The 72089-nt window shown below is 44.4% G+C and overlaps 1 protein-coding gene across 1 annotated transcript; it reads right to left on the bottom strand.

Moving 5' to 3' along the window:
* Positions 1 to 16028: 16028 nt before the first annotated feature.
* On the bottom strand, positions 16029 to 43170 carry Rab18 (RAB18, member RAS oncogene family). Its single transcript, XM_021654860.2, has 7 exons — positions 42956 to 43170; positions 37703 to 37758; positions 28995 to 29056; positions 23228 to 23300; positions 21684 to 21802; positions 21369 to 21435; positions 16029 to 17482 (listed from the first exon to the last, which is right to left on the bottom strand). Exons 1-7 carry the CDS (start codon positions 43021 to 43023, stop codon positions 17307 to 17309), a joined length of 621 nt encoding a protein of 206 aa, XP_021510535.1. The 5' UTR covers positions 43024 to 43170; the 3' UTR covers positions 16029 to 17306.
* Between the last annotated feature and the right edge of the window lie 28919 nt (positions 43171 to 72089).

A 72089-nucleotide genomic window follows, 5' to 3' on the forward strand; every position in this document is an offset into this window, starting at 1 on the left:
ATCTCCATGACAGGGGGCAACAACAGGAGATTCTAGAAGAGTCCCAGTGGGCTCCGGTGTGGATGGTGCAGAAGCCAGAGGCCTTGATCCAGACCAATGACTCACTGCAGTGAACATTTGCAAGTGAAGATGTGGACAGAGGGGTTCACTGTGGGACACACTGTGACAGACTGCAGCTTCCACAAACTGCAAGATTGTTTTTCTTTTAGGGGGGAGGTTGCAAGGACAGAGGGTAGATAAGAAGGGAAGGAAGATGAGTGGGATTGGGGAGGATGATGTGAAATTCACAAAGAATCAATAAAAAGTTAAATTAAAAAAAGTTAAGAAAAAAAGATTTACATACAAATGTCAATGTGGCCAGCAATGAAGCCACCAAACTTTAAATTAAAATGTCATCATTTATATTTGGGACCCTTAAAAAAAAACCTTAGACATAAATGTAAAAAATGTACCTAATATCCATATGAGGAGAGCTACAAAACTATGATAAAGGAAAGCAAAGGACTAAATCAAGCGAGAGACACCCCATTTTTGTGAACATAAACCGCTATCACTTGGTTATCAGTCTCTCCCAGCTTGACTTTAAGTTTTAATCATTCCAAACATTTTTCAAGTAATGTTTGTGTGGAGAGTTTGTGTGGCAAAACAAAACAATAATAGAGGAACCTATTCAAGAGACCAGAGTCAGAGGACTCACTACCTCACTTTACAGAGTGGGCAAGATGTCTCAATGGATAATGGGACAGAATGTGCAAGCCTGGTGATGGGAGTTCAACCCCCCAAATCCACACAAAGGTGGAAGGAGAAAACTGACTCACACAGGTGTTCCTCTGGCTTCCACATATTTGCTCTAACACACACACACACACACACACACACATACACACACTAAATACTTAAGAAAACTTATTATAAAGCTACAAAAATGAAGACAATGCAAAATCAGTATAAGACTACATCAATGGAGCAGAATGAAGATGCTGGCAATAAGCCCAGGGTAAGCATGGTGGTGCATGTCTTTGATCCCAGCAGTCAAATCTCTGAGTTTAAAGGCTGTTAAGTTCCAGGATAGCCAGGGCTATGCAGAAAGATCCTATGTCAAAAAGTGAAAAAGGAAAACAAAGGAAGGAAGGAAGGAAGGAAGGAAGGAAGGAAGGAAGGAAGGAAGGAAGGAAGAGAGAGAAGAAAAAACATGGCTGACTGGTTTTAGGTGAATGGTATGCAATTTAAAAAAAGATAATCTCAAGTAATGGCAACAATTGGACATCCACATGAAAAGGTGGTTGTAGACACAAACCTGATAATACCTAAGAAAAGTTAACTGAAAATAAATTGCAGCCTACAAGAAAGATATGAAATGTCTAAAGACATGATGACTTCTGATAGAACACAAATGATAGCTTTCATGGAAAAAAGGAACATTCTAAACTTCATTAAATTTTCTTCCTGCAAAGAAAACAGTCAAGAATATGGAAAGACAAGTTCCAGTAGGAAAAAAAAAATCACATTAAAAAGTACTCAGATAAAGAACTGTTATTCCAAAATCTGCAAAGAACTGTTACAACTCAATAATAAACAGAAAACACAACTGAAAACAAACAAACAAACAAACAAACAAAAAGCCTCCTTCATGCTTTTTGGAATCCGGAAGCACCAGGATGTCCTTCGCAGGTAAGCAGATACACAGAGTGTGGGATAGCCTGAGGATAGATGCACTCCCGTGCTTGAAAAGCACCACGGGAACAGACTGGGAAAAGACACAGAGAGCAAGAGGCCAGTACACTGCCACTATTTCGGGGCCCAGTAACAACGCTGTGGCTGCCAGGTGTGAAGGCAGAGCGGGATGGAGACGTGTTGGGATGGTGCAACTGTTCCACAGTGACAGACAGGTGTCACTGCACACTTTTCAGAGCCCACAGAGGAGCAGCACCAAGAGAAAAGCCTAAGGAACACAGGGAAGAATGGGCACTGTACCCTTCACTAATCATAACAGATGTATCACACTGCTGTGTGTGTGTGTGTGTGTGTGTGGTGGGGGCAGGGACTACCAGTCCCTGTTGAAGAAAGATTAAAGAACTGGAAGTATAAGCAATACCATATAAACTCTGTCAACAAAACCAAGAGGTTTTTCTATTTTTAAAAATGCTTTTCTCATACAATACATTTGAATCACATTCTTTGGCACTTATAATAAAGAACGCTAGTGGCGGGCCAGGCAAGGTGGAGCCTTTAATCCCCACAGAGGCTACTTATCTGCGCTCCTTAGGTCAGCCTGGCCTATAGCATGAGCTCCAGGCTAGTGAGAGCTGCATAGTGAGACTGTTTAGAGAGAGACAGAGAGGAAAAGAGAGAGGGGGAGGGAGGAAGAGTGGGAAGGAGGGAGGAAAGAAAGAAAGAAAGAAAGAAAGAAAGAAAGAAAGAAAGAAAGAAAGAAGGAAAGAAAGAAAGAAAGAAAGAGAAAGAAAGAAAAAAGGAAGGAAGGAAGGAAGAAAAGAAGGAAGGAAGGAAGGAAGGAAGGAAGGAAGGAAGGAAGGAAGGAAGGAAGGAAGGAAGGAAGGAAAGGAAGGAAGGGTTGGAGCAGAATGTTAGCTGCAAAGACTTCTGAGCTTTCTGAACAGATTCTAACACAGAAACATGCTCACACCAAGGATCCTGTCACTGGCCAGAAACCGTCATTAGCAAAGAACGGAAGGCGGAAGGGGGTGGGGGGGTTGCCAAACTCTGATGAGGAGCACAAGGACAGAATTGTCTCCTAATCGGAAACATTTGGAGAAGGAAGTCTGCTAGAATGAAACATACTCAACAAACTGGACTCAAAATCACCCAACAATTCACTTTAAAAGTTTGGTGGAATATGAAACACAATTTTAAAAATGCTTTAAGTGTTTCCAGAAAAATTCTTTCCTCACAAAAAGAAGCCTAGTATAATCTCATTTTTAATCTCCAAAAATGGAGTTAATAGACAGTGAATAATTTAAACCCCCAAAGTGATTCAGTTTTACAAGACACTGGTGGAACCCTTACTCCCTAGTGAGGCCTCTACTAAGTCCTCCAAAACTCTCTTTATGAGTAGTCCATGCTTCTGCAAGCAATCCTAAATAAACTCAGCGGCTCGCCAACGAAAAGCCCGAACCCTAAACAAACAGAAACCACAAACAAACACCAATCACACAGCAAGCAAGCCATCCTCTTCCAAAATGGAAGCCAGGCTATGCCTCCTCAAGTTAAGACAGTCTCTTCAGAAGCCTGTCTCCTGACTTCAGCGTAGACAAGCCACAGAACAGAAAGGCCCACTGCGTACAGAAAGGTGAGTCACAGATGCACTGCGCCAGAAAGAAAAACAACAAACCCACACAAGAAATCTGGCCCAAGGGAGCATGCACTTGTAAAAAGTCTCAGTTGGGCAGTGTGTTGGGCTGCCTTGAACTTGGCCTTCACCGCGGACTCACTTGGGTTATGAACAGCTGCCGCCACCTCCTGGACAACAGAAAGATGTCCTGCCTCATGCTGGCCGTTGTTCCTTTATTTTTTTCCTTCTGTGTGTATGTGTGGGTGCCTGGTGGTATATGTACCTGGGCCTGTGTGTGCATTTGGAGGGCAGAGGTCAACCACCCTTATTTTTTTTTTAACCATCCTTATTTTTTGATACAGTGTTTCTCACTGTCCTGGAACATGGCAATCAGGCTAGGCTGGCTGGCCAGTGAGCCCCAGAGATGCCAGCTATCTCAGTGCTGGGGTTATAAGCATGAGCCACCATGCCCAACTTATTAAAGTAGGTGCTGGGTGCCACACTCAGGCCTCCATGGTCCTCTGGTGAGCCCATATCTACCCAGTGACATCCCCAGTCCCTGCCCTTTCACGTCTATTGGGAAAATAGAGTTCATGACCTCGACATAGATTTTTAAGGGAAGACCAGCTCTTCCTGATACGTGATTCCCCTTTAAAGTAACAAAGCCACATCTGGTGGTGTTGGCGCCTTTGATCCCAGCACTCGAGAGGCAGAAGCAGGCGAAACTCTGAGTTCAAGGCCAGCCTAGTCTACAGAATGAGTTCCTGGACAGCCAGTACTACACAGAGAAACCCTATCTACCAAACAACAACAAAAACCAAAGCCAAGCATTGCATGGCTCCTCAGCAAATAGCAGTAGCCTTTCGTTTCTGCATACAGCTAATAAATTAAAACATTCATTCCACTCTTGATAGCCACACAGCGCATGCACAGGAAAGGAATAAAACATAGTTTTTCTTGGCTAACTGACGTAGGTGATCATTACGTGGGTTCAGACATAGCATCAGCAAAATCCTGCTCCTGACCGAACAGAAAAAATCGTGATAGGACCGCTGCAGTTTGCCCTTAACATGCACTTCACAATGCTCTTAGCTAAGTTCGCTGCTGGAGAGCAAATGAAAACCGATTCCGAGGTTTCCCGACCATCATCCCTGCAACATCCTGGCAGCAAAGCACAGTCTTTCTCTGCAGAAATGCCACAGCGGGGTGGGATCGGCAGCAGCAACAGCCAACGCGGAGCGCTCTCCACGGAGGACATTTTTCAGCGGAGATCCCAGTGGGGCCCTTAACAGATGCTCTCTGTCTTCTCTCTGAATAGCGCAACTGGGTCCTCTCCCCTGTCAGCTCCATTATAAATCTGAGTTGTTTCTTCTCTGCCTTTGCTACTTAGCACACAAGAAACCCAGCAGAGTTTGAAAACAAATCTAAATGCCTGGATTCGTATTTTGCTTCTCTTTCACAAACGTTTCAAAAAATGGAAGAGAAAGGTCAACATTTATTCAAAAATTTATTATCAAGGCTAGTTTACACAGAAACTTAAGAAGGCTTCAAAAGGGAGTCAGGCCACACGTGTGCACGTTCCCACGCCCCAGGCAGGACTTGGTCTTCATGCTGCACTTTATAACATATTCGTTAGCTAACCCTTTTATACAGATGAAAACATACTAAAAAAGCAATAAAATGGCAGAGCAGTTTCAGAATCACCGTTAGATTGCACGGAGAAGCCTTAGGTAACTAAAGTAGACAAAGATGAAAGGTGAATAATTAAGGGTGTTTTCCAGGAGTTCAGCGTCACAAAGCCATCAGCTGTGTGCTTACATGAGGCCTCTCCTCCCTAACTTGCTTTTGGTCACGGGGTTTATCATAGCAATAAAAACCCTAGTTGAGACACGCCCACACAAGCATGCTTGTGCGCTTCGTCTTGGCCGTCCTATGCAAAATAAGTGATTAAACAAATAAATAAATACATTCGCCGAAACAGAAACCAAATTGAGTTCTTAGCCAAGCAATCCTTAATAGTTACCAAAAAGTTCAGAGGTCTCATGTTTCATAATCCACTCCTATAACAATTATAAACTGTAAATTTACAGTATGAAGAAACAACTCTGGGAGAAATAAGTTCATACAACATGAAATTAGATTCACTCTTCAAAACAGTTTCACTCATAAACACAATTAAAGCTGATACATGGTTGCAGCGATACTAGACACTAAAACGTTTAGAACTGGGTGCACAGGGTGTACGGGGACACAGTCCTTGGGAGACTTAGAACAGGAGTTCAAGGGTACTCTGGGCCATTACAAGACCCAAGCCAGAGGTAAACTACACATGAAAGAAAATACTGCTTAACCACTTCTTTTATTTAAAGGGTATGCTAAACAATAAACGAAGTTGTACGAGTAACTGAAGAACTTAAACGAATGTCAGAAGAAAGTCATGGAGAACCCCAGGTGATGGCTCCAAAACTGCCATCGGGTGCTTGAGCCACGCGACATCTCTATAAAATGTTCTCACAGCATCTCTCTTTCTCTTAACAAGCCACTGACCATGCCTTCCAGTAATGGCTAACCCAACTGTGGCACAGCATCATCATAAAAGCTCGCTGCTGGGATTCGAGCAGCTCTGCTTCTACACAGACCGTGGACGGCTCTCAAGAGCTTGTGCTAACCAAGAGTTCATCTTAAAATGCCTGCCATTGTGTTCATTGCTTTTCTTGTCACTGCAACAAAGTCCCATGAGAGACGCAACGTAAGGGCAGCAGGATGAACTATGACCGGGGGTTGGAGGGCAGGGACAATGTGACAGAGCAGCTCTGTTGACAACTGTGTGGCAGCAGGTTTTCGTATCGTGATGAACGGATCCTAGACTAAGGCAGTGCTGGAGTGACCCCAAAGGCCAAGCCCACTAACCCAGCTTCATGGCAGACCCTAACCCAAGAAAATTAGGTAACTTCTCCAACTGTGCCAGCTGCCGGGGACCAACCATGCGTACAAATGCATGAGCTTGTGGGAGCATTTCACGACATGCCTCAGCAACCATATGGTGCGACTCTAATCCCGTTCCAGCACTGGTGGCTGAAGCTAGCTCTCAGTGCAGGCTCCTTGCCCACCACACACCAATCTCTCCAGCCTGCTTTTAACTTCCTAAACATTTATAGCCATTGTATATCCATTTTATTGTGTGCACACATTGTGTGCATGCACACACACACAAGAGAGGAAGAGAAGGGAGACAGGGAAGGAGAGGGAAGGGGGAGAAGACAGGAGGGTCCTCTAGGCAGAAGAGGGCATCAGATCCACTGGAGCTCAAGTTCTAGGCAGTTACAAGCTGCCCAGTGTGGGTGCTGGGGCGTGAACTAGGGCCCTCTGCAAGGACAGGTAAGGGCTCCAGCCCTTCTCCCTTTTAAAGACAGGGTCTCCCTAAGTTGCCTGGGCTGGCATTGATCTTAACATCTTCTGGCCTTGGCCTCCAGAGCAGTTAAGATGGCAGGCCTGCGCCACTGTGCCAGACTTTTTATTAACATTGTCCAAACGGTGAGTGCTGTGAGGTGAAGGCGGCAGTGGGGAAGCGTCACTAGAAAGGGATAGAGAGACCTCAGTGAGGAGGGCACTGCTCTGCATGGAGGTGGCAGGAAGGCCAATCCACATGATGAAAAAGCACACACTGAGACACCCTGACATTCTTGCATTACTCAGCGCTCCACAGTGTCCATGAAACTCCCTGCAAACCTGTCGCTATTTCAAAATGAAAACCACAGAATTTTAAGTTAGGGTGTAAAAATAAGCCGTCCTCTGAAAATAAAAATAAAATGTATTAAAACCTCAAAGCCTGGCCAAGTGGAAAAACAGATAAAAACACACAATTATAAACAAAAACATGACAGAATCCCAGTTCCAAGAGAAATTCAGACACGTAAGAAAATGGCAATGAAGTTTAAATTGAAGTAAGCTGCAACAGGACTGGCTAGACTCTCAAGAGAGTGGCTGTCTCCGGATGGCCAAGGTTCTGCCAACTGTGGCAAGCTGACAGCACTCCCACAGAGCCCGGGAACTGCCACAAGTCCTCAGGGAGGACAGAGCTGTGAGCCTGTGCTGCCCTTTGTAAGCCTCAACCTCCACGGAGCATACAGAGATAGAGGCCGTACAAAGCAAAAGCGCTGGCTCAGGCACTGGGCTAACACGGGGTATGTGTTCCTGACCTCCCTACGAAAGCAAAAGGGCAAGCTGGCCCACCAGGCACCAAGGACCATGGTGCACCTCAGGAGTGTGAAGATGGTTTGTGAATGGAAGTTGGTAAAATAATTTGTCACATTAAACCAAGCAGCAAAACCATCTGATCATATCAATTGATGGCAAAAAATTAGCTGTCATTCCCCCAAAGACTGAATATATTAAAATAAGGATAAGTTTATTTTTTCTTTCTTGAAGTAAAACAAAAAGCAGACAGTATACAAAATGTAAAATACTAAAGCTGTTGTCATAAAATGAACAGTATAGATAAAGTAACTCCCTCTCATACGGTACAAGCATAGAAGACAAGTGGGCTGTTGTGGTTCACACCTCTAAATCCAAAACTCAGGGATGGGAGAGGAGGAGAATTGCAGTTCAAGGCCAGCCTGGACTATAGCAACTTGAGGCCAGCCTGGGCTACAGTGACTGGAGGCCAACATGAACAACTTAGAGAGATCCTGTCTCAGAAAAATAAATAAATCTAGAATACATTAAAAAGGGCTTAGCATTTATAGCAAACTAGTAAAAGGTTTGTAAGAAATATGAGAATGGCAAATTTTATTACAAGAAAAAATGAGAAATAGGAGTGAACAAAAAGGTTGATCTACAACAAAAATGACAAAACACACTAACAAATCTGAAGCCCCAAATTTTTATTAAAGGACATAAAAGCTAAATGGAAAGATACATCATGTTTCTGGATAAAATGACTTCTGAGACGTCACCTTAATAAAGTGATACAGAAATTTAATAACGCTCCTGTCAGAATTCCCTGGGTCTTCGTTATGGAACAGCAAAAAGGTTGCCAAGGGAGCTTTAAAAAAAAATGAACTGACTTCTTAAATATACTTTAAATCAGAATGGTTACATTTTAGCGAAGAACTACATTGATGGATAGGAGCACTGCAGAAAGCCAACTGTAAGCAGGAACTTGCCCTTTGACCCTTACAGTACCTGGGACTTCTGACCTTTAATATCTTTCCCATGGCTCATCTCAGGCACATACATTTGGCCTGTCTCCCACACCTCAGTGTTGTACATCTATGTGACATTCTGTCTTTCCAGTTCACCCAACTTGGCAAATCCACACCGGGAGATCTCACCAAACAGGAATACCATCCTTTGATCACGCCCTATCTTCCGGCTTTGCTTCCCCTTACTGCTTCGCATCCGCTCCTTATATTTCTTTTAAATAACGTCTGCATCCTTTGCCATCTCATACCCTAAAGAAACCTCAGTCTGGTCTGTTAGAGGCTCAGTTCCCAGCTGCAGGCACCACTTTAGAGGGGCTAAAATTTTACAGGGTGGGGCCTAAATTAAAGTGGAACTCAGGACAGATGCTCGTGGGTAGCTCGCCCCTGGCTCAGCCCTGTTCCCTGGCCATGGTTTGAGGTGTTTTGCCTCACCACACACTTTCTGCCACGGCGTTCTGCTCCATTAGGGAGCCTCAGCACTGGACTAGCGGCTACTTCTGCCTGCCTTTCTCACTCTAGCAGCCCCTCCCTCTCAGCACACATTCTGTAACCCACCCATCTTAGCATCTTCCTAGACATCAAGTACCCTTCCATCTACAACGCCCAGATCGCCTCCCACTAATGGCTTCAATATTCCCAAATCCAGGCCTACACGTTGCGTTCTGCGTCCTCCCTGGGCAGCCAGGGATCCGCAGGCCCTGAAGTGGCAGTGCTGGCTGAGTCACCTGTGAAAGACATGGGTGGGTTAGAGTTCCTGGTGCCAGGGTTCCTTTTAACAAGCAGGAAGAGAACACTGTTCTAATGCAGTGCCAGAGGGCTCTGGAAGGCTTCCATGGTTTCTTGTGGACAGCAATTGGAAAGTGAATGCCAAGCTATCAACCTTCACCCACAGTTGGCCACTGTCACCACTGGTTGCCAGTCAAACACTATTGGGCTGCAGGAGCCACTCCTTCTCCATTACCCTTGAGACACTTTGAGGCCTTTGTTTCCGCTCTTACGTCCAAATAAGCAGTTTTTGAAACAAGTAACAGATCCCATTAATTCTCTGCCACAGTTGCTTTGTCGTCTTCCTGAGCACCTTATTCTTACAGAGCTCCATTTCCACATTTTCTGTGTGTGCACATCACCACAGCCAGGGAGAAGTCAGAGACAAGCTGCAGTAGTCAATTCTCCTTCTACCTTGAGTGCTGGCACTGAACTCAGGTCACCAAGCCTGGCAGCAAGTGCTTTACCTGCTGACCCGTCTTACTGGTCTCCTTTAGAACCTTTTGCCACTGGAGATAGCCATGTGCCCAACCTGAATGTCCAAACTTTGTCTATACTTAGGTGTGGCTGGGTACCGACATGCTGGGGGAGTCTCACTTCTCCAACAGGAGAGAGCCCTGTGAGGCCGTGTGCTGGCCCTCCCTCCTGCTATGCTGAACACGAAGATGAGAAGCAGCTCCATCACCCGGCAGCAGGACGGGTCTTCTTGAGGATGAAAGCGGATGGACGGAGCTGGTCGATGGATGGAGCTGGTCGACGCACATCACTGAACCAGTTTCTGGACTTCTCTTACAGGATAACTCGCATGTTCACTCGATCATCTTAAACATCGTCACAGACAGCAGAACCTAATCCTTCGTGACAAAGCCCTTCTGCCTGAGAGCCAGACCCTACCTGTTCGCAGAATCCGTATGGTCTAATTCCTAGTCACTCCCACACCCTGAAACACAGCCTTTGGATTCGCCAGGATCCCAGGCTGGACCTGCCCTGACCCTTCCTTACTTCAGTCCCTCTTCCCTGAATGCTCTTCTCCCAGATTTACACAGAGCAGGCCTTTCCTACTGCTACAGCCTCAGCTCAAATGCCGTTTGCTCAGAGACAGCTTGCTGGACACTCTCCGTGTGGCGTTTTTCCACCCATTACTCCTGTTTCCAGACAACACGAGTGCTTTCCTCTAAGCCCTCCACTACACTAAACTGTGGCACCAGCTCTGCTTTATTCACTACTGTATGCAGAGGACCCAGAGTAGTGTCAGGCAAACAGAAGGACGAAATAAACCTCTGCTGAATAAATCAATGCATTATGGCATTTCAAGATAATATATTTTGTGGCATGCTTTGTTGTTAGCTTGGAAGAAAACATTAAAAAAACACAAATTCCAGGTACATTACAAACCTTGAAATATAGATACAAAACCAATAAACACCTAGGAAACAACAGGATCACATTTATAGGTATTTATTTGTATACTCTTGGAACGGGATTGCCCTTTTAAAATGTTATTTCTGTGTGGGTGTATGGGTATATGCGTGCAGTGGAGCCTGTGCAGAGTCAAGGGGAAGTTGGGGAAGTTGTTGCTCTCCCACTGTGTGGATGGATCCTGGAAACTCAGGTTGCCATGCTTAGTGGCAAGCACTTTTAACCCTGAGCCTAGTCTCTCTAGCCAGAATTGGTTTTTTTTTATTATTTTTTAAAATTTATTTTTTTATTAATTACAGTTTATTCACTTTGTATCCCAGCTGTAGGTCCCTCCCTTACTCCCTCCCAATCCCAGTCCACTGATAGAGGAGGTCCTCCTCCCCTTCCATCTGACCTTAGTCTATCAGGTCTCATCAGGACTGGCTGTATTGTCTTCCTCTGTGGCCTGGTAAGATACTCAATCTTCATTCAGAAAGGCAAATGGGACGGACATCAGAAGAGGGAAAAAACAGGGAACAGGACAGGAGCCTACCACAGAGGGCCTCTGAAAGACTCTACTTAGTAGTGTATCAAAGCAGATGCTGAGACTCATAGCCAACCTTTGGACAGAGTGCAGGGAATCTTAAGAAAGAAGGGGGAGATAGAAAGACCTGGAGGGGACAGGAGCTCCACAAGGAGAGCAACAGAACCAAAAATTCTGGGAACAGGGGTCTTTTTAGAGACTGATTCACCAAACATGGACCATTCATGGAGATAACCTAGAATCCCTGCACAGATGTAGCCCATGGCAGCTCAGTGTCCGAGACAGTTCCCTAGTAAGGGGAACAGGGGCTGTCTCTGACATGAACTCAGTGGCTGGCTCTTTGATCACCTTCCCCTGAAGAGGAAGCAGTCTTACCAGAGTTCCTTTCTTAAGAGAAATCCAAAAACTATAAAGGAAATAGAACCAGCTTTGTCCCCCCCCAAAATAAAATAGATTTTAAGAGCTCATGTTGGCTCTTAGACTACACACATGTCAAAATAAACGAGAGGAGACTGCAGAGATGCCAGCTGGTGAAGTCCTTTGCAAGCATCAGGGTCCAAGGTCAGCTCTCCAGACCCACGCAGGAAGCTTGTAATCCCAGTGCTGTGGTCAACGGGAGACCCTGTCCCCAATAAAGAGGAGGAAGGCAGCTGAGGACTGCCAGTGAGGGCTGGCATGTGTACACACGAGCAGCTACATACATAAACACACCAAACTATGTCGAAGGGCTTACAGAACAAATTATACTAGTGAAGTCCATGAAGAACATCAGTATACTGCAATATCCATACACACTATGCAAACTGGAAAAGAGATGAAGGAAAGAAAAAAAGGGAGCTAAGAATCCATAAGCGAAAACTTCTGAAAGTGGCTGGGTAAAGTGTCACATTCCTGGAATGCCAGCACACTGGGGCTCTCAGGCAAGAGGGCCACTGTGGGCTCCCCCTCTTCAGGCCAGACCTGTCTCAAAGACTAAACACACCACAGCTCCATAAAGACAAAACCCACAGTCTGCTCACCTCAAATGCAGTGGAGGCAGGAGGAAAGAGAAAAAAATAGACATGCACCATCTGATACCAGGAGCGTCACATGCCCTGACCTTCCACATCACACACTAAAACACACCCCAGTGTCTTTACGATGTCTCAATAAGATTCTTTAGTTACCTTAAAAACTTATCCTCTGTAGACACAAGATACTCTCTGCCCCTTTATTTACCTCTGAAAAGCAGTGGTAATATTCATGCTTAAGTAGCTGGATAAACCCAACACTTTGCAATGTAATGTGGAATGCAGAGTTTGTAACACACACACACACAGGATGCAGAAGAACTCTATTTGATAATTTCCTCACGTGGCTGCTCATGAGTGCACGTGCGTGTGGAGGTCAGACAGCGTCACTGTCAGTCCTCAGCTGCCTTCCTCCTCTTCGTTGGAGACAGGCTGTCCCATTGACCAATGGGATTACAAGCTTTCTGCGTGGGTTCTGAGAGCTGAACTGGGGCTCTCGCATTTGCAAAGGGCTTTACCAACTGGCATTTCCGCAGTCCCCCCTAGTGTATTTTTCACACGTATGTAGGACTGGGAAGACAGCCTCACTGGTAAGAGTGCTGACACCTCTGAGGAGCTGAGTTCAGCTCAGGTACAAAGCCAAGAGAGCTCACACTCATTCAAAGCGGAGGGTTACCTAGAGCGCTTTAGCCAGCTAGCCTAGCTGAGTCAATGACCTTCAGACTCAACGAGAGCTGCTGCCTCAGAAAACAAGGTGGAGGGCAACTAAGGAAAGACCTCCGGTTTCAAACTCAGGCCTCTATGCACACCTGCACACACAAAAGTTACACGTTTCCTCACCATTAATGTCGGGATACACATACCAACTAGAAGTCCAGTCTTTAAAATGTACTAAAATGATCACATTTTTGGTTTAAAATTTCACTGTAGTATTCTGGGGCGGGGGGGGGGGGTGATGTGAGGGGGGGAGACACACTTTTAACCCTAGCACTGGGGAGGTGGAGGCAGACGTAGGTATATATAGGTTTGAGGTCAGCCTGGTCTACATATCTCCTATATCTCAGCAAACTCAGAGGTTCAGATCCACCCTGCTATGTACTCCTTGAGAAGGATGCTTACAAGTAACAGGCCCAAGCCAGACAGCCAAGGGCGCGGCAGTACCTCCCAAGCATAAGCAGGCGTGAGTATCTGCAAGGTGAGTTAGCCAGGGAGAAAGTGGCCGGTGGTGTACTTTGGTGAGAGAAGGAAGTACATTGCTTAGTAACCACAACATACATGGATAGGCGTTTAATTGCATAAATACCCACTTAAAGAGTATACTATTCAACCCCTAGTAATCCAAGAAATACAAACAAAATGTCATTGTTTATCAGGCTGACTAAGAGAGAAAGTTGTTGGAGCCCCCCCAATAAGCTCATGTATTTGAATGCTTGGGTCCCTGCTGGGGCAACTGTCCGAGGAAGGGTTAGGTGTGACCTTGTTTGGAGGAGCTGTGTCATGGAGCGGGCTTTGAAGGCCCAGTGTCACTTTCTCTGCCTGTGGATCAGGATGCAAGGCTCTGAGTTACTGTTCCAGTGCTATGCCTGACTGATGCCCTCCAGGACAGTCACAGACTAACCCTCTGAAACAGCACACAACTAAATGCTCTCTTCTGGTAAGCATCACCTTGGTCAGAGGGCCTCATCGCAACAATGGAGCAGTGAAAAACTGTGGACAAAATCAACCAAAACACAACGAAAAACCAAAACAAACAAAAACCCTTGCTAAGTGTTACTAGTAGACTCAAGAAATATTACAGAAGCCTTATACCTGAGTAGTAAGATTTCTAAGCAATAATATCTACTTTTTTTCCTGATGCCCAGAAAATACTCAGGAAAACACAAACACACACACACACACACCCAAAGTGTACTTCAAAGATACAGTGGATCTAGCTGAATCTAGGCTGTCCCCAGACAGCCAAGCGCTGGTGCAAGGCAACACCTCCATGTCACAGTGAGGAGACAACTGTGGAGGCTACAGACCACAACCAGGACTAACCCTGCATTTCACTAGGATGGATCTACGCGTGGCAACTCAATTCTAAGGATAAAATCCCCACCCCACTCCCAGTTTTGATTTTAAGAAAAGACCATTTCCAGACTTCGTTTCTTTTTTATGCCTAATAACACACAGGGAGCACTGGACCAGAAGTCTGTGCTGGGCCGGAAGTCTGCAGCTTCCCGAAGTCTCAGACCTTCATTCACCTGCTGTGCCTGGATCTAGGTCAACGATTCCCGGGACAGAATTCCATCTATGGGATTCATTCCGCATTCCACAAGCAACAGAGCTGAACTACTACACATAGCCAAACAGATTGTGAAGAAGGGGCAACCTCAGAGCAGCTGTGTTACGCTGCCAGTAACTAACCAATGAGGAGACTGAGAGTTCAGATGCAGGAGGGAAGTCTCCGTGACAGGAACCCAGCTGTGTCGCTGAGCACATGACCTTGGAGAAACTGTATTCCATACCTGTTTGATAACCTTCCTCATGAAAATGACATGGTGGACACACACACACAATCCAATCCTCCAGAGGATGCAGCAAGGGGACTGGGAGGTTGAAGCCAGTCTGGGACACACTGAGATGGTCTCAAAAAAAAAAAAAAAAAAAAAAAAACTACAACAAAACAAACTTTAAAAATAATGAAATGGGCACAACAGTAGTACAAATTATCATAGTTACCGTAAGGCTTTGAGTGATAATTTAATACTTAGGGCACTGAGTACCAAGGACGCTTCAATAAATGCTCACTGCCAGTCAGTAACTAAAAGATAACCTAGTTTCGGTCCATGCTGGTTCTCCATGTTCTAACAGCATCTGCAAAGAGCTTGAGATTAACTCAAATAATTCTGAGACGAATTAGCAGAGCTGTTACAAAGGTGCCTGACTTCAGGAGTTAGAGTGATCACTTAGAAAACCTTCACTTCAACCTAAGTGCATTTCATCTTTTCAACCACACAGTGAAATGAAAGCTACATTAAAGAATCTGAGTACTGTATTCACACATCCACTAGCTGATGATAGCAATGGGAGATGTATACTTCCTGTACACATACATCTAGAGACAGCAAACAGAAGGTTACAAAATAAACCTATCAAAACTAACTTACTTGCGTGTATGTTGAAGTGTATGGGGGTGTACACGTGTGTCCGTATGTGACAGAGACCACAGTTGACACACAGGCTTCACCTGCTCTCCACTTTATTCTTTGAAGCAGAGTCTCTCTCACTTGAATGCAAAGTTTGCCAGCCTGGTTCTGAAGCCTCTGTCTCCAACTTCCTACGGGGAGGTAGAGTCGGCTGCCACACTCACTGGCATTTTAGGTGCGTTCTAGGAATGCAAGCTCCAGTCTTCAAGCTTGGGCAACAAGCTCTCTGTCCAAGGAACCATCTCTCTCCAGACATCACAATCAATTTTTAAAGGTTACATTCAAGTGACTCACATACTTAAGTTCTGATCAAATCAAGGTGATAATCTAATGCTAATAAAGATGACATAACTCATAGAGCAAGAATGAGCAGAAATCTTGTTAAGACAGACTCAAAACGTACATAAATCTAAAATTTAATGTAATGTGACCAAAGTATAAGAGTGCATGTGTGAGCTACTGTCCTCTAACAGAATAGAACCAAAAGTCTTACATTTAATAACAATGTATAAAAGCTCTAATCACATGCAGACTACCATGTATAAATGAAGTAGTGTGAGATTTCCATATGTGGAGACACCCTGTTCAGAAAGAAGCTAATCAGAAGTAAACCCATAAACACACATATTGCAAAGGTACACAAAAATGTTTATCATTTACCATTGTAGTACATAGAGAATAAACTGCAAAAATTAGTATCTTCATGAGGGTTTAACAGTGAGCAACCTAAGTGCATTTCACTTATGGAGCATAAATAGCAGGGGTCAAAAGAATTAAATAATGTATGAGTGAAAAAACATACAATATACCATAACAAGGAGTTAGAAAACTGAATATTGTGGAAAAGGTTTATTATTCTGTACAGGTTGGTTTTTAATAAGCTACTCGCTATTTGTTACAGTCAATTATCAAAGATCTCATTGCAATAGCATTTCCCCAGCAGTCAGAATCTGGAAGCAATTTGCCTTTTTCAAATTATCATTTAGTGTTTTTCTCCCCCACCTTCAAAACACAGAAATAGGTTTTTGAATAGCAACTAGCCATTTATGGAAGCCGTAAGATACAGACAGTCATTACACAACAAACTACACCTGAGCACCTGGACTAACACTGCCAACACTTGTGAAGAAAGCTGTTGGTTTTTAAAGTGGAAGTACTACAGGAGTTAGAATGTACTGCTCACGGCCTTCTGAGACCCACGTGAGGGCCAGTCTTACTGGTACCCTGCCAGATGCCATGTAACTATCACACCAAGGATCAGGAACCAATGTGTGCACACAGGGTTAAAGCTCCAGGTGACCGAGCGAAGACTGGAGGAAATTAAAATACCAAACTGCTTTAACTTATCAATACTATTTTGGAAGCATCATCAGAACATAGGGATTTAATTGTGAATTGCCCTGGGCTCTATACTGGACTGAGAATTTGACTTAGTACTAAGCATCTTCAACACGCGAGAAGAGCTGTGCATAGTGCTTTGTCACTCCTCACGGGAACCTGGGTAGGCTGATGATACCTCTACACCTCCCCACCGTCCCGGCTCTACATACCAAGTAATTCAGTAATTAAGCAAAAGGGAGAAAAAAAGCAGACTTGCAGCAACACAGACTAGACGGATGTTTTTAAAAATGACATGATAAATGTAAATCATAAAACCAAATGTACTCATGAAGGTACACCTATTTTACGTTACATTAAAAAAAAACAAACTATAGACTGCAAACTGTGCATGCTTACCATAACATTTCACCTGGGAAAGCCGGTGAGGGGAGTTCTTGCAAATACTCACTGCCATGATAAAAACAATTATGTGCAAACTGCAAGGTCCCTAATAGCAGTTAAGAGTTTATATACAGAAAGATGTCACTATCTGATCAAATATGCAAGAGACGGACTTCCCAGAGTTTATAGCACAGAGCAATAACCACCGCAGGCTCCTCCTCCGTGGCTCTCTTCCCTGTGTGCCAGCTTGACTCCTTTGTTCTGGTTTTCACTTTCCCACAGTCCAGGTGTCTGAATGATCTTTTCAACAAGCTCCTCAAAAGCACACTGAACACCATCACAAGTTTTTGCACTTGCCTCTGAAAGTCAAGGAAAAGGACCACAGTGTATTTTTTGTTGGACACAGTTTCATGTGTTTCTAGAGAATTATTATGGCATAAATAGAAGCCTACAAGATGCTGACAATCTAACCAGCAATTTCTTTTTCTTTTTTCTTTTTTTCCCAAGACAGGGTTTCCCTGTGTAGCCTTGGCTGTCCTGGACTCACTTTGTAGACCAGGCTGGCCTCGAACTCAGAGAACTGCCTGCCTCGCCCTCCCCGAGTGCTGGGATTATAGGTGTGTGCCACCGTGTCATGTAGCAATTTCTTGCTAGGGGTTTAGAATTAACAAATTTCCTCCCCTCCCCGCACAGAGCGACCTAAACTCTTCCCACCAGTGTATCAGCTTCACCCTAAGGGCTGTGATGTGATTGCACCTTAAAAGGCTCTACTGTGTCTTCAGTTTTTTTCCTTACGTTCTCAGTTCTTCAAATGAGCCCCCAAACAGATGGCATTCCTATTATAAAATAAGCAAGCCCATATTCCAACATAAGTGATTCTTCTGAACGTGCAGCTGAGGAGTGACACAGCTAGAGGAAACGCGGACAGGCGAGCACACTGGCCTGTTCCCTGTGTGCTCACACGCCTCCCAAGCCAAGCACTCGGCTGTCTGCCTTACTCTCTACAGAGACTGCTCGTATTCCTTCTTTCCCGCTATCTCAGCCGATGCTCTGGCCTCTCAGTCTGTACTGCTGAGGATGGAGTCTGGGGCTCTGTGCCTGACAGGCATGTGTGTACTCTAGCCCTGAGCTAAACCTTCAGTCCCTGATCTGGAGTAAAGACGATGTTTGGGAGCAGGGCCACAGAAGCAATTTGGCAAGGATTCTCTGCTCATGCACTGTTGAGTGGACCCGCTGCCTACTTGTCCCGTTCCCGTGGGACGGTGAGCTGCCCCCCTGCGGGCCGAAACACCTTCTGCAGCCCCCAGAGCCCACTCCTGCACATTTTTACTCAAGGTTCATGCACTCTCTTTTCTAACACTGTCATCAATCCAAATGTCTGCTGAAACTTTCCATCTTCTTAATAAGATGGATTTGTCCTTGAGTCCACATACCTTTCATGGAGCCACCCAGTGGCAATCACTTCAGAGGGTTACTTGAACGCGCTGCTCCCACTGTCTCCCTTCACAAGCTCTCCTCAACTGGAGCAGTCAAATCCCATCCCAGGGGCACATGTCTGATGGCATTCCTACATCTACTGTATGTACATTCCTATGATATACTTTGGCTCTTAAACTAGGCACAAGACTAAGCTACCCATACTAACTAATAGCAAAATTAAACACTTACAACAACACGCTATACTAAAACCTTGTTCTTCATGTTTGCAGACCAAGACTGGCCACAGTGACACTGAGAAGGTGTGCTGTGTGGAGGGCAGGCAATGTAAGCTGGCTTCTGCTCCCCAGCTCCGCTAGCACAATCGTCACAACCGTGAGCACTGGTTCTAGCCAAGCTGAACACACTAACCTCCCTGATGTCCTGTCATTTGGTAGTACTAACCATGTCCCTCTTGCTCCTGTGACGCCCAGCACAGTCGACATTCCCAGGAATTCTCCTGTGTCAGTGTCATGTCACTCATGGCTTCCTGCTGGCCTCCTTGGAGTATCCTAGAGGTCATTCTTAAAACAACTGAGCCAGTCACAGCTTCTTAAATGCCGTTGAAACAACCAGCATCCCTACTGGACAGCTGAACCGTGTCTCACTCTGCTTCCCACTAACCCACGCCACCTCTGTTTCACCTCAGCCCTCTGCTCCAAGTAATGGGGCACAGCCTACCTCCTACTTGGCCAAGCTAAAAACCTGGAGCTGTCTTGAACTGTTCTCTCTCACTGGCCTCCTCACACAAGTTTCCCACATAGCCTGTCTGACAGTCAAGTTTTTCCCAGAGCCATCAACTCTCTGTGGCCCACTCCCTGGTAGGGAGAACAGCAGCTTTGTTCCAGTCACAGCAAGAGACGAACCAGCTTCCCACTCTCACCTCACAGACCACGCTTCCCACGCATCAACTACGAGCTTCCTTCCTGCTCTTAAACACTATGCTGACCCCACAGTGTTGACACGTGTGCACTGACCTTTCTGCTCAGCAGCACACTGTGCCAACAGCGTTCCCTGTATGGTACCGTGCCGGTCAGTCTGCGCTCCTTTCTTGCCTTCATGACACTGCTTACCTGCTAGACCTGCTTCCTACACTGCAAGCTCCAGACAGGCAGAGCACGTGTCTGTCTGGTCAATGTTCTGTCTAGTCAGTGTTCTATCCTCCATGTTCAGGAAAAGCAGGAAAGGTAACACATGGAATATGGGACCTGCAGCCACTCAACATTAAAGGAAGCTTCCAACTCTGCTCAGAACAGCAGCACACAGCCACTGACACCGTGCTGCCCCTCTCTCCATGGGCAACGTCTCAAGCCCACCTTCAGCTTCCCAGTGTCTGAAGAGCAGGACAACACGTCAGAAATGCCTAAACTAGCCACCACATCTGAACCAGCCTGGGTAACTTTTCTCAACAATACTGTGTGTGTGTGTGTACATGGCGTGCAGGCGTGAGCCTGTGGAGACTGGAGGCTGATGTCAGGGTCTTTTTATATCACCCTCCACCTAAGATCCCTCACAGAGCCTGGAGTCCACTGGTTTGGCAAGATGGCTGGTCAGCAATCCCAGAGACTCCTGCAGTCTCCAGAGCTTCCCCAGAGCTGGGATTACAAGCGCTCACCAGGCCTGGCACTCACCTGGGGCCTGGGGATGGATTCAGAGCCTCGTGCTCATGGGACAAGAACTTCATCGGCTGAGCTACCTCCCAAGACTGGCATTAGTTGCTCAAAACTGTCAGAGTCTGGCTGATTTTAGGAGTCTTACCAGGGGACATTTGTGAACATGAGTTAGTTCCTGACCACACTGGACAGCACAGAGTCACTTTAAGAGCGTTCTGGACCTTTGCAGCTGGGTCTGCCGGCCCTTTAAACAGTCACACTGCATGGCAGGCACAGGAGGCCTGCTCCACTACAGCAGCCGTAGGAGGGCGGCCTGTGCTGGAGGCCTTTGATGCCAGGTGCCAACAAGACTCTGTGTGTGTGTGTGTGTGTGTGTGTGTGTGTGTGTGTGTGTGTGTGTGTGTGTGTTGAGAGAGAGAGACAATGTGTTTTCATACATGCAAACTTGAGCACTGGTGCCTGCAGAAACCAAAGGATCTCCCTGGACCTGTGAATCATCTACAGAGGTGCTGGGTTATCAAACCTGGGTCTTGAGCAAGAGTGATAAGTACTCTTAGGTATTCAGCCACCTCTCCAGCCTGAGTTTGGGCCTTTAGGGAACTTTTAGTCCCATGACAGCAGAAAAAAGTTCACAAGTGATTCAGGTATGGCTTGGCCACTCTTGTAGAGAGGGGGTTGAGAAACTTCTTCAAAGGGCCAGAGACTTAAATATTTTTGGCTTATGAGTCATATGGCTTAATAGGAACTACCAAACATTCACGTAGTACAAAAGCAGCCAAAGGTAGTGAGTAAATTCATGAGCATGCCTGTATTTCATACAGGGGGGAGTGATCCATGTTTTGGTTTGCCAACCTTGTGCCTCAAATATTAATATGCATAGAAACTATACAAAGATACCACTAAAATTCAGGTTCTAATTCAAAACCTGGAGCGGGGCCTGGGATGAAGCATTCTTGTCAGTACCAACTCCTAGGCGGAGTTGATGCCCTGTGTATAGTGGGGACAATAGAAAAGGGACCTCGTTCTACACTCAGATTTTATAACGATGAGATGGCAATAAACTGCTGTATTTTGTGGTTCCTCAAGGAAATAGTTCAACAAAACCACTATTCAAAAATTCTTCCGTAAGATTAGAAAGATTCGCTTACACACTTACCTATAAACAACATAGAATGCTTGCGTGCAAATTTCAGGCCTTCATTTCTATCAACTTCACGATTTTCCTAAAAGACAAAAGCAGTGACTTTCAAAAGCTGTCATTTTCATGAGTGGTGGGGCATGACTGCATTCCCAACCGAGAAAATTTAAATTTGGGAACCAGCTTGGGCAAGTTGGCAAGACAAAAATTAAAAGGTTGGGATGTAGCTCCACATGTATTTAACATGCAGGAAGTGCTGGGTTCAAATCTCATTTCTCCTCCTCTCCCATCCCACAAAAGAGCTATGCAAATGTCAAGTATCTGGTTTTTTACCTTATCAATTTTATTTCCAACTAGCATGTTTACTATGTCATTTCTTGTACAGTATGTTTCCAATTCGTTTAACCAATTATCCAGTTTAACAAAGGTGTCTCTTCTTGTGACATCATAAACTGAAATAAAAGCAGAGCCACTACTTTAAAAGTCACACAAAATAAGAGCAATGACTTATTTCTGATGTTCACTGAAAGCTACCATTACTGTATAAGCAAGTCTGGTTTTTGTTAATCCTTTACTGCTTAAAACAAATTTAATCAACACACACAGCGACAGAAAGGAAATGATACCTTGTGTGGCAAATGACAATCAGTTACAACAAAACTGCACTCAACACGGAGAGGTCTCTCCAAGCACAAAATATCGTAATCTGAATCTTAATAAGATACCAAATATTACATGACTTCAAACATTTATTACTCTTATGTTTTAATAGCAACAATCAGAATTTGCAACTTTTAAATGTATGTGTAGTTGTTGTGCTGGCTAGTTTTATGTCAATGAAACACAAGCTACAATGACCTGAAAGGAGGGAACCTCAATTAAGAAAATGCCTCCATAAGATCAGGCTGCAGGCAAGCCTGGAAGGCATTTTTTTTTTTTTTAAGATTTATTTATTTACATTGCACACAATGTTGTGCCTGCAGGCCAGAAGAAGGCGCCAGATCTCATTTTAAAAAGTTGTGAGCTACCAGGTGGTTGCTGGGAATTGGACTCAGGACCTTTGGAAGAGTACCCAGTGCTCTTAAACTCTGAGCCGTTTCTCCAGCCCATAAGGCATTTTCTTAAATAGTGATTGATGGGGGAGGGCTCAGCCTATTATGGGTGGTGTCATCCCTGGGCTGGTGGCCCTCCAGGTTCCTGCCCTGACTCCTTTCAATGATGGACTATGATGTGGAGAGTAAGCCAAATAAACCATTTCCTCCCCGACTTGCTTTTGGTCATGGTGTTTCCTCCCAGCAACAGAGGTCCTAACTACAACAGAACTAGAGTGAGAGCGATCCTGTCTGGCCCCCTCTGTTGTTTCTTCTGCCTTGTGTCATGATGCATCAGAAAGAGCTTGGTATTCAAACCGTTGCTATTCTTAAAAACTAGCACAGTCAAATGGAGGAAGACTAGGAACTTTGAAAATCAAAATTTTTTTTATTACGAATCCTTAATGGTGGTGAGTGCAACTTTTTGATAAAAATAGGTTCTACTTAGTAATACACTCTGTTTATTACACTCTGTTTATTGAAGCAAGTGTTAATTTACTGACAAGTGAAAACAAGTTTGGGTCATGCTTTAGGACAGATGTGGATCAATTTTCAATTTATATCCTCATCAACATGGGATTTAAAACAAAAGATAATAGTCTTCTCCTTTGTAAATTTCCACACAAAGAGTTGAAAAAAGTTAAGCTTAATGTTGGATATATCAAGAAAAGTCTCTACAACTTAAAAGTACATATATATATATGAACTCACACACATAAAAAAGTAGCCCTAGATTAGAAACCCCAATGGACATTATTCTAAGCATGCAGACAGTAAGGTCCTTACCTAGTATAACTCCCTGCGCACCTCTGTAATAGCTGGGAGTTAGGGTTCTGAACCTCTCTTGACCGGCCGTATCCTGAGAAAGACAACCAATTAGTACTAAGTAAAGCAAAGTATAAACAGCATGTCTGCAAATGCTATTGAACCTATTTAAACAAGTCAAATAACTACTAAAAACACTCAAAACTTAAGTACAATGTGTGTTTAATAGTAAGTGTTACATTATATTACTGATTCATCTGTAAAAACATACAAGTGAAGGTTTTCTGCCATTACAGTCTTAACATTTTTATCACACATGAAACACATTTCTTTGAAAGTCATAGGATTCTTAACTTCAACTGTGCAATGATCCGGGAACATCTATGTTATATCCCTGAAGATTCTGATAAAACCAATCTAGTTAAGGACAGGAATGAAGTCTTCCTAGGTTGTTCTGGTGAAGAAGCAAAGGATCACTTATTTGGGAGGGAAATGGAGGTGTGGGGGTGCACTTGAGGAGTGGAGGGAGGAAAGACAGTGGTAAGGATATACAAGAGAAGAATAAAACAAATGAACAGCAGCCTTCCTTGATCCCTCTGCCGAAGAAGTGAGGCTGAGGGACGCTGGTTTAAGAAGAAACACAGGAACATCTAATTTCCTAGGAGAGATTTTAAAGTTATCCTTTAAAAAATGCTGTTTTCTCTTTGTAAAATATATAAAACAAAACATTACAGCAGGGCAAGGAAGAAAAAGGGAAAAAGGAAGAAAGAAGAGAAGGAGGAAGGGAGAAGAGGGGAGTCACTAATTTCATCTCCTTCCAGGCCATTGTCCTTCCTGGTCTTCTTCCCAGCACCCTTTGCTTCTGTGTCAAGGTGTCAGGATCTTTCAGGGCTGCAGCGTCAGCCTATTAGAACCTGCATTATTATGAAAGGTCTTCTTAGTGAAGTTTTACAAACAGCTGGGCACATTCATCTCCGTATCACTGCACTCCCCAGTTTAAGGAGGACTGAGTATCCACTGATGACTGCCTGGCCACCGACGGGAGGAGAGCTGGAGAGCAAAGGCCCACACCAGTCCTCATCTCAGCGGCCAGGATCGCTGTGCAGAAGCTATGCAGCAAGCACAAGCTCCTTTGACAGAACAGTGTCCGTGACCTCTGAGAAGCCTGTGAGACTGGCGAGGAATTTTCAAAAAGCAACGAGATACGAGCAATATGGAATTTCTCTGTTTGGCCTAAGAAAGAGTGCTGTGAAACAGAGAGTATTTGAGGAAATGCATAGTCTCACAGGGGACTTAAGAGAAAAATCACTCCCAGCATAAAGAGCTTTGAACATAAGCCATTCTCTTTTAGACATAAATTCCCTGCTCCCAGATTCACAGCAGCAAGAACACTACCCCTAGCTCTGCCACATTTGTTCAGATGAAAACGTAACACAGTTAAACTTTCTGAACAGAAACTTGTAGGGGAAACCCAATTTCTCTCTTCCAAGTCCTCAGACTTCAGAGTTTCTTGCAAAACCCCTGGTCTCCCTTAACTCACTCGATCTGCATAAGGCTTATGTTTTAAAACTTCATCAAGCAAAATTATCATCATCTAAGGCGGACTTCGACTGATGATGATAGAGGCAACTTTAACAATCAGGACACAGCTACGATAGCGGTCAAGACTCAAATCTGTAAAAGAAGTCAACTGGAAACCATGATACAAGTTAAGTGTCTAATTCTGCCTCTATAACAGAATGCAACTGGTTTCAATCCACCCATACAGAATGCAAACAAATATATATATATATATATTTCTTTTTTTTTTTTTTTTTTTGCTGTGTTCGACTTAAGATCTTTAATCACACATACAACCTACTTCAATGAAAGCCATGAAACACATATTCTCGTGTGGTCACAGACTTAAATCTGCATCTATTTAAGACAATCCATTTCAGTAAAATGTAACAGGCTAGAGAGTTGGCTCAGCAGTTAAGAACACTTGCCACTCTTGCAGAAGATCAGGGCTCTGTTCCCAACACCCATATCATCAATCACAACAGTCTATGACTCCAGTTGCAGGGGAATCCAATGCCCTTTTATGGCCTCCAGGAACATCAAATATGCACACAGTACACAGAAATACACGAAGGCAACCACCCATACACACAAAATAAAAAATATACTGTAAAAAAGTTATCGTGAGAAACATATTTTAGCAATTTCCTTACATACAAAGAAAACAATTAATTAGCAGCATTCAGTATCTACAGTACTGGAGTCTCAGAACTCCATCATAGAAGCATTTACATGCTCCAGGTTATGGTTTCTTTCTTTCTTGTTGTTTTTGTCTTTGTTTTGAAAGAGAAGGGAGAATGAAAGAAAACGCTACTGAGAGCAAAACTATTTCACAATTGAAAATGTTTCACAAGAGCAGCGGTGGAACAGAAAACTTTAATAGATTAATTTCTAGACTTAGTACAGGGCAATCTAGCATAAACTCTGAGAACTTCAAAACCTGCCTTCGGGCTAAGATGGTTCAGCAGGTAAAAGCTGCCTGCTTAAGCACAGGATCCCACGAGAGTAGGAGAAAACAGACGCTGTTCCTGACCTACAAGCATGCTGTGTGTGGTACTGTGTGTCCTCACTCATTCAGTCTCATACACACACATACATCATGTAATTTTGACAATTTGTATGTAAAAATTTAACCATGACCAGATGTTAAAACCTTGGCATTTTAAAATTCATTTTTACAAATGTTTTCGTATAATTATTGAGAGTAAAATCCAAAATTTTGCATCAACGCATTAGACCAGAATTTATAATATCTGTGTACTAAATACTCAGACATAAAACTTTTGCTTATGTTTGTCTTCAAAACCAGAAATAAGTATTGCGTACAGTGACATACTTGTTCAGACTAAAGAGGCCGATCCTTTTGTATGCTATAGTTTTATTTTCTAATGAGAAGGAAATTAGAGATTACTAAAGACAGATACAGATTAAACCCAAGGGCTGAGAAAGCCCTAGAAAGGCTAAATAAGAGACTTCAGAGTGTCCAAGTGAGGCAAGTGTGCAGAAAGGGAAAGACGCTCCAGAGGCCACATGATCACAGTGAATGTGCACTTTGCAGGCAATGGGGGCAGGGCTACCAACAAGAGGCACTCACTCACTGTCCTCCCACACACACTGCAGCACAAGTAGAGGAAACTATGAGCTCAGATATTCCTACACCGTCTGGAAGCCCCTCCCCCAGCTATGCTACTCACACGCTATAAGAAAACCAATGACCTGGGCAAATAAATATTAAAAAGCTTTGATACGGCAAGAGTACCCACAAGCATCCTTCCCATTCCACCTTATCCTCACCAGCGCTCATGGTGAGGCCAGCTGGAGAGACCCTACAGGGTCAGAGAGTGAGGGCCGCACACATGCATCACAACAGGAGCATGTTTTCCTTAAGCAGCATTTTAGAGCTAAATGACAGAGCAACGAATATAACAAGCAAAGCGCAAACATTTTTATTATGTAAAAGATCTTATTTTTTTCAACTGGAAGAGTGCTTTATTATACTGAGAATCCAGTTCAGAGTAAACAGAATAGACAATAAACTGTGTAAGCTTCAAAAATAAACAAGTCATAAAAATCCCTTCATTGCTAGGAAGCTTGAGAATTCATCTGTCTGAGGTGACTGCTAACATTATAAAGATACAGAAGCAGCAGCATGGCGGTATCCACCAGTGTTTCCATGTCGGAAAATGGTTACAATAACAATGTTAAAGCATGGAAACAACAAATGTTAATACAAAACGGACTATGAATAGAATTCATAAATTCATTTCCAAGTATGATCAATATCAGCAAAACCTCAAATAGAAATAAAGTTTTAGAAAGACATAAATAAAAAAGATGACAATGCTTAACACCAATTGAGGGGGCGGAAGGGTGAATATGGAAATAGGAACAGTGGGAGTGACCGGTGCCGGGGCTGCGCTCTCAGCCACCACGCCTGCTGCCTCCCGTCCCTAACGTAACTAGACGTGCACACAGACATGCGGAAAACAGGGTGCTTGTGGAGGCACTTTGTGAGCAACTGGCATCAAGTCAAATGCCTTGGGCTGAGGACCGGTAAATTAGAATAGAGCACAGAATGCGCACTAGACGGGCAGCCAGACTGCTGTCCCTGCACATCTACTAACACAGAAATGTGTTCACCTGCAAATGGTAGGGAAAAAACAAACACTTGAAAACACAAGAGGCTCCTTCCTTCCATGTGCAAAATGGCACATGAGCATATGTATAATCAAGCCTTGGCATTTTAAAATATGCTTCTTAGTAAGAACACAGGAATTAAAGATAACCTTTTTCTCCACTGATTTCCTACTGTATTAATCATCACTTCAGAATGGATCAGTACTATATTCTGGTCACAGGAAAACCAGTGTTAAAAATAAGGATAAGCCCATGGCAATGCTGCGTCTTCAACAATATCATTAGCCTTTTAGTGAAGCACAAAGTAGAAAGCAAATGCGGAACAAAATAAAAACACCCTCCAGGAGAGAACAATCTCCCTGCAGCTAAGGGTCAGAGCCTACCCCAGTGTTCGCCTCACAAAGCAGAAGTAAAAGGGCAGAGGGGAGCTAGCGAACAAACTATGAACACATGCAAAGGCACGGCTTAATACAGAAGCCAGGATGTGTCAACTATTCAAAATACTTTATGATGTCAAAGCAACACTTTCCAGAATGTTTTCTGTTCGACATTACTGTTCTTATTGACATTAAATACACTTGGGGGAGGGGCAGTAGGCTAACATTTCAGAAAACCTCAGGAAGATGAAACACCTGCTGCTCAGTCTGTTCCCGTCAACTGAGACAGCAGTTCTCTCTTACACACAACTGGCCCATTGACAACAACCTTCCTGGTACCCTACAGGAAATGTTAACACTCTGTTCTATTTTGAAATATTCTAAAGGTATTATACATTTCAAAAACTTTTTAAAAGCCTTGCCCAATTACAGTTATAAGATGCAGTTATCATCGTTGTATATCCTGTCAGGAGTATCAGATCTCCCAAGAAAGGTCATTTAATACAAATTGTCCACTCACCTCTACAACACTAAACAAAATCAAAGTTCTAGCTGGAGAGAATGAACCTCACAACTGTCCATAACTACAGTTCTGGGGATCTAACACCTTCTTCTAGCCTCCTGGCACCAGGCACATACATGGTACACAGACATACATGTAGGCAAAACACCCATACACATAAAATTAAAATTAAATTTAAAACAAACAAATACATGCTAGTGGGCTGAAAGATGGCTCAGCTGATAACAGCACTAAGCAGCTCGTGGTGGCTTAAATGACCCCTACAGGCTCATAAGGAGTGGCACTAGGAGGTGTGGCCTTGGTGGAGGAAGTGTGTCACTGGGGGTGGGCTTTGAGGATTCAGGTCAAGCCATGCCCAGTGTCACGCTCTCTTCCTGCTGCCTGCCAATCCAGATGTACAACTCTCAGCTCCTTCTCCAGCACCGTGCTTCCTGCCATGATGACAATGGACTAAACCTCTGAAACTGTAAGCCAGTCCTAATTACACGTTTCCTTTCTGTGTGATCATGGTGTCTCTTCACAGCAATGACCCCCTAACAAAGCCTCAGCTTCTCCAGAGGACCTGAGTTGGGCTCCCAACAACCACAGCTAGCAACCACAACTCCTGTAACTCCTGTGTAACATGGCATACTGACACACACATAAATGAAATAAAAAGAAATTTTAAAAAGTACATTTTAAAAATTCTTACCCATATTGCAAGTTTAGCCTTATTTCCATCCACTGAAATAGTTTTCACTTTAAAGTCAACACCTTGAAGAAATAAGAATTTTGGTAAGTCATCAGTAAAATATGATTTTTAAATTCCATTATAAAGAAAACCAGAAAAAAGGCAAAATACTTTATCAAATGCTAAATTCTGAAAGTTCTAGACATGAAAGCTAAAGGTATCAATAAGGACAGCTCACAATCAATAAAGATTGATGGTGTAAATGGGAAGAAGAGCTTCAGGATTCAAGACACCTACCTGTGCTTCTGAAAAGGAGGAAAATCATGCTTGGAACTGGAAACCTGGCCAGCTTCCCAATCCTAAAGAGGTCCTTCCTACAACTGATCTGCTCCTTAAATAATTTTAGTTACCTCTTAAGGGAGTGAGAATGGTAGTTTGGCAGTAAAAACCCATTTAGGGAAAGCACCTATGGCCAAGGCAATGGAAACCCTGGTCTGGGTGGAGACCTAATATTATAATACTTTAGCTGGCTGTGTCCTGACCAAGGGACCAAGGACCACTCCTGGAAAGGCAGAGTCGCCTTAAGCCACTGAAAAGATAAGCAGAGGAATTATTCCTTTAATAAGATAATGTGCTTCTCTCTCCCAGAATTCCTGCCTCCATTATAGCAGTCAGGGTTATGGAAGTTCTGTAACTTGGCCCAGTTTTCTGAATTACCAGTAAGGTATAACCTCTCCTTTTCTTCTATCTCTTTTTATTTCTTCTTTTAATTTTTTTATTTATTACAATTTTTATTTACTTTGTATCCCCCCTGTAGCTCCCTCCCTCCCTCCTCTCCTCCCAATCTCACTCTCCCTCCCTCATCTACTCCCATGCCCCTCCCCAAGTCCACTGATAGGGGAGGTCCTCCTCCCCTTCCATCTGACCCTAGCCTATCAGGTCTCATCAGGACTGGCTGCACTGTCTTTCTCTGTGGCCTGGTAAGGCTGCTCCCTCATCAGGGGGAGGTGATCAGAGAGCCAGCCACTGAGTTCATGTCAGAGACATTCCTTGTCCCATTACTAAGGAACCCTCTTGGGCACTCAGCTGCCATGGGCTACATCTGAGCAGGGGTTCTAGGCCATCTCCATGAATGGTCCTTGATTGAAGTATCAGTCTCAGAAAATACTCCTATGCCCAGATTTTTTGGTTCTGTTGATCTCCATGTGGAGCTCCTGTCCCCTCCAGGTCTTTCTATCTCCCCCTTCTTTCATAAGATTCCCTGCACTCTGCCCAAAGTTTGGCCATGAGTCTCAGCATCTACTTTAATGCCCTGCTGGGTAAGTCTTTCAGAGGCCCTCTGTGGGTGGACTCCTGTCTTGTTCCTTGCTTTCCTAAACAAACTTGGCCTACCCTATCACTGGGGCTGCCTTACTCTTTTCCTGAAGTATCCTCCCTCCCACGTGGCTGCCTGCCACCAGTGACTGACATGGCAAGCTCTTCTGACTACTTTCCTCAAAGAGGCTGCTGAGCTTCACTGCTTGCCCTGGGAGTTTTCTTTTAAACTCTAATAAAGCTGATAAAGCCGCCCTTGATCTTAAAAAAAGACCAACAAGCCTTAATAAAACCAGACTAGCAGCAAGGACAACAAACAGTACGAAGGGTGTGAGTGACACAGGCTGGGCAACCCTCATCTGAAAGACAGAAGTGTCTGCAGCTGTGGGACTCCTGGGCATGGGACTATGCAGGGCAACGCCACTAACAACTCAGTGCTGTTGAGCTATAGACTTCTGAGCCCTTTGGATTTCTCACTTCTGCATCAGTGATGATCAACTGCTGCTGCTAATTTTACAGAAGGAAAAGACAATTGAATAAAAAATGGACAGCAAACAGGATAATGTAGATAAATAAACAAATTCCTAGAAACACAATTTGCTAAAATCGACTCAAAGAAAAAGAAAATCCGAACAAATGAAAAAACTAATAGTTACTCAATCCATCATTTATCAAGTTTACTTACAGAGTGCAAAGGGCTGAATATAAATAATACATTAGTAAAATGAAGGGGGGGGAACCCATGACCATTTTAATTGGCAGAAAAGGCACTGAACAAAAGTCAAGACACTTTCATGATAAAAGACTGAACAAACGAGGAAGAGAAGAAAATTTCCTCAAAATGATAAAGATGTTTGTGTTTGTAGATTCCTGTTGCTATGATAAAATACCTGCAATAACAACTAAAAGGGGAAAAACCCGCTTCATCTGGCTCACAGTTCTGGGGGTCAGTGCTTCATCTGGCTCACAGTTCTGGGGGTCAGTGGTTACTTAGCTTCACAGGTGTCAGCCACTGTAGAGGCAGAACATCCTGCCAGGGAGCATGGAGTGGAACAAGCTCCTCAGCTCACTCACGACAATCAGAGAGCAAAGGGCTGAGGCAGGCGAGCAGCGGAAGGCGAGCTACACTCTACTGGTGACCTCTTCCCTGCTTTGGCAAGTTCCTGTCGCCCCTCTAACATACCAAAGCGTGACTCTATCAGTACACAGATCCACTGAATGGGTCAGAATCCTTTTCATCTACATACCCCCCAAAGCTCATCAGCTGAAACCATGTCTTACCCACATGACTTTCAGGGGCATTCTTAGATCCAAACAAAACAGCAAATTCACAGCTACTAACTTACTCAATGGGAAAATACTGAGCATTTTTCTCCAAAGATAAAACCATGAGGACACCCACTTTTATCGCTTTCATTATACAAAGTGTAAAACATTATTGCAAGAGCCCCTTAGAAAGAATATAGAAAAAGGTATCAAATTGGAGATTTGGATATATAATATATGCAAATATATTTGTTAAATATAATTGTGGAAAGCCCTGATATCTGCAAAAATACACACAACTGTTTAAAGTAATTCCACAAAAGAATATCATCAAAGGATATTCCCAAAATGTAAAAGACAATCCTCACAGTAGGAGAAAGCATTTGCAAATCATGTTATCTGGTAAGAAATAAAAAGCCAGCACATGTCTTAGAACCTCTACAAGAAAACAACAAAAATATTTAACTCAAAACTCAGTACAATAGAAACAGACTTTTCTATAAAGAACATAAATGGCTAATAAGCATATTAAAGACATTCTCAGCTTCCTCTGGCCATTAGGAGAACAATTATTCAAAACCACAATGAGCTAGAACTTCATACCTATTTCCATGACTATTTCATGTATTTGTAAAAACGGAAAGTAGTAAGTATAGACAAAGACGTAAAGAAACAAGAACTGTACACAGCTGCTGCTATGAAAGGAGATCAGCATGTCCGCCAATATTAAAAGAACAGCTGCTTATGCATAAAGGCAGCAGTGGTGTCATCAACAGCTGCCACAATGTAGAAGCAACTCAAGTCTTCAGCAGTGGACCACCTGATCAACAAAACATGGCGCACACAGTCACTGACACAATGCTGGAACGTAAGAACAGAATCGGGTACTGGCATGTGCCAAACATGGACTAGCCTTGCAAGCATTCGCTAAGTGAAATAAACCAGATATAGTAAGACAAATGCTACACAATTCCACTTGCACAAAGCAGCCAGATAGGCAAACTTCACAAAGACAGAAAGTAGACTAAAGGTCACCAAGAGTTGCAGGGAAGATGTAGTGAAGAGTTATGTAAACACTCCGGAAATTAACAGTGTTATAACAGTGAATGGTAAGTGAATATATGTGTAAATGGTAAAATGGTTTGTGTCCTACATGCTCCATCACAACATAAATGCGAACCCTGAGCCCTGTCACCACAAAACAGCCAAGTAAGATGGCTGACCCAGAGAGCTCTGAGAGATCTTGTGCTGTGAATGAGAACGCCCCAGAGCATCACTTATTTAAACACTTGCAACATAGCTGGTGTATTATCTGGAAGCTTCCAGAACCTTTAGGAGGTGCACCACTGCTGGGAAGGGACTCCAGCTGGCGCAACCGTCTAGTGGGTGACGGAACCTTTCGGAGGTAGAGCCCTGCTGCAGGAAGGACAGCACTGGCGGTAGCTCACCACTGCCTATTCTGTCTTCCTGGGTGCCGATGAAATGTGAGCTGGTAATCTGTCTCTGTGTCTCCTCTCTCTGTCTCCTTCTCTCTCTCTCCCCCACCCTTTCCTGTTCCTACTGCCATGTCTTCCCACCACTATGAACTGTATCCCTATAGAGTCATAAGCCAAAATACAGCTTTTTTCCCTAAGAGACTTTTGTCAGGGTATTTTATCACAGCAAAAAAAAAAGATAGATAGATAGATAGATAGATAGATAGATAGATAGATGGGGGGAGGGGGAAGGGAGAGATCTATACAACAAAAATCGCAAAACATTCTGAGATGTAACCTTTTGATGATCTTAAGATATATATATATATATATATATACACACACACATATATGTATACATATATGCATATATGAAAAGAAACTCGTGGCCTTCTGCTAGGCAAAAACAATACTGAAATAATTACATATAAATGTAAAAGTTGATAAACTGAATTTCATTGCAGTAATAAACTTGCACACTTAGAAATGTACTATTAGAAAAATGATGAGTAAAAAAGTGAACTGAAAATACCTACAAAAAAATAAAACCCACAACACAGACAAAAAAAATTCCATGCCAAATATAGAAAGAGCTCTCAAGTCCCAATAAGAAAACAATACAGGGTGGAGAGATGGCTCCATGGTTCAGAGCACTTGTTCTCTGAAGAGAGCTGGGTTCTTTCTTGGCATCCTCATGTCAACCAACAACTGTTGGAAACTCCGGGTCCAGAGGACTGAAGGTCCTTCTGACCTCCACCAGCACTATGCACAAATGGTGAACAGACAAAACACCTATACTCATAAAATAAAAATAAATTTAAAAGGAAAGAAAGAAAACAACTCAACAAGTTAAAAAATTAACAAACAAAAACTCAACTACTTTGCACATACAAATCCATGGCACAGACAAGAGCTTACTGTGCACAGCATCAGCAGTTACCAGCCCACCACCACACCTACCCAAACGGCCACAGTCTGAGAGGGAGCTAGGCTTGTCACTTCTCAGCAGCCACTGTGCCTGAAGAGCTGAGGGCATCTTTAGGCGGGAGACACTCCCTGCAGACACAGCTTGTTAGCGTGACGCCTCAGCTTCCGTGTTCACAAACAAAAGGTTTGGCTTTTGGAGCTTGCGGAGCATTGTCTTGGGAAGTCTTTTGTTCTGGCTCTGAATTCCTTGGGTGGCATCCTCTCTGTCCTCCCATCTGTAGCAGCTTGATTCTACTCAGGTACTGAGTCACCTGCCGTGTGGCTTCAAGTGTTTAGCTGTCTGAATTAGTGGGACACTGGGGCTGAGCTTTAGTATTTCCCTCTGTCATTTTTGCTAAGTACCATGGAATAAAAGGAAATGCCAACATAACTTACAGCACCCCTGTGAAACTCTCCATGTAACAATTATCTTCCCAGTTTCTTGATAGACATTTTAATCTGTAGCTGTTCTATGGAAACACAGGATGTCTGTTCATAACTAGTCTACTATGAGGCAAAATACTGACTTTGTATAAAACACTACTTTTTACGATTCCTTTAACAACTAGTTGTTTTTATCTGTGAAACCCACATGAGTGATGGTTATAACTGAAATCAAAAAGTAATCTAATGCCCACATGTAAAGATTTTCAAAATCTCAGAGCCTATTAGGGGAACAAATTATAGATATTTTCATCAGCGTGCAAGTGTTTTAGTGTTTGTTTTAGTAAAAGACAAAGAGTTTTTTTAATAATATAGACAGTTCACGATGACTACCTTCTCTGTGTCCTTATGACACTTCAGTTTAAAATGACACTTTCATATGATGCACAAGTTACTTCTTCAGGAAAAATTCCACTTCAGTCAAGTTTGCCCTTGTCAGCTGCTACTCAACTATGCCTCAGTGTTATTGAGCAGAAAAACCCATGCTTGGAACAAGTAAGTTTTACCACAAAGTTTGAAATAAGCAAGTACATCAAAACCAGAACAAAATGGAGTTAGACTTGCTAGTATTTGAAATGGTCCTCTTTCTTACGGCACACACAGGAATAAATCTGTAACACTTGTGACGCAAAGATGCTAAGTAATGCTTGAGAGAGTCAATTAAAATTTTAGAAGCATTTTGAGTCTGTATTGATAGAAACAAAGAAAGGTGAGTGCTTCCTTACAGAAATTTAAGTATTAAATATAGGTAGCAGCAGAGCATTTGAAACGCTGCTTGACAACCACAGCTGGGGTGACAGAACCACAGACAGAATGTTCTCCTATCCATTGCAGGTAAAAACAAGAGCACAAAATCCTGAGAAGAAACACATAAACACAATCTCAAAAGTATCTTTCTGCAGGAGAGCTACAAAGGGAAAAATAAAAACACCACAGGTGAGAAGCCAGCACCTTGTGTGACTAAAGCCACCACCAGCACCAGAACACACACCACATACCTCTTGCTATAACACTCTAAGAAGCCTGTCTGTGGAATTTCTTCCAACAAACAAACAACAACAACGCACATAACTAGACTCTACCTTAAACACGAGATAAGTAAAATGAGGCACAGTCTACACAGCACTGGCCTGGACAGTTCAAAACTGCAACATGGACAGACAACCAAAGACCAGCGGGAGAAGTGTTAAGATTAAGAGACTGATGCGGCCACGGCAGCTCAAGCTTACATCCCAACAACTGGGAGGCTGGGGCAAGAGGATGCCAGCAGTGTGAAGTCCGCCTGGGCTAGAGGCTGAGTCCCACAGCAATCTGAATCCCACAGCAAGGCAGAGCCTGCCTAAAGGGGGCGAAGAGTAAAGAACTAGAGATAACCAAATTTGCTCGACTCGAGTCAGAATTTAGGCCTAACTTTCCTTTTACTGAATAGGGTATTCCTAGGCAGCTGATGAAATCTGTCAACAAACCACAATTTTAGCTCCTTTATCGAGGAAACATACATTAAAACGCTTAGATAGTAAAGACGAGCCTGCAACGTATTCTTAAGCAATTCATTTAAAATACTCAGATGGCAATGCAGCATAAGAATGAAGAAGCAGGGTAGGGGGACGGGTTAACTCAGTAAAGATCCTGCTCCACAAACATCAGGACCTGATCCATCCCCAAAAAACGGGTAAGAAAAGCCAGGCATGGCAGCACACACCTGCCATCCTAGCATTTGGAAGGTTGTGCTGACTAGTTTTACGTCAACTTGACATGTTAGAGTTGTTCGGGAAGTGGGAACCTTCACTGAGAAGATACCTGAGCCAGGCTGGCCTGTGGGGTGTTTTCTTGATTAATGGTTGGTGTGAGAGAGCTCACTGAGAACAGCGCTATCCCTGGGTAGGTGACACTGGGGTGTAGAAGAAAGCAGGCTGAGCATGCAGGAGAAACACGCCAGCAAGCAGCACCCCTCCTTGGCCTCCGAGTCAGCTCCTGCCTCCAAATTCTTGCTCTATTTGAGTTCCTGCTCCAACTTTGCCAGATCATGACTATGATAAAGAAGTATAAGCAAACAAACCCTCTCCTCCCCAGGTTGTATTTGGTCATGGCATTTCATCACAGCAACAGAAACCCTAACTAAAGCGGAGATGCTCGCTGGTCAACTAGCCTAGGCTCTTTGACAAGTTCATGGGGACGGAGAGACTATGTCTTAAAAATCAAGTGCCTGAGGAATGAGGGTTAAAGTCTGACTTTCACTAGTACACACATATACGAATCTGCTCATACACAAAAAATAATAAAGCAAAAGTGATAAATATTAACATTTAGAGAATGTGAGTAGACTATATAGACTTCCCTGTTTTCCCTCTAAACCTGAAATTATTCCACAATAAAACCACAGCCAGTTAAAAGGAACTTCCTGCTTTCACTAATAATGACATTAAGACTCTTTAATAGTCTAGATGCCAAGTCACCTTCAGACACTCTAACTTTTATTGCTAAAATGGTTTGGGGGCTCTGGGGAAAGGATTCATCTAGTAACACGCTTGCTGCCTAAGTATGAAGACATCTTGAGCACCATGGAAAAGCTGGGCACGGTGGCTTGCGTCTGCTACCTGAGCTTTGGGAAGATAGAGAGGATCCGAGGACTTGATGGCCAGTCAGTCCAGCAAGATCAGAGTTCCAGGTTCAGAGAGAAGCCCTAACCCAAAGAGTAAGGCGGAGGGTGCTGGAGGAGAGGACCCAGGGTCAACTTCTTGCCCACCCAGCATCTATCTACACACACATGTGAAAGGCACACAATTTGAGTCATTGCTCCTAAGGTTAATAACTGTCTTTAAGTACATAAGCTAAATGTGCACACTAAATACTGTAGCAAATGTTCAAAGTATGATGTTAAGAGACTCTGCTGCTGGGTCCCTGGTAACAGAGGTCAAGTCTGTATCACTCGTCACTATAATGATAGTGGCTGGTAACAAAGGCCAAGTGTGTATCACTCGTCACTATAATGATAGTGGCTGGCACTCAGTAAATATTCCAATCTCTACTACCTGCTGCAAAATAAAAATAAATAAATGAAACCACCCGCAGTACAGCAATGAGATGTGTGTGCAAACCCTCACATTAGTCGTGCTAGCGAAGTGACAAGACACAAGGCTGTATGGGCACCAATGCTGAGTGTTACAGACAACATCTCCACAGACAGAACAAGGTACTGAGAAGAGGGGCAGGTGAAGACACAGAGCCCAAAGGAATAAAAATGTGGCATTTCCACCAGCTCACCTATTGTTGCTGCAAGTTCTGGATCAAAGGTGTCATCTGTGAACCTCAGGAGCAGGCTAAAAGAGAGTTAAAGACAGTTAGGACCGTAACTTCTTCTTTCTAATCATACCTTATATATGTCCAAGGCTCTCCTACACAGCGCCTGAAGAGTCAGCTGTCTGCCTGTTGCTGAAATCTGTGTTGGCACACTCTTCTGAGAAAATAACACTGCAGCTTCCAATGCTGAATCGTCTCATGGGAAAAAAAAAATCACTATTTCACTCTGCGTTAAATAAAAAGAGAGGTATAAAAGCACAGCACACTGTAACAAAGAATAAGACAGCAAGGTGTGGACCAAACAACAGGGAGAAAGATGAGGGTGGCCAGGCTGGGGAAGGCCCAGAAACCAGTCACCACTGGATTACCAAGGGAGAGTATGAAAGGACTGCTCTACAGTTTGAAAGTTCACCTCAGCCAACTGGAGGCAAATTACCAAGGAGATAACTGCCACACACTGAGGAAGAACTAGCCTGGGAAGCGGTGGTAAACAAAGTAGCAAAGAACGGAGAAAAGGGAACTCAGCTGACTAGAAAGTCCACAGGTCTGCAGCTCCAGCCCTGCTCTCCTCACTGTCCCGCAGTGAGGACTTACTCCAGGCTTTTGAAGCATACACTCCCTAAGTGAGGCTTTCACTAACCCCCCATTCACACAGCTGATGGCCTCCTGCAGCACAGTCCACCAGCTTGCCTGTGAGGGAGCCCAGGAACAGCCCCTAGGGAGGTGAGCACAGAACACAGCAGCTTCCTGCTAGGTGCCAAATGCACTAACTCTTCTTCCTGGTTCTGCTGTTTTACCTCCTACAAAACAGGAACAATACAGTCAGAATTCTGCAATTTCTACTTCACATCTGGACATAACTTTTTATTCACTTCCAGCGTAAGGTAAGTGACACTGGCTATATGTACCACACTTAAGGCTAGGCCGCAGTGGACGGCCAACACTAAATGAACTCAATGGCATTTGGGGAGATTTGGTCCCAGATTGCTTCTTTTGGATATTTTTCATTTTACTGGTCTTTTGCTTATATTTTAGGGTTTCTGATTTTGTGCTTGTAGTGTGTGTGTATGTGTGTGTGTGTGTACATATATTTCTTATGTTTTTTTTTTTTTAATCTGTGTTTATTGGCCTGTTACTAAAGAGAGAAAGAAAGCACTGAGTTGGATTGGACAGATGGGGAGGTAGGGAGGATCTGGGAGAAGACAGGGGAGGAAAAAGCATGAGCAGAATATGTTAAAAAATATTTTAAAAAAAATATTGCTGGGCATGGTTGGCATACCTTTAATCCCAGCACTTGAAGGTAGAGGCAGGTGGATCTCTGAGTTTGAAGCCAGCCTGGTCTACAGAGCTTGCTCCAGGGCAGTCTAGGCTACACAGAGAAACCCTGTCTTAAAAAAAATATATATATATATAAATAGGTAACAAACTTAATAGCTACTTATACAAAATACCTTATCCCAATGCACCCAACTACCTAGAATTTAAGAACAGAAAAGAAATACCTCAATACTTAGATCATCACAGAAAACTGCCACAAAAATGCAGGCTAGCTAGGTGTGATGGTGCACATCTTTATTTCCAGCTCTCGGGAGACACAGGTAGGCAGGTGTCTACAGGCTAGCCTGATCTACACAGTGAATCTAGGATAGCCAGGGCTACACAGAGAAACTTCTCTCTCTCTCACATACACACACACACACACACACACACACACACACGAGAGAGAGAGAGCGCTAACGTGATCTTGTGTAATAGTAGCCATAGCAATACCATAAAAACTGCAGGCAATTAGAACGGTACTGAGGATTTTAAATGAACAATATGTTAGACACTGGTCCAGAAATGTTTCTTCTGTACTTACTGGTCCTTACAAAAGATCTTGTCACTAAAGGTATTTTGTCAGCAAAGACAGAAAATTGGTGTGAAGCAATCAACACTTTAATGAAAACTGTGAATATAGCCAAAGAAAGGTATAGCAGCAGCCCCAAATGTATTCTAAACTCTATGTAGGCATCTGTATAAGCACAATCTATTTCTCTATTAGATTATGAAAGAAATCTACAACCTCCCTCCCAAATGACTAAGAATTCACTGTTCTTACACAGTATATTTACATAAAACATTCCTATTTTCAAAGTTAAAAGAGAAAAATATTCTTCATGTAGAACAACAGATGGAAAAGTATACCACACAGACAATATTAAATTTACTATAAACTGAGAAAAAGTCAGATTTTTTTTGGGGGGGGATGCCTGAAATGTCAGACTTGGAAGGCTGAAGCAAAAACAAAAACAAAACAAAGAATTGTTCCAAGTTTGAGCCCAGCCTGAGTTACACAGTGAGTTCTAGGTCAGCCTGAGCTAAGATTGTCTAAAACATTCAAAAGTAAAAGGGGGACAAGAGGACTGAAGAGATGGCTCAGTGGTTAAGAGCATTTGCTGTTCTTACAGAGCACCCACACCATTCCCAACACCCACATCCGGGACGTCACTACCCTGGTAACTCCAGCTCCAGGGGAACAGATACCCTCTTCTGGCCTCTGAGGGGACCTGCACTCACAGACACATAAATAAAAATAAAATAAGTATTTAAAAATCAATAAAGAAATACTGTAATTATAGCTCATCTATATTTCTCACTTTGTAAAAATAAAATCCACTTAAAAATGGAAGGAAAAGAAATGTGGAATGGATAGCATTTTACATAATAGATTTCTGTGTTTTATTCCAGTACTTGATATATTTTGCTACACTCTGACTTCACCAAGTGAAGCCATAGAATCATAGCCTTGAACTTTACATTTAACCCTATTTGAGGGGTTTCTATTCCAGCCAGGCTCTCCGATGGAGAATTAGACCACACTGTTCAGTTATCAAACACAGGTTACAAACAGAGCACGCTTCCTTCACAATCCTCACCTCATGCCTACTGGAACTTTCTGATACCCTAAGATAAACTTAAAAAAAAAATCCACTTGTTCAGATGAAGGTTATCCTGTGCTTACAACTCAATGACCCACTGCCCTCTGCAGTGATCTAACTCCGTAAAGAAACACAAACCTCTACCAGTTAGAACAACCCTTCAAGATAAAGTCTGTGACAAATGTTTCTGTATTATCTGCCTTAAAAGGCAGAGGTTTCTGTTAGAGTCTTTTATTCTTGTCATATCCACAAAGGTCAGTGGTCAAGGCTGTTTTCCACAGTATATCACAGACCAATATTCTAGCTCCCTAAGTTCAGTACTGGTTTGTTGTTGTTTGGTTTTTAGAGGCAGGGTTCCTCTGTGTAGCCCTGGCTGTCCTAGAACTGGATCCACAGACCAAGCTGGCCTTGAACTCAGAGATCTCCCTGCCTCTGCCTCCCAAATGCTGGGATTAAAGGCATGTGCCACACATTTAGCCCAATATTGTTTTAAGTGGGCTAAAATGTTAATTTTTTTTTCAGTGAGCAATTCATAATTCATCATTAGATACTAAAAGAAAAAAATTTAAAGTGCATTTGACTCAAATAAATTGTCTAGGGGAGTAAGTAGGAGAGAGATCCACTCAACACACTTTAAAGGGGTAATCAGAACCAGGCCTGGTATAAAGCCTGTAATCCTAACACTTGAGAGGCTGAGACAGGAGGACTGTGAATGCCAGGCCAAAGCATACATATATGGCAAGTCCCAGGCCAGCCAGACTATGCAACGAGAACCTGTCTCGAGAAACTAAATAAAATTACACCAATAATACAGGGGGAACGCCAGTTATGTAGTCAACTGTACCTGATTTGCCTTCTAGAAAATTCCAACATACCTCAGTTTCACCCTTTCAATACACTGTCTCAACCAACCGCATACTAGGTTGAGCTGACAACCTGTTCTTCTTGATTTCAAAAACAAGGTCTAGGCAGGCATGGTGACACATGCCTGTACTCTCGATGCTCTGGAGGCTGACGAGGAGGACTCTTAGCGTGAGGTCAGCTAAGCGGCATGAAAACTTCCAGGCCAGCCTCAGTCACGCTCTACTTCAAAAGGGAGAAGGCAGCAAAACAAATCTGATAAAGGAAAATCATAAAGGTGTTCCAAGCACACTAAAAAGTTTTAACATTCACATGTGTATAAAGAGTCATCACAAAGATTTTATTTGTTACTTTCACACACGCCATTCTGTTTTCATAGAAAGTTCCTTTAGTTTGTTCCTTGGTATGCAAAAGCATGTCACTTACAGGACACAAAAAGTAAACATTAAAGGCAAACTAACTATGAAAATAGATTGTCACGCTTTTAAAAATTCAGAAATAATTGGGCTTATTCAGTAAGTTTGCAAACCCTTTAAGTACCTAAAAATCTACATCTTTATAAAGTGCTTTGTATGTTATTTGAAAGCTCTCACAAGGAAAAGTCAAATATGAAACTGTTAAAAAGCTTCCTGGGACTTACTACTGTTTAAAGATCAAGAGAAACTCAAATGACATTTATTCATAATCGGAGGGCAAGGCTGACTTCACCTGAAGAACTCTGCCCAGACCTGGATGAGATCACAGCCCTCTGGCAACGCCTACCTAGGTCCACCTCTGACCCAATGCACAACTCCACCGTCAATGCTATCCTCCCCCAAAGACTGAGTCAAGGCCAAAAAGACAATGTAGTGTTTCTCCTTTCTGTGTGTATGATTCCCAAAGCAAGAGCAATCTCAATTAAAGGTGGTCCATCACTCACGTACCCTGTACTTTAAAAAGACATTTTCAAGCAGATCTTTCGCTGCCAACCACTCAAACAAATAAAAGATGCAACAACAGGCAGCGCGGAAAAAGACCAGGAATGTGATCTAAGAAGCCACAAAAGTTTCTGTGTAGAACATCAACTGAAGGACGGTTCTGTGGAAATCGCAATGTGATAAAGTTGCTGGCCTGCAGAGGTGACAGGCCGGCCGGATTCTAGGGTTGACAGACAAGCTAGACTTTAGGGGTGACAGGCCCAGCGGACTCCAGGAGTGACAGGCCGGCTGGACTGTAGAAGTGACAGGTCGGCCGGACTCTAGGGGTGACCGGCCGGCTGGGCTCGGGTCGCCTCGGCGGGGCAGGCCCGAGCCCGGCCGCCGAGCTGGGAGGAACCCAGCCTGCGAGGCCTCAGTCGGGCGCGCCCGGCCGGGGCGGAGCCAGCAGGGCCGCGGCGACCGTTCCGGGACAGCAGCCCGCAGCCCCCAGGCCGAAGGCCCGCCGCGCACAGCCTCACCTGGACTTGCCCACCCCGCTCTCTCCGATGATGAGGATCTTCAGAGTAGTCAGCACGTCCTCGTCCATCCTGCGCCCGCTCTACTCCGACCCAGCCCCGGGCCCCGTCTGCGATCCCCGGTGTCGGCGAAGGCGGCCTGCGCATGCGCACCTCCGTGACCACGGCCTCCTCTCCCACTGTGCAGCGGAGGCAACAGAGCAAGCGCCCGGCTCCGCCCAGAGGCGGTTCTGCGTCTGCGCACTCCAGGGCTCCGCCCAGAGGCGGTTCTGCGTCTGCGCACTCCCCGGAGCGCGGGCGTTTTTCCGGGTGGCTCTTGGGCTGCGCAGCGGCAGGTGCACCCAGCTCCTTCCACGCCCAGCCGCCACTCCGCCCACTTCCGGCCACGTGCTCGGACGATTGACGTTACGTCAGCAGGCTCCCGACGGGCCTTGCGGTGGGCCGTCTGTACGGTAAACTGGCGTAGACACCGGCACAGTAGGACCCAGCAGCTTCCTTGTCCCCTTGCTGACCCCCACTGCCTCCTTACATCAGGGACAACATTTTGAGAGTCACAGCTTTTAGAATTGTTGGTAGTCTGAGTCCGAAAAAGTGCTCCGGGCAGTGTGAGCAGGCAGTAAACTCTTGGCTTCCTGTTTATAATCCGCATGTTAGTTGATGTTGTAAGGAACTTGAGGTAGATCCAGTACGCGCAAATCATCGGCGCATTATTTATTTATCTCTAATAAAAGCGACTTTCACTACTGTGAGAATTCTACGCATACGTCACCTCCTCCACTAAGCGGTAAATTGAAGTTGCCACAACTCTATAAATTAACTAGCAAAGCGTGTGTCTCCCTTGTGGGTGTAGCTAATGTCAACGTGTGACGGGCATTTGGTTAAAGAAAAAGTGCAAGTAAAAGTTAGGATCAGTTAAGAAATAATTTCCTAGCCAGGCATGGACTAAAGGCACAAGCCTTTAGTCCCAGCACTCAGGAGGCAGAAACAGAATTTTTTTTTTTTTTTTTTAGGTCAAGGCCAGCCTAGTTTACACATGGAGTTCCAGACCTTATCTCAGAAGCAAAACAAAACAAAATTATTATTCTTTTAACAAATGCCTTGTAAAGTTCCTAAGATAACCAGATAGTCCCTTCAGAGATGTCTCCTTAGAGCAAGGTTTCTTAAAATAACAGAGTGAAGAATGAGTGTGTGTGTGTGTGCGCGCGCGCGCTGCCCCTAGATAGCTCCTGGATCAACGCTGCGTCTTCCACTTACTTGGATGAATCTTACAGTTATATTTCTGGTTTAGCCATTTCTCCACAAGCTCGGGCCAACACACAACTGCCAAGGTATCTCCTTCCTGGATGTTTCCCAAGAAAAAGTGCCACGGACCGAGGTCGACACTGAACTCCTTGTCCTTCATTATCTCGACTTCCTTCATAACAAGTAACACCTTTCCTTTCCCACACGCCCACATCCTCCTAGCCCTCGCAGTGCCAGCATGCCTGAAGTTACTTGTTCCTGCTTATCAGCATTACCACAGCCATCTTCAGCTGTGCAACACGCATCCTTGGACTTGTTTCTTCTCTCTTCCTGTTGCGATACCGCAGCCAGAATGAAGTGTTTTAAACGCTGGCTGGAGACATACCGCTGTTACCCCAGCTTCACCTCTTGCTGCTCTGTGCCTGGAATTTTCCATTCCACTCAAAACGTATTTTCAGTGATCAGGAACCAGGCACAGTTCTGCCTAGGGGGTGTGCAGCCTGGCCCTTTCCCCTCCACATAGTTGCACACCTTTGCCAAGACAACTTGTCCAGGCTCCAGGTCTTCAGTCTCTTCCCCTGGACTTCTTTCTCCACACCCCAGGCCTGGGTTACCTGCTGCTCCCAGAAACCCTGCTAGTGTCCAGCGCTCGTACGGCAGTGTGCATCCTACAGTATCACAATTGTGTCTGTCTGTGCTTCTTTATGTTTACATGAGGGGCATGTGTGAGACAGAATGTGTGTGTACAGGAGTGCACTTGGCCATAGAGGGCAGAAGAGGATTCAGATCCCCTAAAGCTAGAGTTGCAGCCCACAGCGGTGAACCACTGAACATGAGTACTGGGGACTGACCCCAGGTGCTGCAGAGGAGCGTTTTTTACACTGAGCCGTCTCTTCAGCCCCACAACACTTGCTTCTTAAAAGCAGAATTACATAATCTCGAGCACTTTATGCAATCCTAGGCCTGGAGAACTTGCTTTTAAAAATATTCTTCCTTTTCTTTTTTCTTTCCTTTTTTTTTTTTTTTTTTTCTTTCTTCTTTTGCAGTTCTTGGGATGGGACCTAGGAGCTCATTTGTGTCCAAAACTATTTGATGATTAAAAAAAAAAAAAAATCACAAACCAACTTGAGGAATTTGGAAAAATCTTTTCTCACTTGTTACAATAGATCAGGATAGCTTTTAAAACTCTATCCTGAACATTTCAGTTGGGGGAAGGCCCCTCAGTATCATCTGGCACACACTCATTAGGTCTGCTGGACAGAAATAAGCAGCTGTGTGCTGATAAGTCAAGGGGGCCTTTGAGGAAATAATCTTAGGAAATGTCTACATGTGCTCAACGTAGAGTTTAAATACATTCTTTCAGGGGCTAGTGAGATGGCTCAGGTGGTGAAGAACCTTCTGGAGACTAACAACCTGAGAGCCAGGCATGGCAACACTGACTCAGGAAGCTCTAGATGGGTCAGGGAGACATACAGTCAGCCCTGGAGCTCATAGGCCATCCAGCCTGGCCATTCAGTAAGCTCTGGGATCAGTGGAAACCCTGCCTCAAAAAATACATAACTAATGGAGGACCTCAGGAAAACATCCATGGTGACCTCTGACCCCTGCATGCATAAACATGTGAACACACACACACATATTACATTTTCAATCTTTATTATTATTATTTTTTTAATCTGAGGCTCTGAAACCCGAAGAAAGCAGAGGACTGACACTTGGTCCCTGAAGCCTGCAGCAACCAGAAAGAGCTTCAAGAAAGAAAAGGGGTGGGGCAGTTCAGTTTCGATAAGAATGGTGGACAGGATCTCTCGTCCTGCTATGGATAAGAAACAGCAGCATGAAAAGACCCGCCCGTGGGCAGTGTATAATCAAGAAATGGAAACAAGGAGTGAGAGGTTGGCTGAGTACTGTTGGTGCCTTATCGAAGGGGCTGATGCTTTATTTTAAGGATAGTGTTTGTATCAAAAGGTTTTACAGATCAGGGCAACATGTAAAATTTAATCTTTTATGGAAAGAGTCTCTCTCTCTCTCGTATGTGTGTGTGTGTGTGTGTGTGTGTGTGTAGTAAGGAAATAGAGGAATAAAGACATAGGGGCCTCACAGGAAATTATCTAAAACCCTGAAGTTGTAGGGATGGTGGGGGGGGAGGGCTGCTGGCAATAAAGAGATGCTTACAAAAACACGGGAAAAGGGGAGACAGAGGTACCAAATGCTTCTCCGATGTTTTCCACCACTGATGAGAAAGAAGATCCCAGAAAGAAGTGAGAGGGAAGTATGTAAGGTTGACATCACCAAATTATCTGTGAGCGTTGACCTTGGAGGCAAATTCTTCGGAGCCTTTGCAGAGCTACAGTTCTGAAATCTGGGGCAGCATTTTAAAGAAATAACACTGTGTATTCTTTGGAATTTTTACATATGAATACAGTGTCTCTTGATCATATCTACTCCTCCTTCATCTAGCTCCCCCAGGCACCCCATGGCTTCTCGCTCTCACCTTCATGTCTCTCTTCTTTCATAACCAACTGAGTCCAGTTAGCATAGCTCATGTGTGCACAGGTGTGGGGCATGGGCAAGGTGCCAGTGACAACCCTGAATAAAAGCGACCTTTCCTGACCCAGTTGCCATCAACTGCTAACAGGCCAACAGCCAATATATCCTCCTAAGGTGACAGGGTAGTGTTACAAACTGAGAACCTGCACTAGATCCCAATGGACCACCTAAAATCCAAGATGGAGTCACTGCTGCTGAAACTACACACTGAAAGGGTTAGGCTAACTTTGTAACCTATATGTCTTCTAAAGCCTATAGTTTTGAGTTTTAGGTCCAGGTTAAGCTAAAGCCTCTTAGTACCTTTCCAGAGAGTGAAGGAATGTGACCCTATCTGTGAGGATAGGTATTAAAAAAAGGCAAGCAAGCAATGACTTTCACTCAGCAAAAAAAGGACTAGACCCTTGTCCTTGAGATAGCGTTTCTTAGCAACGAACCTAGACTTCTTCTGAGTAGCTTTTGACCTCCAGCCAAAAGTCTGTAGCCCCTAATCTTCAAGGATGAGCTAACCACCCCCACCTTCAATTGCAGCTGCATCCACACTTGGCAGGACTGGCCAAGCTTGAGTACCTAAGACTAACCAATTATCTTACTTTATAGCTTCCTCATCCAATCCTAAGTTGCCAAAACTGCAACTTCAAATTTCCCACAATTTTTCTTTTAAAAACCTAAAGGCCTTTTGTCTCCTGGTGCCACTCTTTGCTGACCGGCAGGGGTGACCCCATTGTGCAATGGTTAATAAACCTCTTGCTTTTGCAACGAGTCTTGGTCTGGGGGAGTTTCTGGGAAGGGTGTGATCTTGAACTCCTGAGCTGTGAGACCCCAGGTCTTACAACACCCCAAACAGAAGCTAAGATTGACAGTGGAAGGAGTCTGGATTCAAGAACAGCCAACTTCCCCAGCAGCCCAGCTTGACTCAGCAAGATCCAAGGTTAACGGTTAACGTCATCCAGAGTGCCCCAGTGTTTGCTGTTTTTCCATTGTCTCTGTTCTCACTTCACAGGGAAGATGACCCTGAAGTCAGTAGTTGCCTCTTGTCCTTTGTTCGGCTCCCTTACAGCCCACACCGAACTCCTCTGCTTAGCCCATCCACACACTTACTCTGTGGAGGCAAGCCTTATCTACTCTAACACTGAAAATAAGCCCAGTTAAAAGTTTAGACAAAGTAGCTATAATTGTTCTTTCCAGGCAGAGCACAAGATACCAAAGAAAGGCAGCCAAGGAGAGGATGTGCTGAGGGATAATTTGCCCTTGATGGCTTCCTTCTCCGTGACACTCTGTTGTCTCTGAGGGACTGGGAAACAGTCAGATCCATTCACATACTTTGAACAAGACTGATCTACACACTAGCATCAATGCTTCCCACTACACACCAAAGCCATCATCTGCTGACAAGGCAACATCCTTACTAATGTCCCTTTCCTTTCCTTCTCAATTTGCTCTGTCTCCCTCTCCCCTCCTCCTCTCCTCCCCTCCTCCCCATTTCCTCTCCTCCCCTCTTCTCCCCTTCTCTCCTCTCCTCCCCTCTCCTCTTCCCTCCTTTTTTCTCTTTTCCCTGCCTCCTACTCCTAAATCCAGAGCCTCATGGACACTAACCAAACACTAGAACAATAAAAATTTTTCACACCATATGATTATAACTGTAATGTGTGACTCCCGTCAGATGACAAACAAGTCAGCAAAAAGACTGGGAGGGGCCAGAAAGTTGGCTCAGCACTTAAAGAATGCTCAACCACCAGGATTAGAGTTCAGATCCAGCCCCACACCCAGTTTTTCAAAACTTCTACAACCAAAGCTCCAAGTGATCCAAAGCCCTTTTTTGGCCTCTGTGGGCATGCACATTCTCCTTCTCTTCCCCTTTGCCATTCCCCATCCCTCCTCTCCCTCCCTCCTGTCCTCTCTCTGAAAAAAATAAGCACCGATGTACACACATAAACATAAAAAAGAAACATTGTTTTTAAAGATTGGGAGGGAGGAGGGAGGAGATGAGGAGGGAGGGCACCAAGTTTAGGGCAGAGGATTTTAGGACAGTGAAACCCTTTTGCATATTACTAAAACAGTGACACTTGGCTCTTAATCCCTCCAACCCCTTAGACTGTACATGAGTGAACCCTAAAGTAAACTATCGACTTTGAATGGTAACGGTGTGCATATGGAAGATCAATTGTAACAAATGTACCAATTGGTCAAGAGATGTTGATAACAGAGTCTGTGTGGGGAGGGGGACATATGGAAAAATCTCTGTACCTTTCAAGTTTTCTGTGAACAAAAAAAAAAAAAATAACCTGTTATTAATAACAGTTGTCAGCAAGACACACTATTAAGGAAGGACAAAAAGTAACTGTGAGAAAAACTTAAGGACAGAAACTCTAATTACAGGCGGGACCTAGAGAGCATGAAGATTTGGGGTCCTAGTTTGTGTTTTATGGGTTCTGTTTTGAAATATCCAGCAACCCTTCTTTGTGGGCGAACAATGGCACTCTGAGTGAGGATAAAGCTTTGTGGATTGTGGCATGGAGGCTCTAGTCCCAGAGTAGTTATAAAGACAAATACTTTAAAACATTTTTGTTGTCTGTTGTAATGATATGTTGGTCTCTCAGACATTAATAGAAAGTAATTTGTAGATAATAGGACAGTAAACGTGCGCACCTTAACATTTACAGGAGATCTGTATTTCTCTTAAGTTCCTGGACTGCTTGGCTATTTTTATAACACAGTGTAAATACAGTCAGGAGTACTTACACTTTTACACTGCCGTTCAATGTGAAAAAATATTTTTGGATCCCTTCATCCCCTAAGCTTCTATTGTGTCAATATTTCTATTTGTCAGTGTATTTATTTATTTTGTGGGGGAGCACATACTGGGGTCACAGGACCACTTGCAGGAATTGGTTCTCTCCATCCACCGTGTGGATTCTTGTGATAAAGCTCAGGTCTCCAAGCTTGGAGACCTGTAAAGACTTCACCATTTCCACAGTAAAAATCCAATTTTATGTTTTATGTATACGCTGGAAAATGATGGTACTACAACCTGATCATATCTATAAGCTGTGCATTGAAAAACGTGTTTGCTAAGCTTCAGCCTTCAATTTGTAGGACAACTATGGAGCTTAGAAACAGAAACCGAGAACAGCGCAAGAATGATATATTGTCACACAGTTGAGATTGAAGGGGATATGTTTTACATGACTTTGATAAAATCTAGGCGTTCCCACACTTTCCAAGTGCCGTGTTCATGCTGAAAGGCTGTGGCACTTGTCAAGTGCTTCAGCTCATATGACATGTCCCTGCTAATGCAGTGGGAGCCGCTGGCTGATTTTCACCAGGGGTCCCCTCCTCCTGCCTAGAAAAGGCACAGCTAGCTCCGGTTTCCATTCTTATTTATTCTCTGTAAGTTGGGTTCAATTTACTAACATATTCTTGATAATTTCATATACATTTTTACTGGATGTTGATTCTAACTTTCTTTATTTTTGTTTAGTTTTAGTATCAGGTGAATGATGAACTAAAAAAACCAAACTGCAGAATGTTCTCTCTTCTATTTTTCTGAAAGGAACTAAAAAAAAAAAAAAATGGCCTACACACAGTGTATTTAATTCTCTCCTAAACATTCATAAAATTCACCAGTGTATCTATAAATTTGAGTGAGGTTGTTATTCGTGTGGTTTTTTTGTTGCTGTTTGTTTTTTTTTTTTTTTTAGAAATTTAGTTGACTTATAGTTATTTCACCCTGATAGGCTTCAGAGAATTTATCAGTAAAACTATTTCAGCCTGAAATTCTCTTGAAATTGAGACTTCCATACATATATACAATGTGGGGTTTTTTGTTTGGTTTGGCTTGGTGTTTTCGATACAGGGTTTCTCCGTGTAGCCCTGGCTATCCTTGACTCACTCTGTACACCAGAGTGTCTCAAACTCTGTATACTCTGTACACCAGGCTGGCCTTGAACTCACAGAGATCTGCCTGCCCCTGCCTCCCCTAGTGCTGGGATTCCAGGCGTGCACCATTTTTATACAATGTTTTGATCAAATGAGTCCCTCTTTTCTCCCTAACTTTTCCCCATCCCCTCTTTACCTCCCAGTTTTATGTGATCTCTCCTAGAAAGATTAAAAAACAAAACAAAACAAAACTGAGTTCATTTAGTGCTTGCATGTGCGTGGGTATAGGACCATTTAGTGGAACACCGGGAGCCATTCAGGAGCTGCATCCCTGAAAAACAATTTATTCTTCCGCACCCAGCAGCCATCAGTTGCCAGTCTCTTCTTGAGGAGGGGTAGACTTTCTGAGCCCTTCCCCTGTTCGTGCTGAGGCTTTTGCTTGGTCTTGTGCTTACAGTCTCAAACGCTGTCCGTCTGCGCGACGGTGGCAGTGTGTCCAGCAAACGCTTTCTCCCCGCTGCCCCTGGCTCTTACAGTCTCCCTGTCCTTTGTAAGATGACCTCTGGGCCTTGAGGGAGGGGTGTGATCCGGAAGTCCCATTTCAAGCTGGGCGCTCCTGGAAAGTTGTACACCGGTTGCCAGCAACTAAACAGTGGATTATAGTTTTGGTCCGTGACTCTTTGGGTTACCTACTTGAATCGGTTTGTTAGTTGCTCTTTTTTTGCAAATTGGTCCAATTCATGCAAACTGCTGTTTATGTAGACAGAGTCCTTCACTGTCTCCTCTACCTTTCCTGGTATTAGCAAACTGTGAATTTAACCTTTTTCACTTTGATGAAGAATTTGCAGTCTTCCTCCCCCAGCTTCGTACAGGAATTGCAGGCCTCTCCTCCTCCCCCTCCCCAAAAGCTCCTCCCCCTTCCCTTCTTCCCTTCTTCCCCTTCCAACAAGCTCCTCTCCCTTCCTCCCTCCCTCTCCTCCTCCCTTCTTTCTCTTACTCCCTGTCTTTTTATTTGCTGGAGGTTTATCAAATTTATTGATTTTTTCAAAAAGTTATCTTCTGCGTTACTGGCTGTCTTTGGGTTTTCAATTTTTCAGTCACACTGATACTTATCTTTTATTATTTCTTGGCTTCTGTTTGCTTTGAGATTATTTTATTCTTGTTTTTCTAGTTTCATATAAGAAAACTGTTGGCGCCAGTTTGGCAGGTTTCTTCCAGTATAATCCTGAAGGCCAGAAAAATTCTCACTACTTGCTAAAACAGCTACATCCCAGAAACTCAAAGCTGGTATATTTTCACTATGCTTATTTCAAACCTTTTCTTTTTTTCTTCTAGGATTTCATTTTTGACCTGTGACTTGTATTTTATAAAAACACTTTAACTTCCAAGCATTTGGAGATTTTCTGCTTTTGGAGATTTTGGCTTCTACTTTGATTCTACTTCTAGAATTTGCATCTACTTTAAACATATGGGATCCCTTTTCTGGGTTAGTGTGCCACCAGGGTGGGCAAGTACTTGAAAGCAGCGGATACCTGGTTTTGAAGTTCTATAAATGTCTATCCAACCCAGTGGGTGGATACTATTCAGCTCTTTCATAGCTTTTCCATTGTTGTGCCTGCTTTTAAAAAGGAGTATTAAAATACACAAGTGTGAGGATCTCCTTCTCCTTTGAACTTTGTCAGTTTTTGCTTCACATATTTGAAGTTCCGCTGTTAATCACAGGTAAACGTATTTTGTATTCTTGATTAAGTGACCCTTTTGTCATTATGTAGTACTCCTCTTTGTTCTTAGTGCTTTTTCTGTTCGATGGCTATATGAACCATAGTTATTAAAATCTCTTTTAAGTTTATTATGACTAGTATTGTTTATAATCATGTTATCCATTATTATGGTATAGTATATATATTAGATAAAATTGATAATATCAACAATATTGTTAAATATTTTTAAATACATATCTGATCAGCAGATGAACATGATGAACACCCAGTGTTTTTTTTCTGATTATAAATTTTTATTTAACAGAGGTTAATTTGTTTCATCTGGTGTGCGCCTTAACATTGCTTTTCGGGTTTTGACCCCAGTTGCAGACACTTTCTTCAACTATGCAGGTTATATTTGCCTTTTAACAAAAGAAAATAAACAGCATAATATTTAAAAGGCAAATATAACCTCCATGCATGCAGAAAACTACACAGAAATTCTGATTGTGTTTAGGTTCATTAAGTTGTATAGACTTTGGGTTTAGAAAATTTTGTTGTCTGATGATCTTATTTCTTTGCAAGTATTTTTTTGTCCCTGCAATCTTTTTTTTAATTAACTAATTAATTTTACATTGAGATCAAAGTTTCCTCTCCCTCCTCTTCCCCCCTCCCATCACGCCCTCTCATCTCCCTCTCTCCTCAGAAAAGACTACCTCCCATGGATATTAACCCTCCTGGACAAAGCAAGTTGTAGCAGGGTAGGGGAGAGGGATTCAAAGGCAGGCAACAAAGGCAGATACAGCTCCCGATTCTGCTGTTAGAGCCCCACATGAGGACTGAGCTTCCCCGCTGTAAAATTTGTGCAGAGGGCCTAGTTTGTCCCATGCATGCTTCCTGGTTGGTGGCTCAGTGTCTCTGGGCCCAGGTTCCTTGGTTCTGTATCTTTTCTTGTGGTGTCCTTGACCTCCCTGGATCCTTCAGTCCTTCATCGCCCTCTTCCAGAGACCTCCCCATGCTCCACCTAATGTTTGGCTGTGGGTCTCTGCATCTGTTCCCATCAGCTGCTGGGTGAAGCTACCCAGATGACAGTTGTGCTAGCTTCCCGTCTGCAAGGATAGCAGAGCATCATTAATAGTGTCAGGGGTGGGCTTCCTCTCGTGGCACGGGACTCAAGCTGTGTCCCTCATTTATTGACCACTCCCTCAATTCCTGCTCCACCTCTACCCCTGCACATCTTGCAGGCAGAACAAGTTGTGGGCGTCAGGTTTTATGTCTGCGTTGGTGTCCTAATCCTCCACTGAAAGACTTGCCTGGTTACAGGAGATGGCCGGTTCAGGATCCATATTCACCATTGCTAGGAGTCTCAGCTAGGGTCACCCTCATAGATTCCTGGGAGTTTCCATTTTCCTAGGTTTCTAGCTTGTTCCAAATATACCCCCCCACACTCACACAATGATTCCAGTTCTGTCTCCCCAACTTGATCCCTTCTGCTCTTCTCCCCACCCCTCCCCCACCTGACTCCCTCCTCCATCCATCTCCCCCACCTCTTGTCTATTCTATTTCCCCTTCTCAGTGAGATTCAAGCATCCTCCCTTGTTTTGTCCTTTTGACAGTGTCCTTTGCTTTACAGACGCTTTTCAGTTTCATGAGGTCCCATTTATTAATTGTTAATCTTAGAGCCTGTGCTGTTGGTGTCCTGTTCAGGAAGTTGTTTCCTGTACCAATGCGTTCAAGGTTCTTCCCCACTTTCTCCTCTAGCAGATTTAGTGTATCCAGTTTTATGTTGAGGTCTTTGATCCACCTGGACTTGAGTTTTGTGTAGGGTGATAAATATGAAATCTATTTGCATTCTTCTACATGCAGACATCCAGTTAGACCAGCACCATTTTTTGAAAATGCTGTCTTTTCTTCCATTGTATAGTTTTGGCTTCATTGTCAAAAATCAAGTACTCATAGGTGTGTGGGTTTACTTCTGGGTCTTCAATTCGATTGCATTGATCAATCTGTTTATCAGTGGATTAAGCATCTGACCTTAGGTGTGCTCATGTAAGTAAGGCATTTAACTCTGAAGACAGGTTGGAGAGACACCGTGATCATCTTGGTTCTCTCTCTACACTGACATGTGATTGCTATTATTTTTCTGTATTGTGTGGCTGTGTTGAAAACAGGCATCTAGTAGGTGGAAATAACCACTGAGCTATCTCTCCAGCCTCCATTCATAATCTTTGATTCCCATGGAGGACAATGGCAGGACTAGCCCATGTTAGCCTCAACCCAGTGACGTTGTCAAGGAATTAGCTGTCACAACTAGCTTTGTGTCCTTTCTCTCCACAGACCAATAGCCAGCCAGCTTAGTATCACATCAAATCTCTTGCTCCACTGCGCTCTCCTGAGGGTTACAGCACATGCCTGTATCCCCAGAATTCTGGGAAGCGTCAGCAGAGACACACTGAAATAGCTCTGGGGCTCTGCCAGCCTCTGTTCTGCTCAGTTGTCTGAGCTTTCTTTATCTGTGTGCCAGGGCCCTGAAGGTCAAGCCAGGAGGCTGAACCTCCCTCCTGGTCCACTCTTACCAACCTTGTTGCCCTGGGGCTGTGTCCAGTGCTTTCTTCATTCTGAGACAATTCTTAGAAAGACGTGTCCTTGTTCCAAGCACTCACACTTCCCTGTTCCAAAGAAGCTTGTGTCCTTCTTCTAGATCAGGTCCTCCTTGTCAGTACACTGGTCTGAATCTAGTTGTATGTTCTGTTGATAGGACAATTCTCTCATGCCTCATATTTGTTATATATCTGCTTTCTCCTTTAAGCATGAAATAGCATTTGGGAACAATGTATTAGATAATGGTGATAAAAACAAACCATTTTTCTTGTTCTTTTCTTGTGATAGATATCAGTTGTTTCTTACTACCTGAAGTATAGCTCTTCTGCAAATAGGACCTGTTTTTCTTGCGAAACCTCTCTGTTAGTGTCACCGGAGGGAAGCTCATCAGCTATTTCACCAATGAGGGACAATATAGCGCTCTATCACCAAGGCTTAGATGATACCTCACTCCCCTAGTAAATACTGCCTCACTGTAAGGAAGGGCATACAGCTCAGTCTCATGGCATGTAATTCTCAAACTCTCACTGGAGTTGTTAAAAAAGGGAGTTCCTCTCCAAGACATACTGGCAGGTTAAGACAGGCCTGGAGGTAAGCGAAACCTTGGTGTTATCACTAGTAAAGACCTAAGTGTGTGCAGACTCCAGAGAGAAGAAAGTCAGGGTAGGAGGTGCAGACAGCAAGCTCCTGACAGCCCCTAACAGCCGTCAGCATAGAGCCAGACATACAGTCAGATTCCCACAGATCCTTACAGGAGAGCAATCAACACACTGTTCCCTTTTAAGTGAAATCCATGAAACATTTTACAGTGCATGTCTGAACAGATGGTGACTGTGATGAACACTCAGTTACACCAGTGTGCTACTGCGAGGCATTTGATATCGGACACAGGTTGGAGGCGCTTGGTGACTGGTCCTGTCTCTCGTCCTGTCGTCCAGCTGTGACTGTTACTATCACAATTTCAGCGCTTACTGTGCCCATACACTGTTATCTTTTGTTTCCTATTTATGTATCCTTAAATTTGTTCCACAGAATTTTTACATGTCATCGTGTTGTCAAATTGCATAGCTCTTTCTACAGTTTTTCTCTTATCCAATGTTAGGTTTGGGGGCTTGTCGTTGACAGATTCTGCTCTTTGTTCATTTAAAGTGCTGTATTTTGTGCCCCATGAATCTACATATTCATCTGGTCTTTTCTTTGCTATTTTTGTAGGCAATCACAGTTTTCTACCCTAAAATACGGCACTTTGACATGATGGTTATTTTGATCTGAGAACATTTGAAATTCGACAGAGGCAGAAGTCCTTCCCAGAACTGCTCTTCTATGGTTAGAAGCAGAAACAAAGGCTGCTATAAATACCCTTTCCTGAAGAAGTCTTATGGCTAAAAAAAAATGGCTACTTAGTCAGAAGCAGAGTTTTAGTAACCAACCAAATAACCACGGCCACAAAACCCCATTTGTCTTCTCTCCATATTTACCTTCGGATAATTTCATCCCTCAAAAACCGAAAAAGCCTCTTTATCCTAACACACTTCCACTAATTTAATATTCTTTGTCAATGATATAAAAACCTCAAACCACCCCTATGTCACGTGTGTAAGCCTACTACATACATGAATAAACTGTTTCCTTCTTAATAATACAATCCTTTGGTCCAGTATACAGGGACTCAGCCTAGGAATGAGAAAGAAGGGTTTTATCTCTCCTATTTCTGATGCTTTGTTAATGACCCTTGAGATATATTTTGTCTGGCTTCTCCTTACTCTTCAACCAAAGATTCTTGATCAGTCCATCCAAGAAATCTCTAAAAGCCCTCATGTATCTCTTCCCTCCTGGCTGCTTAAAACCCAGCATCATTGTCTTTCTTGGCAAAGGATGGTCTCTGGATGGCAGTCGTAAAATGACTGTGTTATCCAGGAAGGGCCGGAGATAAATTCACCAGTCTGCACGGGGAGATTGTTTTTACTGCATTGTTGTCACTCTGGGTAGCTTTTCCTAGAAGGCAGGAAAAGCTGCCTTCTAGGCCCCGGGAGAACAGGAAGTGACTTCATGCGGACACTCAGCTGGATATGACTAGAGGAGTCGTGGAAGTCCAGGGCTGGCATAAGAGCACCAGGCCCCTGAGAAGCTTTGCCTCAATTCAAAACAAGCAGTGACGACTTAGAGGCGGTAGCAAGCAAACAGGCCTGACTTCAAAGCTCCACTCACTCACCGGGTGATCGGAGGCAAGCCATCTCAGTTCTCGAGCCTCGGTTTGTTCTTTTGCGACGTGAAACGAGTCAGCACAGTCGATGCGCCCTGCGAGAAGACTAAGGAGCATGCGCAGTGGAGTCCCCAGGACGCGCTGGCTGTTTTTCTTGTGTAGTCAGCCCCACCAGTCATGATAGCCACCAATATCGGCCATTCTGCTTAGGTTCTACCTCGGAGACTTGAGCGCTGTTTGCTTTGAGACTATCTTGGGAAAAGTTCTTCAGGGAGCGTGCTTTTTCTAGCAAAGGTATTTCTTCAAAGTCTGAAGTGGGAGTAAATCGCCTAGTGTGATATCCATTCTGTCCTCAACACAGACAAATATACAGTTAAAATGAACATGAAGGCCAACTAAAATAGAAGAAAAAAATTAAAGTAGCCTAAAGAGAAGGGATCGGAAGGAAAAGCGGAAGTTACAAACACTTTACTGTCATGAAATACCTCCCAGGGGCTACTGTTTAGCTTCCAGTTTGGGGGACAGGAGGCTCAAAGTCCAAGCATCATAGCAAAGCTTCACTGCAGGGGCTTTCCCGTGGCAGTATGATCTCGAGGTGTGGGTGGCAACAGTGGAACTCTGGGGCAAGAACAAGAGTGTTACCTCTGGGACTAACCGTGGAGAGAACCCGGAAGGGCGGGGTGGCTGCTTTTAAAACACTCCTCATGCAAGAACTAGCAACAGTTAGCAAGGGAAATACTAAAGAACTAAGCCCCAGTGACGGGGACCCCAGAGAGCACACTTAAAGGTGGTAGTGGGGCCCCAGCCTCCTCCTCCTCATCTCTTGGTTTCCATGAGTTGACATCCTCACCAGGATGCCCTGCCTCACTCATCACAGTCCCCAAAGTCATAGTTCTGTTACGGGAGCTTAAGATTTGCATGGCTCCCTGCTCAACCAAAAACCTGGCATACTGAAGCTGGTGGAAGGAAATCAATTATTAAAGGCAGCCGTGGGGGAAAACAGAAGATACTTTTCCTTGAAAATCTCCACCTTCAGGGCTTTCCGGGTAGAAAGTGTGTGCTAGGAGGAAAGAAGTGAGGAGGACATCAGTGCAAGGAGAGGGTCCTCATTCAGAGGGGCTTGCTCTGTCTAGGCAGGGACACTGAGGTGCACTTTTACTTTTGTGGCTGGTTAACTGGAACCTAGGGAGGGCTCCTTTTAGGACAAATGATTAGGACGAGGGCAAGATTAAAACAAACAAAAACTCCCAGCACGGTGGCAGGTGGCACACGCCTGCAATCCCAGTGCTTGGGAAGGCAGAGGCAGGCAGATCTCTGTGAGTTCAAGGCCAGCCAGATGATATTAGCTGACAGCTCTGAAACCGTAAGCCACAATAAACCTTCCCTCCTGGCTTGATTTCAGGGTTTTTGTCACGGTGATAGGAAACTGGCCAACAGAACCTGAAAACAATTGAAGGGTCTTTGGTGCTGGGGAGAGAACCCCACCTGAGACTGATATGGAGGGCCATCTAATAAGACAGCCCAGAACAGGGTTCTGTCCCCCTTGACCCCCTACTCAACAATATTAATACAGCAGCTGCATTTTCAACACTCAGATAAGCTTTTTTTGTCTGGACACGGATCTCGCTACGTCGCCCTGGCTGGCTGGAGCTTGAGACTGGGTGCAACAGTCATAAAACTGTATTACTCAGTGCAGAGCTCTTTGTCATTGAAAATATTACACCGATGGTAAAGGAACAGAGCCTCCTGAAACGCTTGTAAGATTCTATTTCTTGTTCTGGATGCTGGTTACACAAGTACACCCAGCTTGTAAAAGTTAATAGCCACACACACTTGCGGATTATGTGCTTTTCAGCATGTATTTTGTGTTTCAGCACTTGAAAAATTAAAACATTTATTTTTTTTTCTTTATTTCAAGATACTTGTAGAAGTTGCTTGTAGAGTCTTATCAGAGGAAAAACAACTGTCCATGCTGAATTCTACTTACAGAGCTTTGGGGGAATCAGGACAACAAACAGCGGCTTAAAAAGAGAGAGAGAGATTATCCAGTCTTGGGCAGCTCTTCAGAGCTGTGAGAGTGAGCACTTTGTTTGACAAAGAGATGAGCAGGCCTCCAAATGAGCAGGCGTCGCTCCTCCATGAGAAAGTGGCAGCTACTCCCAGTTCTCTAAGCCCTACAGGGGGAAGGACACGGGGATAAGGGAAGACGTGTCACCAAGAGGCAGTGGATGACGCTGCTGGGGTGGATTTGAGCCCAGGAGCAAGATGCTTAGAATTGAGAGTGCCTTGGGAAGATGTCCTGGCCATGGGACTTTTAAGAAAATGAGTGTTTACGCTGGGGTTTCATGCCGAAAACAGTGAGGTCCCGTCATTCATCAGCCCCAAGCTTGTTCATTTATCACAACTTTCTTCCAGAAGTTAACTGAGGTTCCTTCCACGGGAACTAAATCAGTTTCTTCTTCGTTCTGTGTCTGCGATGGCTGACAGGAACACACCCCAGTTCCCGCCTCTTAAAGTCACACAGGGAGGTCAATGCACTTCCGGTGTACTGCCCCACACTGAGGACCTAGCCCCGTGTGGACCTTCAGGATGCACTCAGACAATAATAGCATCCACTGCATGTTGGTGATTTACAGATAGACTCTTAAACAACAAACCAGAAAAGTACAATTTTGCTATAAAAATGACTTTGGGTGTTACAATATGCCTGATTCTGACACGGGGACAGTTGACTGCTGTTCTCACCTTCAGTATAACAGATCCGTGTGTCCTGGGCACTAGTGGTGTGAGACAGCAAATCTCCAGGACAGAGAAGCAGAGCTCCCTCCCTCGGGAAGCTACATAAACTCTCCAAACCCGTTTCTTCTGTGAAGAGGAAGAAAGGTGCTCCATGAACACGTCGGCTGTGGTGGGAAATGAGAACATATTTGAAGCAAATCTTTCAGCAGATAACAGGTAGTAAATGCCCAACAAATATATGTTTCTTCCTTCTCTTCCACAGGATTGAATACAGAAATATGTTCTAAATTATCGAGTGTCACCAAATACTACTGATGTTTCAAGTTTGCCAGCTGATTATATGGAAAACCACGTTCTTTCATAGCCACACCTTCTAAGGAGCAGACAGAGAACACTGTTGAACATAAAATTTAATGGGTGGCTTTCATGCAGTACTTTTAAATCCAGAGCAATTTTGTCTTACAAGCATTGTTCAGTAAAGTCTACAGACCCTTTGTGTTATCACAACTTGTGGAAAAAGTCTGGCAGAGGTCAGGATGCTGCTAAGCATCCTACAATGAGCAGGACAGTTTCCCACAACAAAGAGGTACCCTAACTCAAGCGTTTCCTTGGAACCCTTTGGTGGTAAGGCAGGTTGGTCGGGTCAGCTTGGGTGCCGTTCTGCAGAGTGCCCACGCACATATCAACATTTCTCCTCCGCAGAGAGTCCCTTCCTCAGCCCAGGAAGCCTCAGAAAGGGAAATGAGAAAATTCCCTCTAACCATGACCCTGTGTTCACCTGCTCAGATCACGAGCTTTTTATACGGACGAAAGGTGTGTTTTCTGCCCTGGAAGGGTCTAGAGACTGTCTCTCCCTGGACAATCGTATCCACACTGCGTTCCAAGATACATCACATTTCAGAAAATAGTGCTTACTATTGGGAAGACCTGTTCAGTCTGGCTGGTCTCTAGGAGCACTAAGTGAACCAAATTGCACAGTCCCCAGCCCAGCCACGACTTGGGACCTGGGTGGATACAATACCATAAAGAAGAGTAAGAGGCCTCCTTCCCACTGCCCAAACCTTTACTTTCAAAGTCACGACGAGAGACTCAGGGCCATGGCAGGGCTGCTTAGAAGCGTTTCTGTTCCCACACCTCGAGGCCCAGAACAGCGCAGTTTCTAATCTAACGGAGGGTGTGGTTAGGAGCTGTGTGAACCGAGCCACTGGTATGTTCCTGTTCAGCCTCTCCCTCTCCTGCTGGCCTCCCACCACTGCTGATTATAGGCTCCACCAACAAGGTCAGAGCTCTGTCCACAACAAAGGATGCTGGGAAAACAGGGTGCAATCAACAGCCGACTCATAGTTTGTCTGTGATCTACTGTGTATTTTCACAGCTTGTTACTTTTTTTGATCTTTCCAACAACCCACAGAGAATATATATACATATATATATATCACCAGCCCTTAGTCTACAGATGAGAAAGAACCAGCCCCTCCAGACCTATGAGGTGTGAGAGTCTCATTCTATGCCCCGTAACAATGACAACAAGAAAAAGGACTACAACATTCTAAGAGTTCTCTGTGCTACAGTACGAGAAAATCAAGAACGGTGTTGCCACTTTCCCTCCTGCTCTCTGACTTTGGTTCACTTGCCTCCATTCAGGAACATAAATAGAACTGAGGCTGCTGATCCGGCATGGCCCTCACACCTGAGAGGAGGCCCAGCACCCCTTACCAGAGCACGGAGCACGGAGCACAGTGTCTTAGTGCCCTGTCTACTTTCTGCTGAAACGTGGGCTCCTGGTTGACATGGAGGGGAGGCGGTCATTGTTTTCAGCTGTGTGCCTACTGGGGAGGAGCTGGGCTCCTGCAAACAGCGACAAGCCTGAGGCCACACAGGTGATCTTGATTTCACTCAGTGAGCCTAAAAACAACAATAACAACAGAGCGCCAAGAAAACCCATGAATGCAGGAAGACTTGTTGGGGGGGGGAGGGGAGGCAGGAGGGGGCTCAGACAGGTAGAGGGATTAGAGGGGGCATTGCGATTAGAGGTGTTCATCAGAATCAGGATGCACACTAGGTATTCATGAAACTGTCCAAGGACACACTTCACAAAAGCTTTACATGCCTTTGTGGAACTGTTCCCCTCCTAAAACATTATCACATACCTATCAGCTCAGGTGATCTCTTCACAGGCTATTTCCTCTTGCCTCATTCTGCCTGTTAGTCATATTTAAACCCACTGCTGCCAGCTAATGCGCTGTCTTCAGGGTGATTGGAGAATTGAAGATTGTTTCAGATTTGCTGTGTCATGACCTCCCTGTACGGACAGCTACATACTCTTCCCAGAAAAGTTCCAGTTCCTTTAACTTCCTTTTACCTGACTATTCACTGTAATTGTACTCCAGGAACATACAGGTCTTTTTGTTTGACTAGAATTGTAGAGATGTGTTCATTTCTGTTAAAGGAAATAATTCTAGTAAAGTCTCTCTGTTTCTGTCTGTCTCTGTCTCTCTGTCTGTGTGTGTGTGTGTGTTCTCAGCAGTAATCTCAAGTTTTGTTTTCACTTGTCTTTGGAGGAGTTTAAAAGTTCCTCAGATAACTCAGTACTATTTACAGTCAGATTATATATAGCTGTAAAATTGCCACTTGTCTTATAAGTATGCAGGGGAAAACCAAGCGAGTGTGCCCGTCGCGGTGAACAGCAAATACATATCTCTAACATCTACCAACGAAACTCAGAGTCAGACTACCATTCCCTCTCCCTGCTGTACTTCAGAAGTTCTTGACTTCAAGACACAGAAAAATGCCACGGGAGTAGCAAAGAGTCATTCTCTTATCTAGTATTCTCTGTAACCCAGGAAGGTTCAGCTAGGAGAAAATTTCAGAAACGTTTTCTTCTGGAATCTTCAGCTTCGCAGAGAAAGCAGGGAGGTTGCTGTCTCAGACCCAGGAGAGCTCAGCAAGAACACAGACGAACAGGGTGGCTACTGGGTGAAGATGCTGCAGATCAATTGTGCTGTAGCATCAAAACCTTGTCTAGGGTTGAACTACACAGTAAAGACTCCTCTTGTAACTGAGGCATAGTTTCTCATCTTTAACCTGTTTTTCTAGGCAAATTCTTGTTTGGTAAGTAAGTTTATTGGTACCAAATGAACTCAGCCAACAACTCTCACCCCGCCCCCCGGACCTGGACCCCTGTCCTCACCCATGGGCAGGACCCGTGAGAGGGGGACCAGCAAACAACCAGTCTCTTCATCTTTCCATCTTTGTCTCTCCCGTCACACAAATATACCTTTTAATTGAAAATGTTATCCATGCATAAAATGTACATGCATGCTTATCCAGTAGCTAAAAATGCACACCCATGTGTTAGGAAGGTCAAAAGATAAAAACTTGTTTACTTGTGGCATCCTCGTGAGCACTGGTCTTCACCCATCCACCTCTCCATTAGAGGTCACTGTTCTTCCAGCTTCCACGGCAATAATTTCTGGCTTTTCTTCACAGTTTTACTATTTGTACTAGTTTCATAACTTTTCCATAAGACACATCTAGATAGCAGGTGACTTTTATTCATCTCATTTCATTCCTGTGTGAAACTCAACTTTCTTCCTCCCCCTCCTCCTCTTCTCCTTTTTCTTTCCTCTCTTCCTCTTTTCTTGCCATTTTGTTTCTAGTTTTGGTCAATCTTATCAGTGAATTTGCAGAGAGGATTTCAGTGTGTGTGTGTGTGTGTGTGTGTGTGTGTGTGTGTGTCTAGTGTATGCCTCAAAGTGAAAGAGTTGTATGGCTTGGTCTTCTTGTGGGACTTCTAACAGTGGGAGCAGGGGCTGTCTCTGACTCTGTTGCCTGCCTTTGGGACCCTTTTTTTTTCCTACTGGGTTGCCTTGTCTTGCCTCAATAGGAGAGGAGGCACCTAGTCTTACTGCAACTTGTTATGCCATGGCTCTCACATGCCATCCATGAGAGGCCTGTACTTTTCTAAATAGAAATGGAGGAGGAGTGGGTGAGGGTGGGAAAAAGGGGAGGTGGAGGGAGGGACTGGGAGGAGAGGAGGGAGGAGAAACTGCAATCTGGGTGTAAAAGAAAGAAAGGAAGAGAGAGGGGGAGGAGGGAAGGAGGGAGGGAGGAAGGAAGGAAGAAAAGAAAGAGCAAAAAGAAAGGAAGAAAGAAAGAAAAAAGGTACTTATGAAGAAAAATAAAGTGAAACTTCTTCTGAGTCATGGAGTGAGCGAATCCTGAACATTACATAAAGCTGAGACAGCCCCCGAAGCCTCACACCAGTTTAAGTCTTCTCCAATATGCACGTTGGTTCTTGCAGTTCTGCCACCTTGCCAGCTCTTAGATTATCCTGTTAACCATCCTGGTAGCTAGCTTTTAGTCAATGTGACAAAAAGAGTCGCTAAAGAAGGGAGAATCTATCACTTTTCTTCTTCTCCTTTCTCTGTCGTGGAGATGGGTGTCACCAAGGAGCCCGGCTGTCCTGGAACTTGATATGGAGCAAGGCTGCTCCAAAGTCACAGGGATCTGCCTGCCTCTACCTCCCAAAAGCTGGTGCCACCACGCCAGGCTCTCTCTTGCCATTTTTTTTTTAAAAAAACATTGGTATCTCTTTTCTCAGAAATTCTAAACTTTCTGAGCACCAGTTCCCTGTCAGTTCTATAAAAAAACCACTCTCTCCATAATTACATATTTTCACTGTTTTTATTTTTTAAATGAAACTCAGTTGCAATTTGTTGAATTTTTGTACATTTTCTGTTATGAGATTTGGAGATTTTAATGTATTAGAAACCCTTCCTTTACAAAACAAAAAGAGGGGAGTCACCTCTAGTGTCTTATAAAATGCAATCGCTTTGGTAGTCCTATTTCTACCTGTATCTGACTAGATTTCATTTCTGTGCACCAGTTTCACTTGACTCTCTTGCTGTGGGCATCCACTCCCACACGCTGACTGGGAAGCTTCTGTCTCCCACCATCCTGTCACTTGTGTTATACAGTAAGATCCGTGTAGAGAGGCAAACGTTTATGAGATTTCTGCCCCGATCCACTTGCCCTTCACTATTGGCTCCGGCACCACCCTTCCACCATGACCCCAGAGCTTTGGGAAGCACCTACCAATGCGTTTGAAGAAACGACCCATCCTGCAGTTACTTCAGAATAGCTTGGCTAACCGCAGCCTTCGTATTTTGCATACAAATGTTAATTTTATAGTTTGTCCTTTTGCACAAATTTTGGGAACAAATTTTCATGGTCCACAAGCGCATGTATTAGATGTGTCCTTGAGATTTCACTGACCATAGGTTTTGATATTGCCTGGAGCCCACAAACTAGATTTTGAGAAAATTAACCTTTGTGTTATTGAGTCTTACCATAAATTACCATGAACAGTGGTAATTTATTTCCATTGGTTTTGTTTGTTTGTTTGGTTTGGGTTTTTTTTGTCCTCAGTTAAGCTTTGCAGTTTTCCTCATAACGATTCCATATCCTAATTAGTAGGAATTAGTCATAGGTAATTAAGCTCAATGCTGTCGTAGATCACATTTTTTAAAGGCTTTATTTTTCTAGCTCCTTCCTGATTTCAGACACACAAATGAACTTCATCCGTTACTTGTCTGTAGTCCCTTAGCTCTGATATTTGATCTATATTTCAATTCATCTGCAAACCCAGCCACATCCTGGCGGCTTTGCTTCTGTCTTTACCATCTCCCTTATCATGTCCCTCCTGCTGCGCTGCTCTGCTGGAGACCACTGGTACGAAGCGGCTGAAGAACTGATGCTGCACACTGATTTTCTTTTTTTTTCTCTTGAAGCCCAGGAGACATCTGCAATGGTTGCAAGCTGCCCAGGAAGCTTTTGGGTGGTGTTTTTGGAAGGCTACAAATAAGTTTTCTTGCATTCATTCCACAATTGCCGAGAGTTTTGTGTTGGAAATGGTAGCAAAGCCGATGAATTCCATCTTCAGGACCTTTCTGAAGTTTTAGTTACATAGTAACCTACAGCCTTTGCCAATAGATTTTTCTAATTGATTTCTCCACATCTGAGCTGCATTTTCATCCCAATCCTCAGAGGTGATAGTTTATCCTGTTTACACAGTACTTGAGTTGGTTTGCTAGTGATTTTTTTCTTCCTGTATCATCCGTGTTAGGTTTCTGTGAAGAGGTGTGTTAGCTGGGCTTTTATTGCTGGGCAGAGGCAGCAGGACCACGGCAAGTCTTACAGAGGAAAACATTTGCATGGTGCTGAGCAGACAGACAGGGTGCTGGAGAAGGAGCTGAGCGTCCTGCAACTGTGTGTCACACTGGCTGGAGCTTGAGCACTAGAGAGCTCAAAGCCCGCCCCCATAGTGACACACTTCCTCCAGCAAGGCCATGCCTCCTAATAGTGGCACTCTGTATGGGCCAAGCATTCAGATTTGCGGCTCTGTGAGGGCCAAACCTATGCAAACACTACAGGAAGTCTCACTGACTGCAGGCCATGGGCCTTAGTATTCTCACTCCTCTTATCCTGGATAGATTGTTTCATACGCCATAGCTTTCCCCCTGTTTCTGAGGCTCTCTGCTCCTCTCTGGGTCAGGTACAAGTTCTTTTCACTCTTGGTTTCACTCAGCGGCCTCATGTGGTCTTTGTGAAGCATACTCAGCCTTTGGAGGTCACTGCCTCCTTCTGCCATGCCCAGGAGAGGACCTTTCCTGCATAGAGGTGAGCCAGGCCTTTGTTATGAAGGTTTAGCATTCCGAGCACAGGCGGGCCTTCCCCAGTGGCAGGGCTGTGAGACTGGTGTTTAATTGTACAGTCTCTGCTACTGTGGGTTGATCTGTGTGTCTTCTCTGCTATTTAACGGGGTTTACTGAAGAGGTCACATCACGCATTATCTGCTCTCACATTCTTCTTATCTTTGTCTAGTGTCTCATTACTCACAGTTTCGTTCAGGCAGGAAAGTCCAAAGAATTTTGGAGGCAAAGTCTATATGTATCTCACCATCTAGATTCTCCCAAAGTACTGAGTTTACTTACTAATGTTAATTTTAATTCCTCGCTACAATGTATTTGAGCTTAGTTCAAATAAATCGTTATGGACACCCTCAGGCTCTGAGGATTATATGCGTTCTAAAATAGCAATGATCAGAATAACCAGAGAAATAAAAACAGGAGTATATGTGATTTTTATTTTTTACAGCTGGCTACAGTTACTTGAATTTCGGATTACTCACTTCATTTTGTAGACAAAAATTGGTCATATGGAGGAGGACTTTGCAGCCAGTCCTGAAGATATCTGATAAAACAGGGTCAGATGAAAGGGGAGGAGGTCCTCCCCTATCAGTGGACTTGGAAAGGGCCAGGAAGGAGATGAGGGAGTGAGGGAGGGATTGGGAGGGAATGAGGAATACAGCTGGGATACTGAGTTAATAAAATGTAACTAATAATAAAAATAAATCTAAAAAAACCAAACAACAACAAAAACAAAAACAAATGGCCATATGAATTAAAAAGAGAGAAAGTGAACTGGGTTTTAACTAGGCCTGTATTGAATTCTATAAAACAGCATTTAATTTTAGAATTCAAAGGACCATCCTGTATAGACTTTAGAAGTATTGTTATATCGTTGTGTGTGTGTGTGTGTGTGTGTGTGGTGTGGTGTGTGAGTTTGGTGCCATTGAGCACATATGGAGATGAAAGGACACAGTTGGGAAGTCACTTCTCTCTCTTCCTCTTTTCATTTCTGCTGTCGTGAGTGCCTGAGGCTGACAAACGTGGACAATTCTTTGATCTCTGTACATCAGGCTGTTGTGTGAGTTCCAGGATGGAACTCAGATCATCAGTATGGCAAGTGCTGGTACCTGCCTGGGTGTCCCACTGACCCTGCATCAGGGATCAACCCCAGGTCCTCACACATCCCTCAGAAAATCTCTACAACTGAGCTGGACACCCAGTCCTCTTGTAGACATTGTTGTCATGATTAGTATTATTATTATTATTACTTTTATGTGCATTGGTGTTTTGCCTGCATCTGTGTCTGTGTGAGGGTGTCAGATTCTGGAGTTACAGACAATTGTGAACTGTCATGTAGGTGCTAGGATTTAAACTCTGGCCCTCTGGAAGAATAGCCAGTGCTCTTAACCACTGAACCATCTCTCCAGGCCTGTACCTAAGTTTTAAAGAAATTACCTAATGCCGTAATGTCCTGCTGGATGACAGAAACTGGAAGCCCCCACTCTGTCTTTGGTGACATCATTGCCGGTGTTTTATGGTCTGGACGAAGTCACCACAGCTGAACCGGTACCTCCAAGTCCATCTGCTTCTTGGTGGGGGGCGGGGTGGGGGGCGGGGAGGCATGATCCCCAAGGCCGCGAAAAGGTGTGCTTGCATTCCAGTCTCAGCCAGCATGTGTTTCTGCGCTTGCCGTCTCCCTCCGCTTTACCTTTCCCCTGTAATATTGCTTTTGAGACATCCCAGCGGAGGCTGCGGAGCTGCCCGGCTCTTACACGATTCCCTGCATCTGATTATTATTTTTTAAATTGTATTTCCCTGGCACACGTTACAAAGAAGTTTTCCTGCAGATCCAACCCAAAAGCTACAACAGAGCCAAGGTTCATTTCCGCCTCCGTCGCTGGGCACCCGGGTCTGCCTGGAATTGGCACTCCAAAGGGAAAGGACCGCCTGAGCGCATTTCAGCTTCCGAGGTGTCTGCTCAGGTGAGAGAACCAAGATTAATCCAGAGAGCTGACAAGGAGAACTGGGCCTGAGAGGAATTGTGGGAAGCCTTGGCAAGGCATTAGGAGAAATAAATGTATTTTGAACGGAACGGTTTGAGAAGGAACAGGGTTGTTTGTGAGTCCTGACGCCTGCCAGAGCTTGTAGATGCTTTTCAGCTAGAAATGCCTTCAGGACAAGCTGGTTCCTGCTGGAGACGCTTACAACCTAAAAAAACAGCTCTGCTTGGCTACTGTGCAACTTTGTAACACACACACACACACACACACACACACACACACACACACACAAAGTTAACCGGGAGACAATGGTTGTTTGTACTGCGCGCACAAAGCAGCTCCCTCTGCTCTTAGAGACTCCTTTGAAGATATTCCGTCCTTACTCAAGCCAGACTCCAGGGAAAGGACGGCAGGGGAGGCCGAGTTATTGGCTCCTTATTTCCTGTCTCACGGGTCAGATGTTTCGGGGTGAATGAATTCTGGCTGTGTCTGGCTCCCTGGCGATGGCTCCTCAGCTCTCTGAGACACGGCCCGGAACGTGGTGGGCCTTCCTGAAGGCAGGGTGAGGGCATGGGGACCTCAGGGACCACATGGGCTGCGCCGGGCGGCTTGCTGGGGATGGATCAGGGAGAAGCCGCTGTTCCACTCTGGAGGGAGAGGGCGCAGCGATTCATCCGGAAGGCCGTTTCTCCACCTGTGAAATGGGGCTGATCGCAACGTCCACCCTGAAAGCTGTTTGTAGAACTAAACCGTATGTCTGGAGATGAGTCCAGGTGGTTGTCATGGTTGGGAAGCCAAGTCGTGTAAAGGCACTGAGGCCCACTGTCCTGTGAGAGCCAGGTTTTACGTGCTCACTGGAAAGCTGCCCGCATTGCTGTGGGCAGATGGAGGAGGAAGAGGAGGGAGAGGCCATCTGATAACGGAGGCCAGGCAGGACAGGACGGCCCCGGAACTGTTCCCGACGCCCTGAGCCCGTGGCCATCAAAAGCCGCTTTGTTAGACCCGAGGAAGACCTGCAGGGCAGACTTGTCATGATTTAACGAAGTTCCTGAACACACACAGCCAGCCTGCTGGAGGGACCCAGGCCGCGGCTCCACTGAGAGAAACGGACAGGAAGAGGCACAAGGAACCTGAAAATATCACGGGAATCCCACTACACACGGCCACCAACGTGTGTGTCTACGGAAATACCTAAAATGATCAACAGCAGCAAAAGAAAAAAACACTCAGACGCAACCGAAAATGTTTGTGATCGCTCTGTTACCTGGATGACACTCCGTAATTCAGCTTCAGACAAACTATCAATGAAGGAAACTGCGGCAGGTGGTCTGTGCTGGGTGGTTTTGTCACTGCGTGGATGTTGGCAGGCTCATACTTCCCTGTGAGGCTTCGTGCCTGCTGCGCACAAATGAAACACTGCAGATTGGAAATGAGCCTAAGGCACGTCCAGGTTCTTGGGACTTTTGATTTTCTGTGTGTGTGTGTGTGTGTGTGTGTGTACGTGTGTACATGGTGTGCAAGCGTGAGCCTGTGGAGACTGGAGGCTGATGTCAGGGTCTTTTTATATCACCCTCCACCTAAGATCCCTCACAGAGCCTGGAGTCCACCGGTTTGGCAAGATGGCTGGTCAGCAATCCCAGAGACTCCTGCAGTCTCCAGAGCTTCCCCAGAGCTAGGATTACAAGCGCTCACCACCAGGCCTGGCGCTCACCTGGGGTCTGGGGATGGATTCAGGACCTCGTGCTCATGGGACAAGAACCTCATCGGCTGAGCCACCTCCCAAGACTGACATTAGTTGCTCAAAACTGTCAGAGTCTGGCTGATTTTAGGAGTCTTACCAGGGGACATTTGTGAACATGAGTTAGTTCCGGACCACACTGGACAGCACGAAGTCACTTTAAGAGCGTTCCGGACCTTTGCAGCTGGGTCTGCCGGCCCTTTAAACAGTCGTCTGTGTGACTGCCACATTGCATGGCAGGCACAGGAGGCCTGCTCCACTACAGCAGCCGTAGGAGGGCGGCCTGTGCTGGAGGCCTTTGATGCCAGGTGCCAGAGAGCCTGAGAAAAAAGAGCACACATCTCAACTGTCCTGAGCTTCAGAGTAAATTCAAGTCCAACCTGGACAGCCTACTCTGCCTCCAGCTGTAAACAAACAAACAAACAGAGCAAAGCGGGAGGGGGTGGGGCACTGGGGGGGGGCGGTTAGAGCACTTGCTGTGTCAGAGGACCAAGGTTTGAATTCCAGCGCCCACACTGAGAGGGATCACAAAATCCTGTTCCTGCAGCTTCTGGCCTCCGTGGCCACGCACACGCACACGGAAACACATGACTCTCAAGGGAGATGAAGGAACGATGTCCGAGATGGGGCTGAGGAAACCCTGGGCTGCTGTGCTAAGGGCCCTGCGTCAGGAAGCAGTGGCCTTCCTGAGGCGGCTGAAGCGTGTGACACTCCTGCTTAGCATGTGAACTAAGTGTGAAGTCCTGTGTTCAATTCTCAGCACCAAATAAGCAAAGTAATTCAAAGACCAGTGCTGCTCGACAAGCGGGATATCTAAAAAGCCAAAAACATCATTATTCCAACATAATTTCACCCCAAACGTTAACACGCCCCAAACAGCACTCGCCTCCTGCTTGTGTAAGCTCTGTGCCAACCTAGCACACAGCCCCACCACTCACCCAAAGATGCGCTCGGGCCGAAGCGTCGGCAATCACGCCCACATCTCCTTTCCTCCTCTCTTTCTCTCTCTCTCACATACCCAGAGTTTGCTGTGAGAGTGGAGTCTTTGGCTGGACCTTCTCTAGCCATCCAGCTCTCCAAGGCACCCTCTTCCCTCCCCCTGGGTCGCCAGCAGCCAGGACTGCCAGCAGCCAGGACTGCCAGCAGCAAGTTCCTACCTGACATTCACCTTCGTGTGGGCTCTCTCTGAGTTACCTACTCAAAAAGTCTCTCTCCCCTACCACCTACCGAAACAAGGCCTACTGTTTCTCACCCAAAGACCCTGAGGCCTAGCGGCCATCGCACACACTCACAGATGTGTGAATGTACAGATTCCACACTCTCCTCTGTACCGTGACAGTCTTCCCAGGTGACACTACGCCTCAGGTGTGTGCAATGTTGAACACCAAAGAACGGAGGGCTAATGGTTGGTCCCACAGCTCCGTGCACACCTCTTCCCAGCTCTAGTGGGGGCAGATCTAGTTCTCATCCTTCATTCTCTAGAATTTGCCCTGCGTTTGGAAGCTCTAGATGTTAACTTGTGAAGACAAAGAACAATTCCTTGCACTTCACGGCATTTTCAAATAATGGCCTGAGAGGAAGGGCATTTCTTCTGTCCAAACAGAAGGTTTGTGATCCTCGAAGAAATGGGATAGCCCTTTCCAAGAAAGAAAACTTGTAAACTTTCTGTGGAAAATTTGAAAATATGATCACAGAAAACAACATACCATGTGATGTCATACTGTGTGCTGGGTGATTTTTCTCCGTTTAGGCTCATTTTTAAATTAGGAACCTATATTCAGCGTTGAGGAGGGAGC

This window comes from Meriones unguiculatus, chromosome 3, assembly GCF_030254825.1.
Source record: "Meriones unguiculatus strain TT.TT164.6M chromosome 3, Bangor_MerUng_6.1, whole genome shotgun sequence".
Classification (NCBI taxonomy): domain Eukaryota; kingdom Metazoa; phylum Chordata; class Mammalia; order Rodentia; family Muridae; genus Meriones; species Meriones unguiculatus.

What these genes read in the sequence shown, in the direction of transcription:
- Rab18 (XM_021654860.2), bottom strand. Translation starts at nt 43,023, where the DNA reads ATGGACGAGGACGTGCTGACTACTCTGAAGATCCTCATCATCGGAGAG. An exon ending in AGAACTTGCAGCAACAATAG is followed by an intron (nt 29,057 to 37,702) that starts GTGAGCTGGTGG and finishes TATTTCTTCAAG; the next exon opens with GTGTTGACTTTAAAGTGAAA. An exon ending in GCATTCTATGTTGTTTATAG is followed by an intron (nt 17,483 to 21,368) that starts GTAAGTGTGTAA and finishes CTTGACTTTCAG; the next exon opens with AGGCAAGTGCAAAAACTTGT.